At 45.7% G+C, this 72,089-nt stretch overlaps 1 protein-coding gene and 1 pseudogene across 1 annotated transcript; both read left to right on the top strand.

The window, feature by feature from the left end:
• The first annotated feature begins 19,031 nt into the window (after window positions 1–19,031).
• On the top strand, window positions 19,032–31,359 carry LOC121568497 (annotated as a pseudogene).
• A 20,201-nt stretch (window positions 31,360–51,560) lies between these two features.
• On the top strand, window positions 51,561–69,918 carry LOC123491063 (olfactory receptor 11A1-like). Its single transcript, XM_045220943.1, has 3 exons — window positions 51,561–52,280; window positions 57,456–57,641; window positions 69,814–69,918. The coding sequence occupies exons 1-3, from the start codon at window positions 51,561–51,563 to the stop codon at window positions 69,916–69,918; spliced, it is 1,011 nt and encodes a 336-aa protein (XP_045076878.1).
• Window positions 69,919–72,089: the final 2,171 nt, after the last annotated feature.

The following is a 72,089-nucleotide window of genomic DNA, read 5'->3' as shown; positions in this document are numbered from 1 at the left end:
TGTGCGTCGCCAGCCCAGCCCGGCCTGTTCCTGCTCCACGCACAGAACCTACGGTGTGCGTCGCCAGCCCAGCCCGGCCTGTTCCTGCTCCACGCACAGAACCTACGGTGTGCGTCGCCAGCCCAGCCCGGCCTGTTCCTGCTCCACGCACAGAACCTACGGTGTGCGTCGCCAGCCCAGCCCGGCCTGTTCCTGCTCCACGCACAGAACCTACGGTGTGCGTCGCCAGCCCAGCCCGGCCTGTTCCTGCTCCACGCACAGAACCTACGGTGTGCGTCGCCAGCCCAGCCCGGCCTGTTCCTGCCACTCGCACCAAACCTACGGTGCGCGTCGCCAGCCCGACCCGGCCTGTTCCTGCCACTCGCACCAAACCTACGGTGCGCGTCGCCAGCCCGGTCCGGCCTGTTCCTGCCACCCGCACCAAGTCTACGGTGCGCGTCGCCAGCCCGACCCGGCCTGTTCCTGCCACTCGCACCAAACCTCGGTGCGCGTCGCCAGCCCGGTCCGGCCTGTTCCTTCTCCCCGCACTAGCCCTGAGATGCGTGTCCTCAGCCCGGTACCTCCAGTTCCGGCACCACGCACCAGGCCTACGGTGCGCCTCAGACGGCCAGAGTCTGCCGTCTGCCCAACGGCGCCTGAACTGCCCGTCTGCCCTACGCCGTCTGAACTGCCCGTCTGCCCAACGGCGCCTGAACTGCCCGTCTGCCCAACGCCGTCTGAACTGTCCGTCTGCCAAGCGCCGCAGGAACTGCCCGTCTGTACTGAGCCTGCAAAGCCGCCCGTCTGCCATGAGCCTTCAGAGCCGTCCGCCAGACCGGAGCCGCTAGAGCTCTCCGCCAGACAGGATCAGCCAGAGCCTTCCGCCAGACAGGATCAGCCAGAGCCTTCCGCCAGACAGAATCATACACCAGCTATGGAATCAGCAGGAGCTGACGCAGCCCATACTAGACTGGAAGCCCAGGTTCGGGGCCAGCAAGAGCAGCTCCTGCAGATGGGAGCCGTCCTGCTGGAGGTGATGACCGCAATCCGAGGCTGGGGTCCGCCTCCACCGCCAGCCGCCCAGCCAGCACCATCAGCCAGCCATGAGCAGCGAGATCCGTCAACCAGCCATGAGCAGCCAGATCCGTCAGCCAGCCATGAGCAGCCAGATCCGTCAACCAGCCATGAGCAGCCAGATCCGTCAGCCAGCCACGAGCAGCCAGATCCGTCAGCCAGCCATGAGCAGCCAGATCCGTCAGCCAGCCACGAGCAGCCAGATCCGTCAGCCAGCCGTGCCAGCCGTCCAGCCAGGATCCGCCAGAGCCGCCCAGCCAGGATCCGCCAGAGCCGTCCAGCCAGGATCCGCCAGAGCCGTCCTGCCAGGATCCGCCAGAGCCGTCTAGCCAGGATCCGCCAGAGCCGTCTAGCCAGGATCCGCCAGAGCCGTCCAGCCAGGATCCGCCAGAGCCGTCCCAGCCAGGATCCGCCAGAGCCGTCAGCCAGGATCCGCCAGAGCCGTCTAGCCAGGATCCGCCAGAGCCGTCCAGCCAGGATCCGCCAGAGCCGTCCAGCCAGGATCCGCCAGAGCCGTCCCAGCAAGGATCCGCCAGAGCCGTCAGCCGGGATCCGCCAGAGCCGTCCAGCCCGGATCCGCCAGCCAGCCAGGATCAGCCAGAGCCAACCAGCCAGGATCCGCCATTTGGTCCGGTGCTGCCCCTTAGCCCGGTGCTGCCCCTTAGTCCGGTGCTGCCCCTTAGCCCGGTGCTGCCCCTTAGCCCGGTGCTGCCCCCTTAGTCCGGTGCTGCCCCTGAGTCCGGTGATGCCTCTTAGTCCAGTGCTGCCCCTTAATCCTGTGGGGTTTAGTTGGGGGTTGGTCATTTGGAGGAGGCTACGTAAGCGGCTAGTGACTATGGTGGGGTGGGGACCACGACCAGTGCCAGAGCCGCCACCATGGACAGACGCCCACCCAGACCCTCCCCTAGACTGTATGCTGGTGCGCCCGGAGTTCGCACCTTTAGGGGGGTACTGTGACACTCTGGCTCCATGGACTTTGATTATTGAGCCAGGGTTGTTCATTTTCTTTTGGGTGTATTTCTATGTTGGTTTCTAGGTGTTCATTTCTATGTTGTGGTGGTTCTTGATTATTCATGTGACTCCCAATCGGAGGTAACGAGTGACAGCTGTCGGCTCGTTATCTCTGATTGGGAGCCATATTTAAACTGTTGTGGTTGCACTGTGTTTTTGTGGGTTTTTGTTCCGTTTTCGGGTCTGTTGTACCGTGGACTTCATTTGAGTCGTCTTTTGTTTTGTATTTGGTTACTTTGATTAATAAAGTCATGTTTCTTGGACACGTTGCGCCTTGGTCATACTTGGACGACATAGACGACCGTGACAGTCACGTGATGATATGTTGTGTGGTCCTCCCACTAAGACTCGGGAAAGCATACAGTTTATTAGACTACAGATTAAATAAGTTATGATGAACTTCACAGGGTGGTGAATGTGCAAGGTGATGTGCTTGATGCTCCTTCCCAATAAATATTGAGGGTCTTATTCTGGTGACATAATGATCGATGCTCGGCTGCCGTTTGAGAAATACAAATAATATCGCTCTTATCCATAATAACCTTAATAATGTGGTAACCTACCCGCACTGTGTCTGCGACATGTTGGCTAGAGCGCTCATGCCAAGACCAGAGTGGGCACATTTGCTATATAACATGGAAATGTAACCGCAAAAGTTATTTTTATGTGCACTACGTCATCACACTACGTTTATCCGCAAAAAGTCTGTTTGATGGAAACACATCCCTCGTGGGAAAAATAGCGCATATTGTTTTATGCAGATCTTAGAATATTTGCATAAAATGTGTTGCAAATTGGATGGAAACCTATCTACAGACTTCAAATGGGCCCTTCCAAAATTAGCCATGGATGGAGATAGGGATTTGGACTTGTGGTTTTACTTAATTCTCCGTACTGGCCAATGAATATAATGGCGATTCTGATCCAACCATAAATTCATACATTGTGCACCTGGCCTGAGAGAATGGAAGTTGAATATGTAGCTAGATGTAGTAGGCTAATGTTAACAAGCTGGCTAATCGTTGCCCAAGGCAGTTATGCTAGCTAGCGAGCATTTTAGCCAGGTAGCCTACTGTTATGACAGAGTCATAGACCGTTTCAGCAACATGAAAGAGAGGAGGATGGCATTGGCGTTTCTCTACAAGTAGGGTGAGTCAACATGTTTTTTTACTTAGGTGCACACACACACACGTTGATCAGACTAAATTGTTTTTGGAATCTTTTAGGTTTCACTGTATTAGACTAAGCATAGGTGATTTGATGATGTTTTCTTTGGGACCTGCGGTAACTCTCCGGTGTCCTAAATCACTAGTTGTTTAGTAGTCTGAAAATGTCAGAAACATTAACTTGATTGACCATGCTGTAGGTCATGTAACTGTTTGTTACATGCAATGTGCTTTGTTGACTCCACCGGACAGATGTTGCTCTCCGGTTTTGTGATGAAACAAAGGTGTGGTTGAATGTATTCTGTCTTCTTATTGTCTTGGCCTTAGGCCTATATATCATGGTGTCAAGGCATATGAACTAACAGGTTATAGAGCAAACAATGTAATTATCACAACACATAGGTTGTAATATGGCTTTTCTTCCCTGGCTTGGTTTCCCCAGTGACTTCACCCACGCACCGCTACTGGTAAAGGACACCCATGATGGCTCCCCGTGAGACATCATCACCACGAAGACGCTGTCCGACAATAAGTGCTCCTCATGTTTAGAGAACGCTTTAAAAGCCTCGTCCATCTCCTGCAAGAGCACACATTCCAAGCCAAACCGCTACACACAGCCTACATCGTTGTCACCATATTAGGTAAAGTAACGTCATAGTCAGTATAGCTAATGTAATTAACGCGTTAGTAAACCCGCTACAATCATGCAGTAACATTACAGTGTACAGTCAGTAAGCAGTTACACTGGCGGGCCCCAGTGGCAATATATTAGTAAAACCAAAAGCTTACCTTGACTTGGAAGAGTTCCAGTGTTGTGTTGGATAGTAATAGCCAGCTAGCTAACATAGCATCCCTCTGTTTGAGCAGGGTGTTTCAGTAGGCTAAATTAGCTAGCTGCATTTGCTAGCTAAGTAAGTGAAACTGAAAGTGAAAAAAAATGACTCTCTCTCTTTCTCTCTTGCTTCTCCTTCATTTAGGAAGAAATTAATTTGTTCAAAACTATTTTCTTTCTCTCTCTTTGAGTCAACTACTCACCACATTTTATGCAGTGCTAGCTAGCTGTAGTTTATGCTTTCAGTACTAGATTCATTATCTGATCCTTTGATTGGGTGGATAACATGTCAGTTCATGCTGCAAGAGCTCTGATAAGTTGGAGGACATCCTCCGGAAGTTGTCATAATTACTGTAAAAGTCTATGGAAGGGGATGAGAACCATGAGTCTCCTAAGTTTTGTATTGAAGTCAATGTACCCAGAGGAGGATGGAAGCTAGCTATCCTCTGGCTAAACCATGGTGCTACCCTACAGAGTGCTGTTGAGGCTACTGCAGACCTTCTTTGCAAAATACTGTGTTTTAATCAATTATTTGGTGACGTGATTATATTTTGTATAGTTTTATCTAAAAATGATAAATTTTTTAATGTTTTACAATTTTTATTTTTATGAAATTCACTGAGGAGGATGGTCCTCCCCTTCCTCCTCTGAGGAGCCTCCACTGAATGAAACATATACATCCTTGAAAAGCCTCTCCATGTTTTCGTCCTCGTCCCCTCATCTCAGCATGTTCTCATCATCAAAATCCACATTGTTTATGAGCAGGGCCAGGGGCTTCCGATCAGACAGTGCAAAGCAATGACAGGTGCAAAGGTTATTTAACAGTAATATAGCCTAGCAACAATTCAACTCATCCAAATATGTGGGCCAATTGGCCACACTTTACAAGTGGTGCTAAAACCCTGTGTAATAAAAGTGTAGGTACATATTGTTACTCAGGTATTGCAGTTAGCGCTGATCTCCTAATCGTTCAGCACCTTTTCCTCCAAAAGGTCCAGGAGCTGCTTGTAGATGACCCTGTTCGTTGACCGTCTGGAAGATGGTTTTATCTTCTGCTGCTTCCATATGTTGAGGTACTATTCTGTTACGTATACGCCGGGAGTCAGGAAATAGGTGCAGAAGGTGAGTTTGATAAAGACAAATGCAGATAAACAAAACATGAGAAGCGTACAGAATGTGAATCAAAACAATACTACCTAGTGACTGATGGCTAATCAGGGCTAAATAAAGGGATAGTAATCAAGGAAATAATGTGCGTAATGATGGGGGGGGGGCTGGGTTGATGGAGGCCACTGTGTTCTTGGGGACCTTCAATGCTGCAGAATTCTTTGGTACCCTTCCCCACAATCCTGTCTCGGAGCTCTTCGGACAATTCCTTCGACCTCATGGCTTGGTTTTTGCTCCGATATGCACTGTCAACTGTTGGATCTTATATAGACAGGTGTGTGCCTTTCCAAATCATGTCCAATCAATTGAATTTACCACAGGTGGACTCCAATCAAGTTGCAGAAACATCTCAAGGATGATCAATGGAAACAGGATGCACCTGAGCTCAATTTCGAGTCTCATAGCAAAGGGTCTGAATACTTATGTAAATAAGGTATTTCTGTTTTATCATTTAATAAATTTGCAAACATTTCTAAAAACCTGTTTTCACTTCGTCATTATGGGGTATTGTGTGTATATTGATGTGGAAATGTGTTATTTAATCCATTTTAGAATAAGGCTGTAACGTAGCAAAATGTGGAAAAAGTAAAGGGGTCTGAAGTTTGGACACACCTACTCATTCCAGGGTTCTTCTTTATTTTTATAATTTTCTACATTGTAGAATAATAATGAAGACATCAAAACTATGAAATAACATGTGGAATAATGTAGTAACCAAAACAGTGTTAAACAAATCAAAATTTATTTTAGATTTTAGATTCTTCAAAGTAGCCTTGAAGACAGCTTTGCACACTCTTGGCATTCTCTCAACCAGCTTCACCTGGAATGCTTTTCCAACTGTCTTGAAGGAGTTCCCACATATGCAGAGCACTTGTTTGCTGCTTTTCCTTCACTCTGCGGTCCAACTCATCCCAATCTCAATTGGGTTGAGGTCGGGTGATTGTGGAGGCCAGGTCATCTGATGCAGCACTCCATCACTCTCCTTGATCAAATAGCCCTTACACAGCCTGGAGGTGTGTTTTAGGTCATTGTCCTGTTGAAAAACAAATGATAGTCCCACTAAGCGCAAACAAGATGGGATGGCGTATCACTTCAGAATGATATGTTAGCCATTCTGGTTAAGTGTGCCTTGAGTTCTAAATAAATCACAGACAGTGTCACCAGCAAAGCACCCCGACAACATCATACCTCCTACTCCATGCTTCACGATGGGAATCACACATGCAGAGATCATCCGTTCACCTACTCTGCGTCTCACAAAGACACGGCGGTTGGACCAAAGGACAGCTTTCCACCGGTCTAATGTTGCTCGTGTTTCTTGGCCCAAGCAATTATCTTCTTCTTATTGGTGTCTTTTAGTAGTGGTTTCAGAGGATGGTTACTCTAATGAACTTATCCTCTGCATCAGAGGTAAATCTGGGTCTTCCTTTACTGTGCCGGTCCTCATGAGAGCCAGTTTCATCATAGAGCTTGATGAAATTTTCAGGATTGACTGACCTTTGCTTATTTGAGCTGTTCTTGACAGAATATGGACTTGGTATTTTACCAAATAGGGCTATCTTCTGTGTACCACCCCTTTCTTGTCACAACACAACTGATTGGCTCAAACACATTAAGAAGGAAAGAAATTCCACAAATGAACTTTTAACAAGGCACACCTGTTAATTGAAATGCATTCCAGGTGACTACCTCATGAAGCTGGTTGAGAGAATGCCAAGAGTGTGCAAAGCACTTTGAGATAAGTCCTGTAGAATGAAAGGCGCTTTACAAAGTTAATGCAATTATTATTAGTAACCCAGAAGAGGTTCATGACTTTGAATTCCTTACTTAAAGATATGCAAAACTGTCTGGATCGATTGACAACTGTGAATAAAATTATTTAAATGTGTAAAAAGGTAAGCCCACCTCATAGCCCACCATAAAAAAATAAGATGTTTTATTGTTACATACACCGGATAGGTGCAGTGAAATGTGTTGTTTTACAGGGTCAGCCATAGCAGTACGGCACCCCTGGAGCAAATTAGAGTTATGTGCCTTGCTCAAGGGGTACATCAACCAATTTTCTCCTTGTCGGCTCAAGTATTCGAATCAACGAACTTTCGGTTACTGGCCCAAAAATCCAACTGCTAGGTACCTGCCACACTACTATTATTTCATCCATCACTAATGGAAAATAGACAATGTCAGTTATATACAAGCTTAGTGATTGTGTGACAATTTGAGGGAGAAATCTAGGGAAATACTATACCATGAAAAGCAACAAAATTAATGTCATGTTTTCTGAGGGCCAGCTGTTCAATGTAACATAATACCTGTGTTCCAGCTATCTGACAGATGACCTCTAGCTTTGGTTTTCCTCTGAAAACCTGTTGCCTAATTTGGATGACTTATTCTGTCCTAAAAATGTCCAGGTAATTCCTTGATAATAACAAATTGACTGTATACATTTTGTTTTTATTGAGAAATAGGAGGACCAAATCAAATCAAATCAAATTGTATTTGCCACATCTGCCGAATACAACAGGTGTAGACCTTAGAGTGAAATGCTTACTTACAAGCCCTTAACCAACAATGCAGTTTTTTAAGAAAAGAAAACAAGTGTTGAGTAAAAAAAATAGATTAATAGAAAATAGCAAATAATTAAAGAGCAGCAGTACAACTAACAGGTGCCAAAAGGCTGCCTAAGTATTGTCCCCAATCAGAGACAATGAGCTACAGCTGCCTCTGAAATCAACATAGCAACACACAACACGGAAAATACACACCCTGACTCAACAAATACAAGTCCCTTGAGTCAGGGCGTGACATCCTGTAAAAAGCTGTAAAAAGTTTTGGAGTTCTGTCAATGAAAATGATGTGTGAAACACCAGTAATTAGTTTCACTCCATCCATACTTTACCATGGGGAAGCAGAAACCAATAACAAGAGCATAATAAACATGCCTATTGAGTCATTAGGTACCAGGTCATTAGTCCACTCTATCACCTCATTCCCTGGGAACCAATTTATGCAGCTATTAACCTGTAGAGACCTGAGGGCTCCTGGAGAGGCATGGCTGGTCTTGGCTACATCCCAAATGGAACCCTATTTCCTATTCCCTATATTGGCCAGAGTCCTCTGGTCAAAGAAGTGCACTATAAAGGCAATAGGGTGCAATTTGGGAGTCACACCTTTTCTCATCCCCTCTGGGAGGGTAGGCCCTGAAAGTGTACTGTAGGCCTAAGGAAGCCTAGGGTGACAATAAGGGTCTTCACTTTTACCTGAGCAGGAAAGCTCTGGGCCTAGGTTTTAGACTATAGCTTGGACTAAGGCTCCTGAGTTATTCTCTGTTTTTCCTGGTTAGATCGTATGGTCAGGAAAAACTACAGTGCTCTAACTATGTAGCCTGGGTACCAGTCTGTTTGTGTAAACATTCCACTCCTTGTCATTTCATACATGACAAGGAGTTGGAATGATGGCATAAACAGATCTGGGGACAGACTACCAAAGATTACCTCTCCTCAGACTGTTGTGTATCAATGTAACCTCTCAACAGTACTCAAATACTTGCCTACAGTGGTTGGGAACAAGGCTAAGGACCTGATTCTCCATTGAAAGTGTGTTTTAGTCCATGACTATACTTAGTCTGGGTCCGGGAAACCGTCCCTTTGTCAGAGGCTTTGGATTGGTTTCACTGAACCATGTCTTTATTGTACATGGTGCACATACAGTTGAAGTCGTAAGTTTACATACACTTAGGTTGGAGTCATTAAAACTTGTTTTTCAACCACTCCACACATTTCTTGTTAACAAACTATAGTTTTGGCAAGTCGGTTAGGACATCTACTTTGTGCATGACATAAGTAATTCTTCCAACAATTGTTTACAGACAGATTATTTCACTTATAATTCACTGTATCACAATTCCAGTGGGTCAGAAGTTTACATACACTAAGTTGACTGTGCCTTTAAACAGCTTGGAAAATTCCAGAAAATTATGTCATGGCTTTAGAAGCTTCTGATAGGCTAATTTACATCATTTGAGTCAATTGGAGGTGTACCTGTGGATGTATTTCAAGGCCTACCTTCAAACTCAGTGCCGCTTTGCTTGACATCATGGGAAAATCAAAAGAAATCAGCCAAGACCTCAGAAAAAAAATTGTAGACCTCCACAAGTCTGGTTCATCCTTGGGAGCAATTTCCAAACGCCTGAAGGTATCATATTCATCTGTACAAACAAAAGTACGCAAGTATAAACACCATGGGACCACGCAGCCGTCATACCGCTCAGGAAGGAGACACGTTCTGTCTCCTAGAGATGAACGTACTTTGGTGCGAAAAGTGCAAATCAATCCCAGAACAACAGCAAAGGACCATGTGAAGATGCTGGAGGAAACAGGTAAAAAAGTATCTATATCCACAATAAAACAACTCCTATATCGACATAACCTGAAAGGCCGCTCAGCAAGGAAGAAGCCACTGCTCCGAAACCGCCATAAAAAAGCCAGACTACGGTTTGCAACTGCACATGGGGACAAAGATCGTACAATTTGGAGAAATGTCCTCTGGTCTGATGAAACAAAAATAGAACTGTTTGGCCATAATGACCATCGTTATGTTTGGAGGAAAAAGGGGAAGCCTTGCATGCCGAAGAACACCATCCCAACCGTGAAGCACGGGGGTGGCAGCATCATGCTCTGGGGGTGCTTTGCTGCAGGAGGAACTGGTATACTTCACAAAATAGATGGCATCATGAGGAAGGAAAATGTATGTGGATATACTGAAGCAACATCTCAAGACATCAGTCAGGAAGTTAAAGCTTGGTCGCAAATGGGTCTTCCAAATGGACAATGACCCCAAGCATACTTCCAAAGTTGTGGCAAAATGGCTTAAGACAACAAAGTCAAGGTATTGGAGTGGCCATCACAAAGTCCTATAGAAAATTTGTGGGCAGAACTGAAAAAGCGTGTGCGAGCAAGGAGGCCTACAAACCTGACTCAGTTACACCAGCTCTGTCAGGAGGAATGGGCCAAAATTCACCCAACTTATTGTGGGAAGCTTGTGGAAGGCTACCCGAAACGTATGACCCAAGTTAAATAATTTAAAGGCAATGCTACCAAATACGAATTGAGTGTATGTAAACTTCTGACCCACTGGGAATGTGATGAAAGAAATAAAAGCTGAAATAAATCATTCTCTCTGCTATTATTCTGACATTTCACATTCTTAAAATAAAGTGGTGATCCTAACTGACCTAAGACAGGGAAGTTTTTACTAGGATTAAATGTCAGGAATTGTGAAAAACTGAGTTGAAATGTATTTGGCTAAGGTGTGCAGTGTGGAAAAAAGTATTTAATCAGCCACCAATTGTGCAAGTTCTCCCACTTAAAAAAGATGAGAGAGGCCTGTACAACACAAAAACAATTTGACATAAACAGTTGCATTGATGAGTTTTATGGAAACATTACAATAAAAAAACAAGGTCTGCCAAAGCAAAAACCTGATAAAAATGAATGAATATAAATGAATGAATATCCAACCTGTCAGTGACAACTGTGTGGCGTTTGTGACAGCAACTATGTGAGCTTATTACAGTATTATAGACACTATGTCTTGGGATTCCCTAGGCTCTTCTATGTAGAAGAACCTCTTACATTCTAATGACTCTTCTGTAGCTTGTCAGCCTCATAGCGAAAAAACATGATACATGTGCATCTCAGCTTTTCGTAGATAGATTTTAATAGTTTGTAGCTCAAACCATTCGGACTCCACAGACGTTTTTTGTAAAAAGACCCGGCCCCTTCCGGCCCCGCCCTTATCTCCAAAACACTGCGCTAGCTCAGCCCCCAATAATCACACAGACTAATGGTATATAAGGATGCAGAATAAATATTAAAATCCAATGGTACAACCCAGAAGCCTGTAGCTCAAAAACACAATGTTTAAATGGTGTTAGAAGTCCAAAATGCGGCAGCGTTACAGTGGGACTCATTGGGTAATGATATATACACATTGATTCTTGAAGAATAGGACTTACAAATGCGTCATGAGCTTGATTCAACTGATGTACCCCGTCATTGAACTGTCGAACAACGTAAATGTAAACAAACATTGTATAGCCTCAAAACATGCTTAAAACTACAATTGTGATATCATGGATGTTCAGTCCTTGCATCCATAGCTCGGTCTATGAATTTCAAAGTGTTTACATTTCTCTAGGCCCATCCTTCAGCTTTTTAATTGTTTCAACTGCAGATTCTAGATTTAACCTCTACGGGATCAGTGTCCCTATACAGGGACGTTTGCTGCTCAATATGCAATATGTGACTAGAATGGCGTTGTAAACAACGACAACTTTCCGGGACATAGACATGTCTTATATGGGCAGAAAGCTTAAATTGAGCAATTCTGAACATTTGGGAAACTCCTGGCAGACTTGATACAAAATATTGAGTAGTAAAGTAATTCTTCACTGGTTCAGTCTGAAACTTTGCACACACAATGCTCCATCTTGTGGACAAAATCTAAATTACAACTAGATTCCTACATCACTCTCTGGCCTTTCTCTTGCATTCCAAAGATGATGCAAAAAAGAAAACACAAAAAACGCATGTTTTTTTGCTTGTATTATCTTTTTCCAGATCTAATGTGTTATATTCTCCTACGTTCATTTCAAATTTCCACAAACTTAAAGTGTTTCCTTTCAAATGGTACCAAGAATATGCATATCCTTGCTTCAGGTCCTGAGCTACAGGCAGTTAGATTTGGGTATGTCATTTTAGTCGAAAATGGAAAAAAAGGGTACGATCCTTAAGAGGTTTTAAGGATTTAATTTCTTCTGATGTGCTGTACTATCCAACCAAACTAGTCTCTTTATTTAAGAACGTCAGTCTGACCATGTGAAACAGTATTTCTTCCTTTACTGTCCTTGCCCAACAGGGGTTTGAACCAGGTAACCTCTGAACACATCGGTAACCGTCACTAGCGCACACTGCTAACTAGTGAGCCATGTCACATTGCCTAGACACGCCCTGTTTAATCTAGTATTCTATATGAATTACTGTATTTCTATAGAACTTAAAGGAAACATTGACCCATTTTGAATATTATATTGTTTTCGTGCATCTCTGAGTGATGTTCTATCGATTCCCTGGTTCATTTCATGTTTTCATGTGTAAAGTATCTGAGTTATTGGCGTTCAAGCAGGCAGAAATCTGGACAGTATGACATAGCATTGCGATAAAGCCGCTCTCACTACACTGGACGTTAATAGGAATAAGACTTTTAGATCGTAAAAACATCTATCATAAATGTCAGATTTCGATACTGGCCGATGTCATAACGCAGGAGGTTGACTTCTCTCGAATGAGCCATTGGTCATATTTTTGCAACATTCCAGACCCGCTTTAAATGATGTTCAGCTTATAAAGGCTAACTACATAAATGTGTTAGTATCGATAACCGTATCATGCTTTATAAAGGGTTCATAAATGTGGCATTACACCAATGTGACAATCACCAATGTCAAATGTGACATAACCCACTATGTCGAATATGATATAACCAGGTGCTTAATAAAGGGTGACATATTGGGTCAATAGATTGGAATACGCTCTAAAGTGAAGTCATGTTAGTCACATTACACCTAATCTCGTTCCCAGACACTTCCGCCCAAATGTGTGGAAGGTCTAGTGGACCAATGCATCAAACTTCGTCATCATTAGTTAGGGTTATGTTTCAAATCAAATTTTAAGAAGATAAATTGTGGAAAATGTACAAATTTAGCCATAATTATGACCTTTTTACTGTGTTAACTAGTGACGATGACAAATACTTTACTCAGTAAGGTCACTCCTATAGAATTCTTTGGTTACTCCCACTAAAGCCTACTTTGAATGGTAGATATATACCAGGCTTATATGTGCTGTGTGTGCAATAGCCTGGAGACGACATTACACCAAGAAACACTTACCTTGATAAAAGCCCCCAACCTAAAGAAATTGAATGTGGCTTTCTTCTGGAACCAAGTTACATGTTCCTCAGTACACAAAAATGCACACAACAGAAACGAGCCATACCTTGCAGTGTTGGGCACATCAGGTCTTTGACACATTCACCCACTCCCCTGCTGAAAGATCAGCCACAAATGTTGCCACCATTGTAACAGGTTGTAATCAAGCACTGGTCTCCAGAAGAGGAATTACTGGTATGGTGGTCTAAGGTTGGACTACTCCAAATCATCTTGGCTCTGAAACACACACAAGCTTTGCAGGTCCATCAACCCATTTAAATACCTCTCACATACCCTACACTAACCTGTGGATCATGAGAGAACCTTCATAAATCAGCATAATGTTAATAACCTTAATTTAAAGTCAGACAGGAGTGTGATTAGTGTAGCTTGTCCCTGAGCTGGCGGACGAATGGTGCTTGCCTCTCTGCCTGCAGGAGGTACTGCATGTTGGTTCCAACCTTCAAAGTAACAACAAAGAAAGTTAGCAGGTCTGTTAGGAAATGCCTTTGTCACACCATCTGGATAAGGGCATTTCTGTGCTGCTCCAGAAACTCTAAATGGGAAGATGGGAAACTCCCTTCGATTCGTATTATTATATTCCTTTTTAATTTACTAATCTCATGATTTGACTATAAGACATGGATGTATCTAAGGGGATTTTTATTTAGCTGAGCCTGCTAGATAGCTAGCTACATTTCGGCTAGTTAGCAATTGTTGTAAAGTCACCGAAATTATTTGAAATAACGACTGAGGTAGCTACAGTATGTAATCTAACTCAACACTTAACTACTACAAACTAATTTAAATTCCAATAAATAAAGGTTAACTTACTTGTTTTTCGCTGTCGAGTTGGCACCACAATTGGGCATTTGATTTGCGAACTCATCACATTATCAGCATCTCGTCAGCAACTCAAATCAAATCAAATTTTATTGGTCACATACACATGTTTAGCAGATGTTATTGCGAATGTAGCGAAATGCTTGTGTTCCTAGCTCCAACAGTGCAGTAGTATCTAACAATTCACAACAATACACACAAATCTAGGACCTCTATACCAGGCGGTGTGAGAGGAAGGCCCTCAAAATTGTCAAAGACTCCAGCCACCCTAGTCATAGACTGTTCTCTCTGCTACCGCATGGCAAGCGGTACCGGAGCGCCAAGTCTAGGTCCAAAAGGCTTCTCAACAGCTTCTACCCCCAAGCCATAAGACTCCTGAACAGCTAATCATGGCTACCTGGACTATTTGCACCCCCACCCCATCTTTTTACGCTGCTGCTACTCTGTTAATTATTTATGCATAGTCACTTTAACTCTACCCACATGTATATATTACCTCAACTACCTCAACTAGCCGGTGCCCCCGCACATTGACTCTGCACCGGTACCCCCCTGTATATAGCCTCCCTACTGTTATTTTATTTTACTTCTGCTCTTTTTTTCTCAACACTTTTTTGTTGATGTTGTTTTATTTTACTTTTTTATTAAGAAAAAAATGCATTGTTGGTTAAGGGCTGTAAGTAAGCATTTCACGGTAAGGTCTACACCTGTTGTATTCGGTGCATGTGGCAAATAAAATTTGATTTGATTTGAAATCTAAAATAATGAAATTAAGAAATATATAAATATTGGGACGAGCCATGTCGGAGTGGCATTGACCAAAATACAGTAGAATAGAATACAGTATATACATATGAAATGAGTAAAGCAGTATGTAAACATTATTAAAGTGACTAGAGTTCCATTATTAAAGTGACCAGTGATTCCATGTCTATGTAAAGTACCTTCGGGAAGTATTCAGACCCATTGACTTTTTGTTAGGTTACAGCCTTATTCTAAAATTGATTACATTGTTTTTTTCCCCCCTCATCAATCTACACTCAATAGCCCATAATGACAAAGCAGCCTCTATGGTGCAGGGTTGAGTAACAGGGTGGTAGCCGGCTAGTGATGGCTATTTAACAGTCTGATGGCCTTGAGATAGAAGCAGTTTTTCAGTCTCTCGGTCCCAGCTTTGATGCACCTGTACTGACCTCGCCTTCTGGATGGAAGCGGGGTGAACAGGCCGTGGTTCGGATGGTTGATGTCCTGGAGGGCAGGCAGTGTGCCCCCGGTGATGCGTTGGGCAGACTACAACACCCTCTGGAGAGCCCTCTGGAGAACCCTGCGGTTGCGAGCGGTGCAGTTCAAATCAAATCAAATCAAACTTTATTTGTCACATGCGCCGAATACAACAGGTGTAGACCTTACCGTGAAATGCTTACTTACAAGCCCTTAATCAACAATACAGTTCAATAAAGAGTTAAGAAAATATTTACCAAATAAACTAAAGTAAAAAATAATAAAAATAACAATAACGAGACTATATACAGGGGGTACCGGTACCGAGTCAATGTGCGGGGGTACAGGTTCGTCAAGATAATTTGTACACGTAGGTAGGGGTAAAGTGACTGTACATAGATAATAGACAGCGGGTAGCAGCAGTGTAAAAACAAATGTGTGTGGGGGGGGTTGTCAATGTAAATAGTCCGGGTGCCATTTTATTAATTGTTCAGCAGTCTTATGGCTAGGAAGTAGAAGCTGTTAAGGAGCCTTTTGGTCCTAGAGTTGGCGCTCCGGTACCGTTTGCAGTGCGGTAGCAGAGAGAACAGTCTATGACTTGGGTGACTGGAGTCTTTGACAATTTTTTGGGCTTACCTCTGACACCGCCAAGTATATTTGTCCTGGATGGCAGGAAGCTTGGCCCCCGTGATGTACTGGACCGTATGCACTACCCTCTGTAGCGCCTTACGGTCAGATGCCGAGCAGTTGCCATACCAGGTTGTTATGCAACCGGTCAGGATGCTCTCGATGGTGCAGCTGTAGAACCTTTTGAGGATCTGGGGACCCATGCCAAATCTTTTCAGTCTCCTGAGGGGAGCCCTCTTCACGACTGTCTTGGTGTGTTTGTACCATGATAGTTTGTTGGTGATATGGACACCAAGGAACTTGAAACTCTCGACCCACTCCACTACAGCCCCATCGATGTTAATGGGGGCCTGATTGGCCCGCCTTTTCCTGTAGTCCCCGATCAGCTCCTTTGTCTTGCCGTACCAGACAGTGATACAGCCCGACAGGATGCTCTCAATTGTCTATCTGTAAAGTTTGTGACTGTCTTAGGGGCCAAGACAAATTTCTTCAGCCTCCTAAGGTTGAAAAGGCGCTGTTGCGCCTTCTTCACCACACAGTCTGTGTGGGTGGACCATTTCAGATTGTCAGTGATGTGTAATCCGAGGAACTTGAAGCTTTCCACCTTCTCCACTGCGTAGCCGTTGATGTGGATAGAGCGTGCTCCCTCTGCTGTTTCCTGAAGTCCACAAGGTTATTTTCCTGGCACCACTCCGCCAGGGCCCTCACCTCCTCCCTGTAGGCTGTCTCGTCATTATTGGTAATCAGGCCTACTACTGTTGTGTCGTCTGCAAACTTGATGATTGAGTTGGAGGCGTGCGTGGCCACGCAGTCATGGGTGAACAGGGAGTACTGGAGGGGGCTGAGCTCGCACCCTTGTGGGTCCCCTGTGTTGAGGATCAGCAAAGTGGAGGTGTTGTTTCCTACCTTCACCACCTGGGGGTGGCCCGTCAAGAAGTCCAGGACCCAGTTGCACAGGGCGGGGTTCAGATCCAGGGCCCGGAGCTTAATGATGAGCTTGGAGGGTACTATGGTGTTGAAGGCTGATCTATAGTTAATGAACAGCATTCTTATATAGGTATTCCTCTTGTCCAGATGGGATAGGACAGTGTGCAGTGTGATGGCGGTTGCATCGTCTGTGGATCTATTGGGGCGGTATGCAAATTGAAGTGGGCCTAGGGTGACAGGTAAGGTAGAGGTGATATGATCAATAACTAGCCTCTCAAAGCACTTCATGAGGACAGAAGGGAGTGCTACGGGGTGATAGTCATTTAGTTCAGTAACCTTTGCTTTCTTGGGGTACAGGAACACTGGTTGAAATCTTGAAGCAGGTGGGGACAGCAGACTGGGATAGGGAGAGATTGAATATGTCCTTAAACACTCCAGCCAGCTGGTCTGCGCATGCTCTTAGGACGCGGCTAAGAATGCCGTCTGGGCCGGCAGCCTTGCGAGGGTTAACACGCTTAAATGTCTTGCTCACGTCGGCCACAGAGAACGAGAGCCCACAGTCCTTGAGAGCGGGCCGCGTCGGTGGCACTGTGTTATCCTCAAAGCGGGTGAAGAAGGTGTTCTGCTAGACCCGGAGCAAGACGTCGGTGTCCGCGACGTGGCTGGTTTTCCCTTTGTAATCCGTGATTGTCTGTAGACCCTGCCACGTGTCTGAGCCGTTGAATTGTGACTCCACTTTGTCTCTGTACTGACGTTTTGCCTGTTTGATTGCCTTACGGAGGGAAGGCTGCAGCACAGCATTTTGGAGAAAGTTGAGGTCAGGTCCAACATGCACCCAAGAGGGAAATAAGTTTTAGAGTAATATAATATATCAAATTTATCAGACACTTTTATCCAAAGCAACTTATTCACGTTTGAATACATTTTTACGTGTGGGTGGCCCTGGGAATTGAACCTACTATCCTGGTGTTGCAATGCTCTACCAAGATGCATGGCAGGGTTGTACATTTGTGATGCCTCAATTGAATATGATGTAAGGCCTTTAGTAAGCGGTGCTTATGCCACCCTTTATAAAGCACAGGTTTATGTCATATTTGACATATTGGGTTATGTCACACAGTTATGCCACATTTATGAACCCGTTTTAAAGCATGACGTTATAGATGATTTGTAACACATTTATGTATTGTTCATGAAGGCTTTATGAAGCCTTTATAAGCTGCATTTGTCATTTAAAGCGAGACCAATATTCCTACCTAAATACATTTGTATTTTAACAGAGGGTCTACCACATGTCTCCTATTTGTCTGCCTCTTCAGTCCAGGGTGCATTGCATGGTGCCGTTGCGAATGTCAGACTCCACTGTGAGGCAAATCGATCTGCAGGTTGAACATGGTGAGATTGTAGACTCCTAAAATAGTGCAGTTTGTTTAGGCAATTTTACACCCAGCCCATAGAGAGAGCATTGCATTGTGGATTTTGTAGTTGACTTGAGCTGAAACAGATTTCCACAACAATTTTCATATGATGCTACCAACCTTATAATAATGCCAAATGAAACATTAGTTTAAAAAAAACTATTGTTCTCACATATTAGTGTTATTTAAAACTGTAAATTATAGGAATGAGTGGTTTTGGGTGGATTTTCTAAGAAAGGCTTTGAACACCTTGGAGGGCCTGTGTTACAAAATGGTATCTGTTTTTCTCTATATGGTTTCCTTGACGCTGAAAATATCTAATTTTCCCCAGGTGTTGGTGACCATTTGCATATCACACCATGGCAGGCGATTTTTTTTGTAAATCTCACAAGTATAAGAATCAAGTGAGAAGCTGAGTTTAGGAGGTCATCGTGGATTACAAATGATCTGTCTTCATTTTGGATTTAGAATACATGTAATTAATGTATTATTTTGAATTTTTATGTATTAATTTTAATGCATGCAGGATACAAATTGTAATATTGTTTGATTTAGGCTATGAATTTTGTTATCAGGACAATGTATGGCTGTCTATATTGGTGAGTATACTGTAGATGTGGGCAAAACTATCAATGAATCAACAAGTCAAGGAATTATACATTTAGGTTTTCTGTTCTTTGTGATTTCATTGTTTTAACTTATATGTAAGCTACAGAATGAGGATTTGCTCCTCTTCTTCAAACATTGACAGCACATCTTTACCAACTCCCAGGACCATGGAGAACTCTACTCACTTCAAGGTCTTTAGGCTTGCTGCATACGGTGATATCGGACAATTGAAGTATTTCTACTTTGCTGTAGTAACTGTATTATATTTTGTCATCATTCTTGCCAATTCTTTCCTTATTGGAGTTATCTGCATTGAAAGAAGCCTTCATGAACCCATGTATCTGTTTATATGTGCTTTGTTTGTTAATCAGTTGTATGGGAGCACTGGTTTGTTTCCTGCTCTCATGTTTTACTTGCTCTCTGACACACGTGATATTTCCCTTCTTTATTGTTGTCTCCAGATTTATGTGTTGTACACATACAGTTTAACAGAATTTAGTAATTTAGCAGTTAAGTATGTGAAATAACATTGTTCATGGGTTGCAGCATTGTCGGGAGAGGTTGTGTTTTCTCTAGCAGGAGGTAAGCTTGGCTTCTTATATGGTGTTGAGTAAAGCTTAAACCATGTATTTAGATTGTAGGTAGGTATTGTAGTTAGGTATTATAGGTAGTTTACTCAGGTAGTTATTGTAGGTTATTGTAGGTAATTATTGTAGGTAAGTATTGTATTCGGCGGACCCCGGCGAAGCACGAGGCTAGCTTACCCACTACTTGGACCAACAAAGCTAGCTAGCTAGCTAGTGGGTAGCTACTGGTAACTTTTAGCAACTGTGGTTAGTTGTTTCCAATGTAATTTCACGCTTAAGAGTACCTGTGATTGAGCCAGCTAGCTGCCACCATTCAGCTGTTTTTCTAACCTCATTATCCGAGGCATTAACGTTAGGTGGTTGGTAGCTGCTGTACTTAATTACAGCTACTGATAACAGTCTGCTGTAGTTTACAACAATTAGTGGAAGCTGGGAGAGTTTTATTCGGGTGGTTCAGTGAAACAATTATAGTTTCTGAGGTGGAAGTTGGGAGAGTTATATTTTTTTTGGTGAGGGAGGCCTGCTCTCTCCTTTCCCAGATGTTTAGTTCATTTCATTCCGATCTCCTCTGCATTATTGTAGCCATCTGCTGCAGCCTGTCAACTATGCCTCTGCCTATCCCTGTTCTCTCCTCTCCGCACAGGCTACACAAACGCCTCACACCGCGTGGCTGCTGCCTCTCTCTAACCTGGTGGTCCCTGCACGCACCACACACCTGGAGTTCCAGGTCTCAGGCAGCCTCTGGAACTGCCGTTCTGCCGCCAACAAGGCTGACTTCATCCCAGCCTATGCTACCCTCCAGTCCCTCGACTTCCTGGGGCTGACGGAAACATGGATTACCACTGAAAACACTGCTACTCCTACTGCTCTCTCCTCGTCTGACCATGTGTTCTCGCATACCCCGAGAGCATCTGGTCAGAGGGGTGGTGGCACAGGAATCCTCATCTCTCCCAAGTGGTCATTCTCAATTTTTCCCCTAACCCATCTGTCTATCTCCTCATTTGAATTCCACACTGTCACAGTCACTAGCCCATTTAAGCTTAATATCCGTGTCATCTATCGCCCTCCAGGTTCCTTGGAGAGTTCATCAATGAGCTTGACGCCTTGATAAGTTCCTTTCCTGAGGATGGCTCACCCTTCACAGTTTTGGGGGATTTCAACCTCCCTACGTCTACATTTGACTCATTTCTCTCTGCCTCCTTCTTTCCACTCCTCTCCTCTTTTGACCTCACCCTCTCTACTGTCCCCCCTACTCACAAGGCAGGCAATACGCTTGACTTCATCTTTACTAGATGTTGCTCTTCTACTAATCTCACTGCAACTCCCCTCCATGTCTCCGACCACTACTTTGTATCCTTTTCTCTCTCGCTCTCCTCCAACACTACTCACTCTGCCCCCTACACAGATGGTAACGCGCCGCAGCAACCTTCGCTCTCTCTCTCCCACTACTCTCTCCTCTTCCATCCTATCATCTCTTCCCTCTGCTCAATCCTTCTCCCTCCAATCTCCTGATTCTGCCTCCTCAACCCTCCTCTCCTCCCTTTCTGCATCCTTTGACTCCCTGTGTCCCCTATCCTCCCGGCCGGCTCGGTCCTCCCCTCCAGCTCCGTGGCTTGATGACTCATTGCGAGCTCACAGAACAGAGCTCCGGGCAGCGGAGCGGAAATGGAAGAAAACTAAACTACCTGCCGACCTGGCATCTTTTCACTCCCTCCTCTCTACATTTTCTTCATCTGTTTCTGCTGCTAAGGCCACTTTCTACCACTCTAAATTCCAAGCATCTGCCTCTAACCCTAGGAAGCTCTTTTGCCACATTCTCCTCACTGCTGAATCCTCCCCCCCTCCTCCCTCTCTGTGGATGACTTCGTCAACCACTTTGAAAAGAAGGTTGACGACATCCGATCCTCGTTTGTTAAGTCTAATGACACTGCTGGTCCTGCTCACACTGCCCTACCCTATGCTTTGACTTCTTTCTCCCCTCTCTCTCCAGATAAAATCTTGCGACTAGTGACTGCAGGCCGCCCAACAACCTGCCCGCTTGACCCCATCCCCTCCTCTCTTCTCCAGACCATTTCCGGTGACCTTCTCCCCTACCTCACCTCGCTGATCAACTCATCCTTGACCGCTGGCCATGTCCCTTCCGTCTTCAAGAGAGCGAGAGTTGCACCCCTTCTCAAAAAACCAACACTCGATCCCACTGATGTCAACAACTACAGACCAGTATCCTTCTTTCTTTTCTTTCCAAAACTATTGAGCGTGCCGTCTTTAGCCAACTCTCTTGCTATCTCTCTCAGAATGACCTTCTTGATCCAAACCAGTCAGGTTTCAGGACTGGTCATTCAACTGAGACTGCTCTTCTCTGTGTCACGGAGGCTCTCCGCACTGCTAAAGCTAACTCTCTCTCCTCTGCTCTTGTCCTTCTAGACCTGTCTGCTGCCTTTGATACTGTGAACCATCAGATCCTCCTCTCCACCCTCTCCGAGCTGGGCATCTCCGGCGCGGCTCACTCCTGGATTGGCGTCCTACCTGACCGGTCGCTCCTACCAAGTGGCGTGGCGAGAAGCTGTCTCCCGCACCACGTGCTCTCACCACTGGTGTCCCCCAGGGCTCAGTTCTAGGCCCTCTCCTTTTCTCCCTATACACCAAGTCACTTGGCTCTGTCATATCCCTCACATGGCCTCTCCTATCATTGCTACGCTGACGATACACAACTAATCTTCTCCTTTCCCCCTTCTGATAACCAGGTGGCGAATCGCATCTCTGCATGTCTGGCCGACATATCAGTATGGATGACGGATCACCACCTCAAGCTGAACCCTGGCAAGACGGAGCTGCTCTTCCTCCCGGGGAAGGACTGTCCGTTCCATGATCTCGCCATCACGGTTGACAACTCCGTTGTGTCCTCCTCCCAGAGTGCGAAGAGCCTTGGCGTGACCCTGGACAACACCCTGTCGTTCTCTGCTAACATCAAGGCGGTGACCCGATCCTGCAGGTTCATGCTCTACAACATTCGGAGAGTACGACCCTGCCTTACACAGGGAAGCGGCACAGGTCCTAATCCAGGCACTTGTCATCTCCCGTCTGGATTACTGCAACTCGCTGTTGGCTGGGCTCCCTGCCTGTGCCATTAAACCCCTACAACTCATCCAGAATGCCGCAGCCCGTCTGGTGTTCAACCTTCCCAAGTTCTCTCCCGTCACCCCCCCTCCTCCGCACACTCCACTGGCTTCCAGTTGAAGCTCGCATCCGTTACAAGACCATGGTGCTTGCCTATGGAGCAGTGAGGGGAACGGCACCTCCGTACCTTCATTCTCTGATCAGTCCCTACACCCAAACGAGGGCATTGCGTTCATCGACCTCTGGCCTGCTGGCTCCCCTTCCTCTGCGGAAGCATTGTTCCCGCTCAGCCCAGTCAAAACTGTTCGCTGCTCTGGCACCCCAATGGTGGAACAAGCTCCCCTCACGACGCCAGGACAGCGGAGTCACTCACCACCCTTCCGGAGACATTTGAAACCCCACCTCTTTAAGGAATACCTGGGATAGGATAAAGTAATCCTTCTACCCCCCAAAAAAAAAAATATATATATTGTAAAGTGGTTAACCCACTGGCTATAGGGGTGAATGCACCAATTTGTAAGTCGCTCTGGATAAGAGCGTCTGCTAAATGACTTAAATGTAAATGTAATGTCCTATGACAGGTACATTGCTATTTGTTATCCTCTAGAATATAACAATATTATGACACCTAAAATAATTTGTGGCTTAATTCTACTGCCCTGGGTGTATTCTTTTTTCATCAACGCCATCATTATCTCCCTGACTTTGCGACTGCAATTTTGTGGTAACGTTCTAGATAGAGTGTATTGTGACAACTACTCCGTAGTCATGCTTGCATGTTCAAATACTATACTGAATAACATATCGGGTCTTGCTGGCGCTTTGCTGACTTTTCTTGTACTACATTTCCTACCATATACTCATATGTAAGAATTCTACAAATATGTTTAAAGTCTTCAAAAGAGACGAAACAGAAAGCATTTAACACTTGTACGCCACATATAGCCTCTTTGCTGAACTTCTTCTTTGGCTGTTTATTTGTGATTGTACAAGGCAGATATGATGCTGCACATCTTCCACCTATACTTCGCACTATTTTATTTGTTTATTTTCTGGTATGTCCACCACTTTTCAATCCTTTTATGTATGGCATTAGGATGGTTAAAATCAGGCAGGCTTGTATAAAGGTACTAGGCCTAAACCCTGAAAAATAACCTGATTGTTTATTTTTGTAATATTGAATTATGTGTTTTGTTACTAATAGTTGCTATAATTGACTGTACAAATGTGTCATTTTGGCATAAATTCTCTGTAGCCCAAAGATTATTTACAAAATTGCAGCAAGTTTATTATTTATTGTAACTGAAAATGTTTTGTGTCATGTTAGCTAATTAACTGCATAACTACGGAGCATCAAAGGGAACTGCTCTCCCTACCTTCAGGCTATGCTCAAACAAATGCTAAGTGGGATCTTTGGGACGACCCTACTACACCCCAACCCATTCTGCCACCTCTGGTCTATTGGCCCAACTAACTTTAGGACAGCTGTGTCCCTGCCCATCTTCCTAAAACGTCTGTCATCGTGAAAATGTTTTATTTTGTTGCAGTTTTCAAGTTAATTTCCTGCAGTTCTACACTTTTTGCCATGACGCAGAGATAAAGGGAACATGAAGGTTGTATAGTGCAGGTGTTTCTGCAATGTATATGTAATGTGTGCTTACATTATTCTAGCAGGGATGGTTTATGACTGGTTTGTCTCCATTTGTAAGCCATTGCAATATCATAGCATTATGACCCCTTCTAATGTGAAGATGTTGTTAGCCTTGGTATATTTGATTCTCATAACCATTTTCTCTCACTTAGCAATTGATAAATTCTCCTGTGTTGAAAGTTCACTGAGTAACCTGTATGGTATTACATTTTACATTTTAGTCATTTAGCAGACGCTCTTATCCAGAGCGACTTACAGGAGCAATTAGGGTTAAGTGCCTTGCTTAAGGGCACATCAACAGATTTTTCACCTAGTCGGCTCGGGGATTAGAACCAGCGACCTTTCGGTTACTGGCACAACGCTCTTACCCACTAAGCTACCTGCCGCCCCAGTATATGTATCATAGCAAGCCTAGTGGTTTTAATTTTTGTGTTAATTGTGCTCTCATATGTAAAAATATTACTTGTTTGATTAAAAGCCTAAATGGAGTCACGAAAGGCTTTTAATACGTGTGCTCCCCACTTGATCACTTTCATCAACTTCTCTGCAGCCACCCTTTTTTCTGTTATTTACAACAGGCACAGCACAGTAAACAGAGAGGTTAATGTATTAATATCAGTACAGTTCATTCTGTTCCATAGCCGTGGGGGAAAAAACACTATGCCTGCGCTACATAAGGCTATATTGGTCTGTTAATGCAGGACTTGTGCACTACTTTTGTGAGAAAAAAAGTTGCCCAAAAATATTCATATTTTTTAGTAACTCTGATTTTTCAGGGGTGCATCACCCTCAGCACCCCTACTTCCTGTGGCTATGTTCTGTTCCATCACTGTTGCACCCTATCATATTGGGATTAGGACCAAGGAGATCAGAAATCTGAACCTAAACTGGTACCAATTATGACTTTAGATTGTACAGCAGCAGGGACAGGGTTACCGGTTTGAATCCCAGGACTGACAGGAATATCTATCAGAATGTGAGCTGCCAGAACTGCTGGAAGAACTGAATGCTTATACTGTACATTTCTTTTAATCATCAACCAAATCATTTGTATTTCATTTTATTTCTGTAAATTCTTATGCATTTCCGTTAAATGTATTTTACTGTCATACTACTGTAAAGCACTGTAGTAAAGTCAAATCAGGGATGCTGCTGTGTCACTGACCCTATGTTCTTCAAGCATGTCAATGGACATGTATTTCTGTTTCAGGGGGGTTGGGGAAAGAGCAAAAGGATGTAAGCATCCATTAAATTCTGTTTCCACAAATGGGCAATAAACTATTCCTCTAGTAGTGTAGGATCTAGCAGATCTTTTAGAAATACTGAGGAAATGTCAATTAGAAAACTGTTGGATTTTGTTTCTTGTCCTAGTAAAATACACAAAAAATGTCCTGTAAAATAAAACGGATGAATCCATTTGCTTGATCAAACAGTTGTTTATTTATTTAGTCATGCTACAATAAACAAAACATTATTTATTGTAAATGTAAATTAAAATAATTACAATGCATTTTGGAGCTTCATATACAATGATGAAGATCAGCTCATTTCCCCACAACTACACTTCACCTAAAGACACCTCAGTTTGCGTTACAAACATAGACTTAGATAAACATTGCATCAGTGTATCTGTCCCATTATGGCATCTGTGAGAGCACGCTCGCTAAAACTGACTTTTGGCAACTACAGTCCTATACTTATCTCTAAGGTTACAAACTTTTTAGACCGGCCACTGAGCTAAAGATGGACCAGCCCGTCTGGCATTTGCCCTAACTACCTGGACCGTCTGTTTCTGCTTAATTCTTAAATGTATGTTTGCACTTTAATTTAAGCACAGGTGTTGTTTAATACCACTATACAATGATAATGTCCCTGAGAGGAACAGCTTGTGGGGTGTGTTCGTTTTAACATGAAGAAGACCTCTGGTACAGCATAACATTTAAAGTCAGTGGTTCCCGTGCATGGGGTTGGAGGGGGTCCCCCCCCCAAAAAAAAACAACAACATTATATATTATTACAGTACCAGTATAAAGTTTGGACACACCTACTCATTCAAGGGTTTATCTTTCTTTTTACTATTTTCTAAATTGTAGAATAATAGTGAAGACATCAAAACTACGAAATAACACATGTAGTAACCAAAAAAGTCTTAAACAAATCAAAATGTATTTTATATTTGAGATTCTTCAAAGTAGCCACCCTTAGCCTTGATGACAGCTTTGCATACACTTGGCATTCTCTCAACCAGCTTCATGGAATGCATTTCAATTAACAGGTGTTTCTTGTTAAAAATTAATTTGAGGAATTTCTTTTCTTGTTAATGCGTTGTGATGTCACGAGAGGCTACACAGCTTTCAGCGGGATTGCTCAAGTAGTGCAAGGAGACCAGGTTCAACCAAAACAAGGATTTTATTAAAGGTCTTGGGAAACTAACGAAAGTATAACACAATACTGTTCTCTGGTGGCTCTTAAGGGTTAACAGTTCAGGGATGTCTCTTCCACATCCAAAATCATAACTCTCCCTCGCTCAAATAACTTTTCCCCAGTCTTACTGTCTTCCACGTTGCAGCTAGTGGCCAACCCAGCAAAACGTCCTTCCAAATGTCCCACACGTATTTCCACCGGTGCATATATCCAAAGGTGAGTATTTCCCCAAGGTAAGTATCTCCAAATCCTTATATTCCTCCTGGAAGTGGACGTGCAGCACTCTTGTCCTCCAGAGAGCCCAGCTTGGAGACCGTGTCTCTTCCCTTCAACAAACCTTCAGCTCATCAGCTCCTGATTGGTTTCAGCTGCGTGGGAAGATTGGCCATAGAGGGTTGGAGTTCCCGACCATACCAGCAGATGGAGCCATAGCTGTCTGGGTTTGCAGCCATCTCAGGGGGATGTAACGTCCCTCCAGGACACAGCCTCTCGTGACATCACACATCCCCCTCCTCGGGACCGACGTCCTCGTCGGGGTAAAGGCAGCTGAAGAAGGCATCACGCCGGGAGAGGGCGTCCGCATTGCCGTGGTGCTTGCCAGCCCTGTGGACAACAGAAAAGTTAAACGGTTGCAAGCTCAAAACCATCTGGTTACTCTACCGTTTGATTCCTTGTTCTTGGCCATCCACTGCAGAGGGGGCGTGATCAGATACCACCATGAAACGTCGGCCCAGGAGATAGAACCGCAGGGACTCCAGGGCCCAGACTACAGCCAGACATTCTTTCTCCACCGTTGAATAGTTCTTCTCTCTTGGAAGTAACTTTCTGCTTAGGTAGAGAATGGGATGTTCTTCACCGTCATGTGCCTGGGTGAGGACAGCCCCCAGACCCACCTCCGAAGCATCCGCTTGGACAATGAATTCCTTCTTGAAGTCTGGTGCCACCAGGATCGGACTGGAGCAGAGTGCTCGCTTCAGGTTGAGGAAAGCCGCCTCCGCCGCAGGGTTCCACTTCACCATTCGTGAGTGGCGTTTGGTCGTCCAGCTCCGTCAACGGTGCAGCTATGGTAGCAAAATCTGCAATAAAGCGTCTATAGTAGCCAGCGAGGCCCAAAAATGACCTTACTTGCTTCTTGTTGATGGGCTGCGGCCAGTCCTGTATGGCCCGCAGTTTGGCTTCCTGTGGTTTGACCAACCCCCGCCCAATGGTGTACCCCAGGTAGTTTGTCTCACTGAAGGCCACCTTGCACTTCTTCGGGTTTGCCGTGAGCCCTGCTTCCCTGAGCGAATCCAGCACCGCTTGTACCCGGGGTAGGTGGCTGGCCCACCAAATCCGTACGCACCAGGGTGGCCCGGCTACCAGAATCCAGTAAGGCCTCCACATCATGGTGATTCACAGTTACCGGGCAGGTGGGGGGGTCGATCTGGGCCGCCATCTACGACTCCCAAGAGCGAGGCAACACGGTGTGTGGGTGCTGAGCTGGAGGACTCGCAGTGGGCATAGGTTCATCGGCTGGTTTCCCACACTGCCAGGAGATATGTCCCATCTCCCCACACCGGTAACACTGTCGAGTTTCCCCCTCCTGGTGTACTCTTCTTGGACCCGCCTGGTTTCTGGCTCCCCCTGGAGCCGGGATAAGTCCTGACGTGGCTGGGTTCGAGACCTTGGGGGTCCTTTGGACGGGTTCTTCCCATTTGTGGTGGGGCCGCACTCCTGGGGTCTTTTTCGGGAAGCATTCAGCATCTCCGCTGTGGCCTGGTACTTTTCCACAGCTTCCACGGTCAGATCAGCCGTGGTCAAGGCCTGTTGACTGATGAACCGTTTTGCCTCATAAGGCAGGGCGCGTAGGTAACGATCCACCACAACGGCCTCCACCACCGCCGCTGCTGTATTCCTCTGCGGATCCAGCCATTTCCTTGCGATCGGACAAGTTCATGCATCTGCGCCCGAGGAGGTTGGTCTGGTTGGAAGGTCCAGCTGTGAAAGCGCTGGGCCATACCAAACTTTTGTGAGTCCATATCTGCTGAGGATCTCAGACTTCAGGGCATCATAGTCAGTAACCTGGTCAGGGCCCAGGTCCCGGACAGCATTCAGTGATTCCCCGGTTAGAAAGGGGGCCAACAGACCAACCCACTGTTGCTTGGGCCAGGCTTCCCTAGTGGCCGTGGCCTCAAATGCATGCAGGTATGCCTCAATGTCATCGGTAGCTCCCATCTTAGATATAAAGTCACTTGCCTTTATTGGGCGGGTATTTTGGACCACCCTCTGTCTCTGCAACTGCAATTCCTCTGCCTTCAGAAGGTTGGCTTTCTTTTGCTCCTCCAAGAGAGCCACGTTTGCTTGCATCTGGGCTTGCTGGCCAGCAACAAGGGCTTTCAATATGTCCTCCATTTCAGTCGGCGGGGAGCCTACGGCCAGCTTGGAAAACTGGGTGATCAAACCTTCGGTATCCTCCTCTGACATGCACTATTAACGCTTGAGCGTGCCTGTATTCTCCACCATCTGTGATGTCACGAGAGGCTACACAGCTTTCAGCGGGATTGCTCAAGTAGTGCAAGGAGACCAGGTTCAACCAAAACAAGGATTTTATTAAAGGTCTTGGGAAACTAACGAAAGTATAACACAATACTGTTCTCTGGTGGCTCTTAAGGGTTAACAGTTCAGGGATGTCTCTTCCACATCCAAAATCATAACTCTCCCTCGCTCAAATAACTTTTCCCCAGTCTTACTGTCTTCCACGTTGCAGCTAGTGGCCAACCCAGCAAAACGTCCTTCCAAATGTCCCACACGTATTTCCACCGGTGCATATATCCAAAGGTGAGTATTTCCCCAAAGGTAAGTATCTCCAAATCCTTATATTCCTCCTGGAAGTGGACGTGCAGCACTCTTGTCCTCCAGAGAGCCCAGCTTGGAGACCGTGTCTCTTCCCTTCAACAAACCTTCAGCTCATCAGCTCCTGATTGGTTTCAGCTGCGTGGGAAGATTGGCCATAGAGGGTTGGAGTTCCCGACCATACCAGCAGATGGAGCCATAGCTGTCTGGGTTTGCAGCCATCTCAGGGGGATGTAACGTCCCTCCAGGACACAGCCTCTCGTGACATCACAGCGTTTGAGCCAATCAGTTGTGTTGTGACAAGGTAGGGTTGGTATACAGAAGTTAGCCCTATTTGGTAAAATACCAAGTCCATATTATGGCAAGAACAGCTCAAATGAGCAAAGAGAAACAACAGTCCATCATTACATTAAGACATGAAGGTCAGTCAATCCGGCAAATTTCAATAACTTTTAAAGTTTCTTCAAGTGCAGTCGCAAAAAACCATCAAGCGCTATGATGAAACTGGCTCTCATGAGGACTGCCACAGGAAAGGAATACTAATGATTTACCACTGCTGCAGAGGTTAAGTTCATTAGAGTTAACTGCACCTCAGATTGCATCCCAAATAACTGCTTCACAGAGTTCAACTAACAGACAAATCTCAACATCAACTGTTCAGAGAAGACTGCGTGAATCAGGCCTTCATGGTTGAATTGCTGCAAAGAAACCACTACTAAAGGACACCAATGAGAAGAGGAGACTTGCTTGGGCCAAGAAACACGAGCAATGGACATTAGAACGGTGGAAATCTGTCCTTTGGTCTGATGAGTCCAAATTTGAGATTTTTGTTTCCAAACGCTGTGTCTTTGTGAGACACAGAGTAGGTGAACGGATGATCTCCGCATGTGTGGTTCCCACCGTGAAGCATGGAGGAGGAGGTGTGATGGTGTGGGGGTGCTTTGCTGGTGACACTGTCTCTGATTTATTTAGAATTCAAGGCACACCTAACCAGCATGGCTACCACGGCATTCTGCAGCGATACACCATCCTATCTGGTTTGCGCTTAGTGGAACTATCATTTGTTTTTCAACAGGACAATGACCCCAAAACACACTTCCAGGCTGTGTAATGGCTATTTGACCAAGGAGACTGATGGAGTGCTCCATCAGATGACCTGGCCTCCACAATCACCCGACCTCAACCCAATTGAGATGGTTTGGGATGCGTTGGTCCTCAGAGTGAAGTAAAAGCTTGGGGAGAAGTAAGGGAGGGAGAAGGGGACACCATCCGTCCTTGTCCTACAGGCAGTTGGATTTACCTTTATTACCGTAGTGTGTGCCCAGTGTTGGGAGCTCCGGACAGGCCTAAGTTGCTAGTGGTAGCGCGATACACAAACGGCACGATAGAGGGGACCAAGCGGACCCAGGGTTGTAGATGAGCATCCCTCGACGTGTGTGGTTAGTTGGTTGGTTGGTTGGTTGGAGGGCGGACAGAGGGGAGGCGGGCATGCGTACGGGTGGATGTTAGGAGGCAGTGTTGTTCCCAAGATGGCTGGGGACGTTAAAGGGCCCGTGGTTTCGGCAACCCTTTTGTTCCCCAGCTTGTTGGGATGAGTGATGGGTGGATGGTTGGATAGGTGGGTGGGATGAGTTGTGTTGCTCCCTTGATTGATGGATGGAGGGCCCATGGTTTTGGCAAAACTCAGTCTGAGGCTTGGGTGGTAGACGTGGTGGGGCCCGTGTTTTTTGGCAGCCCCAGGTGTCCGGCGTAGGCAGGGAACTATTTCAGGGCCTTGGGTTGCGGCAACTCTGTGTCCCAGCCCAGGCCAGAGACCCCGTAAGGCCCATCGTCATGGTAGCCCTGCGTCTCCGGCCCAAGCCCAAGACGTTACAGGGCCCATAGTTGTGGCAACCCTGAGTATCATGTGGTGTGTGGTGGAGACATTGAAGGGCCCATGTTTGTGGCAACCCTGTGTCTCAGACTGCAACTAAGAGGCAGGTGTTGGTAACGGGATGGGTGTTGTTGTGGTGGTGTTGGTGGGATTTGAGGGTTTGATGTGTCGCTGTCGCTTTGGCTGTGATTGGTTCCGCTGCTGGTTTGATATTCTACCCGTCCTGAGTCGTGGAGGGATTGTGATGCCCTTTTGTTGAGTCCGTTGGGTATAGTGGTGGCCAGCCAGGCGATCCAGTAGCGTTCCCTGCTGTTTCGTTGTTTGATGGTCCACTTGGGATTGTGTTAGAGAGCAGTCATGCGGAGTTGTTCGGAGTGGTGTATTTAAGGAAGTGGTGTATGAGGGGTGTGTTGGTGCGGCGAAAGGTAGAGAAGTTGTAAAGATGTTTGGTGAGGCGGGTGTGTAAGGGACCCGCCGGTTTCCCTGAAGTAGGTGGCGTTGCAGGTTTTGCAGATGAGGGCGTAGACACAGTTGGTTGTGTGTAGAGTGTGGGTTCCATTGGGGCTGTGTATCCGTATGTCGCTGCTGCGTGTCGAGCCACGGATGCTGTTTAGTTAGTCGAAGTGGGGTTCTGTGGGTACTCGCTGTGGGTTGTGGGGTTATAGTCTGCTGTGTACCAGTTGGTCACGGAGGTTGGGGTTCCTGCGGTAGGCCAGGATGGGTGTGCGTAGAGGTAGAAGACCTGACTGCAGGAGGTTCTATTTGATTTGTGTCGCGACCCTCTAGGCTGAGTGTGTTGTAGGTGATGATGAGTGGTAGTGTTAGCTCCCCTTGGGTGTCTGGCCCGGGTGGTGGCTGTGCTGGCCGTTGCGGTCGGCTGGAAGGTCCACTCAATGGTCGGAGAGCCGTACATTGGTCGGGAGGGGTCTCCACTACTCCCTTGTTGCGTCGACTGGGACGTTCGTTCGATGGTTGGAGAGTCGGACGTTGGAGGGGAAGAACTTCCTATTGTCCTTCGCTCTGTCGGTTGTTAGGTCCGTTCGATGGTCGGGGTTTCGGACGTAGGTTGGTAGGGATCTCTGGTTCCCTCTCGTTGCGTCAACTGAGACGTGGTTTGATGGTCGGAGAGTTGGACATTGGCCGGGAGAAGCTTCCGGTTGTCCTTCGCTCCGTCCATTCGGGGTGTCGGACGTTGGTCGGGAGGGGTCTCTGTTGCTCCCTTGTTGCGACGACTGGGACGTGGTTCAATGGTCGGAGAGTCGGAGAGTCGAACGTAGGCCGGAAGAAGCTTCCGGTTGTCCTTCACTCTGTCCGTTTGATGGTCGGGGTGTCGGACGTTGGCCTACTCCATCTGGACCTCTTCGCGCAGTCCTCTCCGGAATAGGGTGCGGCGCGGCGGCTCGTTCCATCCGCTGGAGGCTGCCACAGTCCGTAAGATGAGGGCGTACTCCGCAATGGTCTGGGAACCCTGATGGAGTTGGAGAAGTCACTCACCTCCCTCTATGCCCTCTGGAGGATGGTCGAAGACCACCCTGAACAGAGCCATGAACCTCTCGTAGTAACCCAGCTCCTCCTCTCTTCTCTCCCAGATTGCCGTAGCCCACTCCAACGCCTGCCCGATCAGCAGGGAAATGACTGTGGCAACCTTGGATCTCTCGGTGGTGGGGGCTCCCGTCTGATGGGCAAAATAGAGGGAGCACTGGAGTAGGAAGCCACGGCATTTCGATGGAGTACCGTCATACTTCTCCGGTAGGGACAGTCAGGCATTGCTGACCTGGGCGGACTGCTGGGTGGGCTGGGGGACTGGCTCACTGTGACAACCCGTAGTAGGAGGCCCTCTGATAGTGGTATGAAGATCTTCTCTGGTGGTGTCGAGGCGGTGGAGAACCCGGAGGACCTCCTCCATAGCCGTACACAGTTGCACTAGATGGTTGTGGTGTTGGAGGAGTAGATTAACCTGTTCGTTGACCGTCTGGAAGATGGTTTTATCTATGTTTTGTAGGCCTATGTCTACACCACAGCAGTCTAGAGAAAGATACCAGGGGATGTTGTCACGCCCTGCCTCTGGGACTCCGTTATGTTGAGCCAGGGTGTGTTGTTTCTATGTGTTTTGTGTGCTAGGGTTATTATCTAGTTATTTTGTTTCTATGTTGGCCGGTGTGGTTCTCAATCAGAGGCAACGTGTATCAGCTGTTGCTTGTTGTCTCTGATTGGGAACCATACTTAGGCAGCCTGTTTTCCACAGTGTGTTGTGGGATCTTGTTCCGTTTGGTTTGTGTAAACCGTAGGACTTCACGTTTCGTATCGTTTGTTGTTTTGTTTCGTGTGGTACACTAATAAAGAAGTATGTTCGCATTCCACGCTGCGCCTTGGTCCAATGTATTCGACGATCGTGACAGAAGATCCCACCATGACTGGACCAAGCAGCGTGTCCAGGAGCCAACGCCAGAGAGGTCTCTAATGGACATCAACCTCGACTGGGTCAAGCAGCGTGTCCAGGAGCCAACGCCAGAGAGGTCGCTAATGGACATCAACCTCGACTGGGTCAAGCAGCGGGAGGAGGATAGAGGCTGGACGTTGGAGCAGAGGAGCGAGAGTCTGGCGAGAGCCATGGAGGCCTGGCCCACTGGGAGGAGAGACGGCCAGAAATTTTTTAGGGGGGGGCTCACGCCGTGGACGACGGGGCAGCAGGAGGCCGCCAGGTTACGGGAGTCACTGGTCACCAGGGGGAAGGAGGATGTAGAGGCACGGCGAGAGGTACTGGGGTGTGTTGCCAGTCCGGTCCGGCCCGTTCCTGATCCTCACGTAGGGCCAGTGGTGTGTGTCCCCAGTACGGTCCGGCTTGTTCCTGTCCCTCGCACCGAGCCTGTGGTGCGCGTCGCCAGCCCGGTCCGGCCTGTTCCTGCCCCTCGCACCAAGCCAGTGGTGCGCTTCGTCAGCCCGGTTCGGCCTGTTCCTGCTCCCCGCACCAAGCCAATGGTGCGCGTCGTCAGCCCGGTTCGGCCTGTTCCTGCTCCCCGCACCAAGCCAATGGTGCGCGTCGTCAGCCCGTCTGGCCTGTTCCTGCCCCTCGCACCAAACCAGTGGTGCGCTTCGTCCAGCCCGGTTCGGCCCGTCCCTGCTCCCCGCACCCAAGCCAGTGGTGTGCCCGTCAGCCCGGTTCGGCCCGTCCCTGCTCCCCGCACCAAACCAATGGTGCGCGTCGTCAGCCCGGTCCGGCCTGTTCCTGCTCCCCGCACCAAGTCAGTGGTGCGCTCCGTCCAGCCCGGGTTCGGCCCGTCCCTGCTCCCCGCACCAAGGCAGTGGTGCGCGTCGTCAGCCCGGTCCGACCGGTCCCCTGCTCCCCGCACCAAGCCTGTGGTGCGCGTCGTCAGTCCGGCACAGCCCGTGCCTGTTCCACCGGTGCCTGGTCGGCACCGGTCAGCTGCTCCACTCCGGAGCTAGAGCAATCCGCTCCACCAGTGTTCAGTCCAGCTCCGGCCAGCAGGGCCAGACCGGACCAGGGGCGCTTTGGGGGGTTAGAGAGGGAGTGGGGGTCAAGCCCGGAGCCGGAACCACCTCCGGGGAGGAATGCCCACCCGGCCCTCCCCTGTTCGGTTTATGTTTGGCGCGGTCGCAGTCCGCGCCTTTGGGGGGGGGTACTGTCACGCCCTGGCTCTGGGACTCCGTTATGTTGAGCCAGGGTGTGTTGTTTCTATGTGTTTTGTGTGCTAGGGTTATTATCTAGTTATTTTGTTTCTATGTTGGCCGGTGTGGTTCTCAATCAGAGGCAACGTGTATCAGCTGTTGCTTGTTGTCTCTGATTGGGAACCATACTTAGGCAGCCTGTTTTCCACAGTGTGTTGTGGGATCTTGTTCCGTTTGGTTTGTGTAAACCGTAGGACTTCACGTTGTTTTGTTTCGTGCGATCATTAAAAATAAAAGTATGTTCGCATTCCACGCTGCGCCTTGGTCCAATGTATTCGACGATCGTGACAGATGTAGATGTACATCCTGTTTTAAAATATTTGTATGCCTATACACTGCATTCCGAAAGTATTTAGAGCCATTTACTTTTTCCACATTTTGTTACATTACAGCCTTATTCTAAAGTGGATGAAATTATTTTTATAGAACAGGTTTATAGAAATGTTTGCAAATTTATAAAAAAAGAAATATCACATTTACATAAGTATTCAGACCCTTTACTCAGTACTTTGTTGAAGCACCTTTGGCAGCGATTACAGCCTCAAGTATTCTTGGGTATGACGCTACAAGCTTGGCACACCTATATTTGCGGAGTTTCTCCCATTCTTCTCTGCAAACCCTCTCAAGCTCTGTCAAGTTGGATGGGGAGTGTTGCTGCACTGCTATTTTCAGGTCTCTCCAGAGATGTTCGATCGTGTTCAAGTCCGGGCTCTGGATGGGCCACTCAAGGACATTCAGAGACTTGTCCTGAAGCCACTCCTGCGTTGTCTTGGCTGTGTACTTAGGGTCGTTGTCCTGTTGGAAGGTTCTCTCTGTACTTTGCTTCGTTCATCTTTCCCTCGATCCTGACTGGACTCCCAGTCCATGCCGCTGAAAAACATCCCCACAGCATGATTCTGCCACCACCATGTTTCAACGTAGGAATGGTTCCAGGTTCCCTCCAGACGTGACGCTTGGCATTCAGGCCAAAAAGTTCGATCTTGGTTTCATCAGACCAGAGAATCTTGTTTCTCATTGTCTGAGAGTCTTTAGGCGCCTTTTGGCAAACTCCAAGAGGGCTGTCATGTGCCTTTTACTGAGGACTAGCTTCCTTCTGGCCAGTCTACCACAAAGGCCCGATTGGTGGAGTGCTGCAGAGAATGTTGTCCTTCTGGAAGGTTCACCCATCTCCACAGAGGAACTCTGGAGCTCTGTCAGAGTGACCATCGGGTTCTTCTCACCTAATTGCTCAGTTTGACCGGGCGACCAGCTCTAGTAAGAGTCTTGGTGTTTCCAAACTTCTTCCATTTAAGAATGATGGAGGTCACTGTGATCTTGGGGACCTTCAATGCCGCAGAATTTTTTTGGTACCCTTCCCCAGATCTGTGCCTCGACACAATCCTGTCTCGGAGCTCTTCGGACAATTCCTTCGACCTCATGGCTTAGTTTTTGCTCCGATATATACTGTCAACTGTGGGACCTTATATAGACAGGTGTGTGCCTTTCCAAATCATGTCCAATCAATTGAATTTACCACAGGTGGACTCCAATCAAGTAGCAGAAACATCGCAAGGATGATCAATGGAAACAGGATTCACCGGAGCTCAATTTCGAGTCTCATAGCAAAGGGTCTGAATACTTAAATAAATAAGGTATTTCTGTTTTATCGTTTAATAAATTTGCAAACACTTCTAAAAACCTGTTTTCGCTTCGTCATTATGGGGTATTGTGTGTGTATTGATGAGGAAATGTGTCTATTTAATCAATTTTAGAGAAAGGCTGTAACGTAACAAAATGTGGAAAAAGTAAAGGGGTCTGAAGTTTGGACACACCTACTCATTCCAAGGTTTTTCTTTCTTTTTATTATTTTCTACATTGTAGAATAATAGTGACGACATTAAAACTAAGAAATAATATGTGGAATAATGTAGTAACCAAAACAGTGTCAAACAAATCTTCAAAGTAGCCACCCTTTGCCTTGATGAGAGCTTTGCACACTCTTGGCATTCTCTCAACCAGCTTCACCTGGAATGCTTTTCCAACAGTCTTGAAGGAGTTCCCACATATGCAGAGCACTTGTTTGCTGCTTTTCCTTCACTCTGCAGTCCAACTCATCCCAAACCATCTCAATTGGGTTGAGGTCGGGGGATTGTGGAGGCCAAGTCATCTGATGCAGCACTCCATCACTCTCCTTGGTCAAATAGCCCTTACACAGCCTGGAGGTGTGTTTTGGGTCATTGTCCTGTTGAAAAACATATTATAGTTCCACTAAGTGCAAACCAGATGGGATGGCGTACAACTTCAGAATGCTATGTTAGACATGCTGGTTAAGTGTGCCTTGAATTCTAAATAAATCACAGACAGTGTCACCAGAAAGCACCCGACACCATCATACCTCCTCCTCCATGCTTCACGGTGGGAATCACACATCGCGGAGATCATCCGTTCACCTACTCTGCGTCTCACAAAGACACGGCGGTTGGACGAAAGGACAGCTTTCCACCGGTCTAATGTCCATTGCTTGTGTTTCTTGGCCCAAGCAATTATCTTCTTATTATTGTTGTCCTTGAGTAGTGGTTTCTTTGAAGCAATTCGACCATGATGGCCTGATTCACGCAGTCTCCTCTGAACAGTTGATGTTGAGATGTGTCTGTTACTTTAACTCTGTGAAGCATTTATTTTGGCTGCAATTTCTGGGGCTGGTAACTCTAATGAACTTATCCTCTGTGTCAGAGGTAACTCTGGGTCTTCCTTTACTGTGACGGTCCTCATGAGAGCCAGTTTCATCATAGCACTTGATGAACTTTTCCGGATTGACTGACCTTCATGTCTTAAAGTAATGATGGACTGTCGTTTCTCTTTGCTTATTTGAGCTGTTCTTGACATAATATGGACTTGGTATTTTACCAAATAGGGCTATCTTTTGTATACCACCCCTACCTTGTCACAACACAACTGATTTGCTCAAACGCATTAAGAAGGAAAGAAATTCCACAAATGAACTTTTAACAAGGCACACCTGTTAATTGAAATGCATTCCAGGTGACTACCTCATGAAGCTGATTGAGAGAATGCCAAGAGTGTGCAAAGCACTTTGAGATAAGTCCTGTAGAATGAAAGGTGCTTTACAAAGTTAATGCAATTATTATTATTAACCCAGAAGAGGTTCATGACTTTGAATTCCTTACTTAAAGATATGCAAAACTGTCTGGATCGATTGACAACTGTGAATAAATTGATTTAAATGTGTAAAAGGTAAGCCCACCTCATAGCCCACCATAAAAAAAGAAGATGTTTTATTGTTACATACACCGAATAGGTGCAGTGAAATGTGTTGTTTTACAGGGTCAGCCATAGCAGTACGGCACACCTGGAGCAAATTAGAGTTATGTGCCTTGCTCAAGGGGTACATCAACCAATTTTCACCTTGTCGGCTCAAGTATTCGAATCAATGATCTTTCGGTTACTGGCGCAAAAATCAAACCGCTAGGTACCTGCCACACTACTATTATTTCATCCATCACTAATGGAAAATGGACAATGTCAGTTACATACAAGCTTAGTGATTGTGTGAGAATTTGAGGGAGAAATCTAGGGAAATACTATACCATGAAAACCAACTAAATGCATGTCATGTTTTCTGAGGGCCAGCTGTTCAATGTAACATACTACCTGTGTTCCAGCTATCTGACAGATGACGTCTAGCTTTGGTTTTCCTCTGAAAACCTGCTGCCTAAATTGGATGACTTATTCTGTCCTAAAAATGTCCAGGTAATTCCTTGATAATAACAAATATTTCGTTTTTATTGAGAAATCAGAGGACCAAATCAAATTGTATTTGCCACATCTTCCGAATACAACAGGTGTAGACCTTACAGTGAAATGCTTACTTACAAGCCCTTAACCAACAATGCAGTTTTTTAAGAAAAGAAAACAAGTGTTAAGTAAAAAAATAGATAAGTAAAAACTAGAAAATAGCAAATAATTAAAGAGCAGCAGTAAAATAAAATGACAGTATGTGAGGGGGCACCGGTTAGTGATACCTTTCTTGAGATAAGTCATCTTGTTTTTCCTGGGTCACTGTGAGATATGTTTGACCCACAGAATAAAATAATACAGTAAGTGCAATGATGATGTATTGTATGTATAAGACACATTGGTCATGTACTCCATCCATCCTGTGTCACGATCGTTCATGAACGAGAAGGACCAAGGCGCAGCGTGATATGCATTCATATTTATTAACGACTAAACACACGACAAAACAACAAACGAAATGTGAAGTCCAAGGTAGCATACAAACAACATACCTTACACGAAACAAGATCCCACAACTAACAGGTGCCAAAAGGCTGCCTAAGTGTGGTCCCCAATCAGAGACATCGAGCTACAGCTGCCTCTGATTGGGAACCACCCCGGCCAACATAGATCTGCACATGCTAGATCTAAAACATAGAAATCAACATAGCAACACACAACACGGAAAATACACACCCTGACTCAACAAATACAAGTCCCTTGAGTCAGGGCGTGACAGTACCCCCCCCCAAAGGTGCCGACTCCGACCGCGCCACAGAAACATAACAGGGTAGGGGCCGGGTGGGCATTCCGCCTCGGCGGCGGATCCGGCTCCGGGTGTGACCACCACTTACTCTCCACCTCCCCGTTGCACCCCTGGTCTGGTCTGGACCTCGGCGCGCTGCTTCCCCTCTCCTTCCTCCCACGAAGTACCAAGCCCTGTCTGGACCCTGGTGTGGGAGACCCCGAACCTGGAGAGGGGCTGACGTCTGGGTCTGGACTGGAACCGCTGACTGGAGCTGGACCCGACGACGGTGGAGCGGACTGCTCTGGCTCCGGAGTGGAGCCGCTGACCGGAGCTGGACTGGACCCCGGTGGAGCGGATTGCTCTGGCTCCGGAGTGGAGCAGCTGACCGGTGCCGGTGGAACAGGCACGGGCCGTGCCGGACTGGACACACGCACCACTGGCTTGGTGCGGGGAGCAGGAACGGGCCGGACTGGGCTGACGACGCGCACCCCTGGCTTGGTGCGGGGAGCAGGAACGGGCCGGACTGGGCTGACGACACGCACCACTGGCTTGGTGCGGGGAGCAGGAACGGGCCGTACCGGACTGGCGACGCGCACCAATGGCCTGGTGCGGGGAGCAGGAACGGGCCGAACCGTACTGGGAACACCCACCACTGGCTTAGTGCGGGAATCAGGAACGGGCCGGACCGGACTGGCGACACGCACCACTTGATTGGTGCGAGGAGCGGGACTGGGTTCCTTCATTAACCCCAGCTCCTTCTGCTGCCTAACCAGCTCCTCTCGCCGTGCCTCTACACTTTCCTTCTGCTCCCTCTGAACCAATGACCCCCTTAATCTGGCGGCCTCCTCTGCTAAACAGCTGACCCGCTGTATCGCGGCCTCCTGCTGCCTCGTCGTCCACGGCGTGAGCCCCCCCCCTAAAAAAATGTTGGGCTTGTCTCTCCCCCGTGATCATGGCCTCCATCCCTCTTGCCAGACTCTCGCTCATCTCCTCCCAAGTCCATCCTCTCTCCTCGTCACGCTGCTTGATCCAGGATTGGTGGGAACTTCTGTCACGAACGTTCATGAACGAGAAGGACCAAGGCGCAGCGTGATATGCATTCATATTTATTAACGACTAAACAACAAACGAAACGTGAAGTCCAAGGTAGCATACAAACAACATACCTTACACGGAACAAGATCCCACAACTAACAGGTGCCAAAATGCTGCCTAAGTATTGTCCCCAATCAGAGACAATGAGCTACAGCTGCCTCTGAAATCAACATAGCAACACACAACACGGAAAATACACACCCTGACTCAACAAATACAAGTCCCTTGAGTCAGGGCGTGACATCCTGTAAAAAGCTGTAAAAAGTGTTGGAGTTCTGTCAATGAAAATGATGTGTGAAACACCAGTAATTAGTTTCACTCCATCCATACTTTACCATGGGGAAGCAGAAACCAATAACAAGAGCATAATAAACATGCCTATTGAGTCATTAGGTACCAGGTCATTAGTCCACTCTATCACGTCATTCCCTGGGAACCAATTTATGCAGCTATTAACCTGTAGAGACCTGAGGGGCTCCTGGAGAGGCATGGCTGGTCTTGGCTACATCCCAAATGGAACCCTATTTCCTATTCCCTATATTGGCCAGAGTCCTCTGGTCAAAGAAGTGCACTATAAAGGCAATAGGGTGCAATTTGGGAGTCACCCCTTCTCTCATCCCCTCTGGGAGGGTAGGCCCTGAAAGTGTACTGTAGGCCTAAGGAAGACTAGGGTGACAATAAGGATCCTCACTTTTACCTGAGAAGGAAAGCTCTGGGCCTAGTTTTTAGACTATAGCTTGGATTAAGGCTCCTGAGTTATTCTCTGTTTTTCCTTGATAGATCATATGGTCAGGAAAAACTACAGTGCCCTAACTATGTAGCCTGGGTACCAGTCTATTTGTGTAAACATTCCACTCCTTGTCCATGACAAGGAGTTGGAATGATGGCATAAACAGATCTGGGGACAGACTACCAAAGAGTATCTCTCCTCAGACTGTTGTGTATCAAGGTAACCTCTCAACAGTACTCAAATACTTGCCTACAGTGGTTGGGAACAAGGCTAAGGACCTGATTCTCCATTGAAAATTATGTCATGGCTTTAGAAGCTTCTGATAGGCTAATTGACATCATTTGAGTCAATTGGAGGTGTACCTGTGGATGTATTTCAAGGCCTACCTTCAAACTCAGTGCCGCTTTGCTTGACATCATGGGAAAATCAAAAGAAATCAGCCAAGAACTCAGAAAAAAAATGGTAGACCTCCACAAGTCTGGTTCATCCTTGGGAGCAATTTCCAAACGCCTGAAGGTATCACGTTCATCTGTACAAACAATAGTATGCAAGTATAAACACCATGGGACCACGCAGCCGTCATACCGCTCAGGAAGGAGACGCGTTCTGTCTCCTAGAGATGAATGTACTTTGGTGCGAAAAGTGTAAATCAATCCCAGAACAACAGCAAAGGACCATGTGAAGATGCTGGAGGAAACAGGTGCAAAAGTATCTATATCCACAATTAAACAAGTCCTATATCGACATAACCTGAAAGGCCGCTCAGCAAGGAAGAAGCCACTGCTCCAAAATCGCCATAAAAAAGCCAGACTACGGTTTGCAACTGAACATGGGGACAAAGATTGTACTTTTTGGAGAAATGTCCTCTGGTCTGATGAAACAAAAATAGAACTGTTTAGCCATAATGACCATCGTTATGTTTGGAGGCAAAAGGGGAAGGCTTGCATGCCGAAGAACACCATCCCAACCGTGAAGCACGGGGGTGGCAGCATCATGCTGTGGGGGTGCTTTGCTGCAGGAGGAACTGGTATACTTCACAAAATAGATGGCATCATGAGGAAGGAAAATGTATGTGGATATATTGAAGCAACATCTCAAGACATCAGTCAGGAAGTTAAAGCTTGGTCGCAAATGGGTCTTCCAGATGGACAATGACCCCAAGCACACTTCCAAAGTTGTGGCAAAATGGCTTAAGGACAACAGAGTCAAGGTATTGGAGTGGCCATCACAAAGCCCTGACCTCAATCATATAGAACATTTGTGGACAGAACTGAAAAAGCGTGTGCGAGCAAGGAGGCCTACAAACCTGACTCAGTTACACCAGCTCTGTCAGGAGGAATGGGCCAAAATTCACCCAACTTTTTGTAGGAAGCTTGTGGAAGGCTACCCGAAACGTTTGACCCAAGTTTAATAATTTAAAGGCAATGCTACCAAATACGAATTGAGTGTATGTAAACTTCTGACCCACTGGAAATGTGATGAAAGAAATAAAAGCTGAAATAAATCATTCTCTCTACTATTATTCTGACATTTCACATTCTTAAAATAAAGTGGTGATCCTAACTGACCTAAGACAGGGAATTTTTACTAGGATTAAATGTCAGGAATTGTGAAAAACTGAGTTTAAATGTATTTGGCTAAGGTGTATGTAAACTTCCGACTTCAACTGTACATGAGAGATCTGATAGTGTTGCCTGCATGTCCAGCGCTTAAATTTAGCCTAACATTTAAGTGTTTTACCATTTTATTTGCAGGACAAGTACAACACAAAAAACAATTTGACATAAACAGTTGCATTGATGATTTTTATGGAAACATTACAATAAAAGAATGTCTGCCAAAGCAAAAACCTGATAAAAATTAATGAATATAAAATAATGAATATCCAACTTGTCAGTGACAACTGTGTGGCGTTTGTGACAGCAACTATGTGAGCTTATTACACTATGTCTTGGGATTCTCTATGCTTTTCTATGTAGAAGAACCTCTTACATTCTAATGACTCTTCTGTAGCTTGTCAGCCTCATAGCGCAAAACATGATACATTTGCATCTCAGCTTTTCGTAGATAGCTTTTAATAGTTTGTAGCTCAAACCATTCGGACTCCACTGACGTTTTTGTAAAAAGACCCGGCCCCTTCCGGCCCCGCCCTTATCCCACAAACACTGCGCTAGCTCAGCCCCCATTAATCACACAGACTAATGGTATATAAGGATGCAGAAGAAATATACAAATCCAATGGTACAACCCAGAAGTCTATAGCTCAAAAACACAATGTTTAAAAGGGGTTTGAAGTCCAAAATGTGGCAGCATTACATTGGGACTCATTGGGTAATGATATATACACATTGATTCTTGAAGAATATTACTTACAAATGCGTCATGAGCTTGATTCAACTGATGTACCCCGTCATTGAACTGTCGAACAACGTAAATGTAAATAAACATTGTATAGCCTCAAAACATGGTTAAAACAACAATTGTGATATCATGGATGTTCAGTCCTTGCATCCATAGCTCGGTCTATGAATTTCAAAGTGTTTACATTTCTCTAGGCCCATCCTTCAGCTTTTTAATTGTTTCAACTGCAGATTCTAGATTTAACCTCTACGGGATCGGTGTCCCTATACAGGGACGTTTGCTGCTCAATATGCAATATGTGACTAGAATGGCGTTGTAAACAACAACAACTTTCCGGGACATAGACAAGTCTTATATGGGCAGAAAGCTTAAATTGACCAATTCTGAACATTTGGGAAACTCCTGGCAGACTTGATACAAAATATTAAGTAGTAAAGTAATTCTTCACTGGTTGAGTCTGAAACTTTGCACACACAATGCTCCATCTTGTGGACAAAATCTAAATTACAACTAGATTCCTACATCACTCTCTGGCCTTTCTCTTGCGTTCCAAAGATTATGCAAAAAAGAAAATACAAGCAAAAAAACATGCGTTTTTTTGTGTTATCTTTTACCAGATCTAATGTGTTATTCTCCTACATTCATTTCAAATTTCCACAAACTTCAAGTGTTTCCTTTCAAATGGTACCAAGAATATGCATATCCTTGCTTCAGGTCCTGAGCTACAGGCAGTTAGATTTGGGTATGTCATTTTAGTCGAAAAGGGAAAAAAAGGGTACGATCCTTAGGAGGTTTTAAGGATGTGTATTCTTCTGATGTGCTGTACTATCCAACCAAACTAGTCTCTTTATTTAAGAACGTCAGTCTGACCATGTGAAACAGTATTTTTTCCTTTACTGTCCTTGCCCAACAGAGGTTTGAACCAGGTAACCTCTGAACACATCGGTAACCGTCACTAGCGCACACTGCTAACTAGAGAGCCATGTCACATTGCCTAGACACGCCATGTTAATTAGTGTATTTCTATAGAACTTAAAGGAAACATTCACCAATTTTGAATATTATATTGTTTTTGTGCATCTCTGAGTGATGTTCTATCGATTCCCTGGTTCATTTCATGTTTTCATGTGTACAGTATCTGAGTTATTGGCGTTCAAGCAGGCAGAAATCTGGACAGTATGACATAGCATTGCGATAAAGCCGCTCTCACTACACTGGAAGTTAATAGGAATACGACTTTTAGATCGTAAAAACATCTATCATACATGTCAGATTTCGATACTGGCCGATGTCATAACGCAGGAGGTTGACTTCTCTCGAATGAGCCATTGGTCATATTTTTGCAACATTCCAGTCCCGCTTTAAATGATGTTCAGCTTATAAAGGCTTCATAAAGCCTTCATAATGCCCTCATAAGAACTACATAAATGTGTTAGTATTAATAACCGTATCATGCTTTATAAAGGGTTCATAAATGTCAAATGTGACATAACCCACTATGTCGAATATGATATAACCATGTGCTTTATAAAGGGTGACATTTTGGGTCAATAGATTGGAATACACTCTAAAGTGAAGTCATGTTAGTCAGATTACACCTAATCTCGTTCCCAGACACTTCCACCCAAATGTGTGGAAGGTCTAGTGGACCAATGCATCAAACTTGGTCATCATTAGTTAGGGTTAGGGTTAATATCACATTTTAAGAAGATAAATTGTGGAAATGGACAAATTTAGCCATAATTATGACCTTTTTACTGTGTTAACTAGTGACGATGACAAATACTTTACTCGGTAAGGTCACTCCTATAGAATTTTTAAGGTTACTCCCACTAAGGCCTACTTTGAATGGTAGATATATATCAGGCTTATATGTGCTGTGTGTGCAATAGCCTGGAGACGACATTACACCAAGAAACACTTACCTTGATAAAAGCCCCCAACCTAAAGAAATTGAATGTGGCTTTCTTCTGGAACCAAGTTACATGTTTCTCAGTACACAAAAATGCACACAACAGAAACAAGCCATATCTTGCAGTGTTGGGCACATCAGGTCTTTGACACATTTACCCACTCCCCTGCTGAAAGATCAGCCACAAAATCTTGCCACCATTGTAACAGGTTGTAATCAAGCACTGGTCTCCAGAAGAGGAATTCCTGGTATGGTGGTCTAAGGTTGGACTACTCCAACTCATCTTGGCTCTGAAACACACACAAGCTTTGCAGGTCCATCAACCATTTAAATACCTCTCACATACCCTACACTAACCTGTGGATCAAGAGAGAACCTTCATAAATAAGCATAATGTTAATAACCTATTTATTGACACTTTATGTAGTGTCCTGTAATACTTAGTTTGAAGTGAGACACCTTCGGTCATTCATAACACATCCATAAAGACTCTATATCGCATGAAGCCGTACTTAATTTAAAGTCAAACAGGAGTGTGATTAGTGTAGTTTGTCCCTGAGCTGGCGGACGAATGGTGCTTGCCTCTCTGCCTGCAGGAGGTACTGCATGTTGGTTCCAACCTTCAAAGTAACAACAAAGAAAGTTAGCAGGTCTGTTAGGAAATGCCTTTGTCACACCATCTGGATAAGGGCATTTCTGTGCACGGGAGATGGGAAACTCCCTTCGATTCATATTATTATATTCCTTTTTAATTTACAAATCTCATGATTTGACTATAAGACATGGATGTATCTAAGGTGATTTTTATTTAGCTGAGCCTGCTAGATAGCTAGCAAAATTTCAGCTAGTTAGCAATTGTTGTAAAGTCACCGAAATTATTTGAAATAAAGACTGAGGTAGCTACAGTATGTAATCTAACTCAACACTTAACTACTACAAACTAATTTAAATTCCAATAAATAAAGGTTAACTTACTTGTTTTTCGCTGTCGAGTTGGCACCACAATTGGGCATTTGATTTGCGAACTCATCACATTATCAGCAACTCAAATCAAATCAAATTGTATTGGTCACATACACATATTTAGCAGATGTTATTACGAATGTAGCGAAATGCTTGTGTTCCTAGCTCCAACAGTGCAGTAGTATCTAACAATCCACAACAATACACACAAATCTAGGACCTCAATACCAGGCGGTGTCAGAGGAAGGCCCTCAAAATTGTCAAAGACTCCAGCCACCCTAGTCATAGACTGTTCTCTCTGCTACCGCATGGCAAGCGGTACCGGAGCGCCAAGTCTAGGTCCAAAAGGCTTCTCAACAGCTTCTACCCCCAAGCCATAAGACTCCTGAACAGCTAATCATGGCTACCTGGACTATTTGCACCCCCACCCCATCTTTTTACGTTGCTGCTACTCTGTTAATTATTTATGCATAGTCACTTTAACTCTACCCACGTATATATTACCTCAACTACCTCAACTAGCCGGTGCCCCCGCACATTGACTCTGCACCGGTACCCCCCTGTATATAGCCTCCCTAATGTTATTTTATTTTACTTCTGCTCTTTTTTTCTCAACACTTTTTTGTTGATGTTGTTTTATTTTGCTTTTTTATTGAGAAAAAAATGCATTGTTGGTTAAGGGCTGTAAGTAAGCATTTCACGGTAATGTCTACACCTGTTGTTTTCGGTGCATGTGGCAAATAAAATTTGATTTGATTTGAAATCTAAAAGAATGAAATTAAGAAATATATAAATATTGGGACGAGCCATGTCGGAGTGGCATTGACTAAAATACAGTAGAATAGAATACAGTATATACATATGAAATGAGTAAAGCAGTATGTAAACATTATTAAAGTGACTAGTGTTCCATTATTAAAGTGACCAGTGATTCCATGTCTATGTAAAGTACCTTCGGGAAGTATTCAGACCCATTGACTTTTTGTTAGGTTACAGCCTTATTCTAAAATTGATTACATTGTTTTTTTCCCCTCATCAATCTACACACAATAGCCCATAATGACAAAGCAGCCTCTTTGGTGCAGGGTTGAGTAACCGGGTGGAAGCCGGCTAGTGATGGCTATTTAACAGTCTGATGGCCTTGAGATAGAAGCTGTTTTTCAGTCTCTCGGTCCCAGCTTTGATGCACCTGTACTGACCTCGCCTTCTGGATGGTAGCGGGGTGAACAGGCCATGGCTCGGGTGGTTGATGTCCTGGAGGGAAGGCAGTGTGCCCCCGGTGATGCGTTGGGCAGACCACAACACCCTCTGGAGAGCCCTCTGGAGAACCCTGCAGTTGCGAGCGGTGCATTTCAAATCAAATCAAACTTTATTTGTCACATGCGCCGAATACAACAGGTGTAGACCTTACCGTGAAATTCTTACGTACAAGCCCTTAACCAACAATACAGTTCAATAAAGAGTTAAGAAAATATAATAAAAATAACAATAACGAGGCTATATACAGGGGGTACCGGTACCGAGTAAATGTGCGGGGGTACAAGTTCGTCGAGATAATTTGTACACGTAGGTAGGGGTAAAGTGACTGTACATAGATAATAGACAGCGGGTAGCAGCAGTGTAAAAACAAATGTGTGTGTGTGGGGGGGGTTGTCAATGTAAATAGTCTGGGTGCCATTTTATTAATTGTTCAGCAGTCTTATGGCTAGGGGGTAGAAGCTGTTAAGGAGCCTTTTGGTCCTAGACTTGGCGCTCCGGTACCGTTTGCAGTGCGGTAGCAGAGAGAACAGTCTATGACTTGGGTGACTGGAGTCTTTGACAATTTTTTGGCCTTACCTCTGACACCGCCTAGTATATTTGTCCTGGATGGCAGGAAGCTTGGCCCAAGTGATGTACTGGACCGTATGCACTACCCTCTGTAGCGCCTTACGGTCAGATGCCGAGCAGTTGCCATACCAGGTTGTTATGCAACCGGTCAGGATGCTCTCGATGGTGCAGCTGTAGAACCTTTTGAGGATCTGTGGACCCATGCCAAATCTTTTCAGTCTCCTGAGGGGAGCCCTCTTCACGACTGTCTTGGTGTGTTTGTACCATGATAGTTTGTTGGTGATATGGACACCAAGGAACTTGAAACTCTCGACCCACTCCACTACAGCCCCATCGATGTTAATGGGGGCCTGTTCGGCCCGCCTTTTCCTGTAGTCCCCGATCAGCTCCTTTGTCTTGCCGTACCAGACAGTGATACAGCCCGACAGGATGCTCTCAATTGTCTATCTGTAAAAGTTTGTGACTGTCTTAGGGGCCAAGAAGAATTTCTTCAGCCTCCTAAGGTTGAAAAGGCGCTGTTGCGCCTTCTTCACCACACAGTCTGTGTGGGTGGACCATTTCAGATTGTCAGTGATGTGTAATCCGAGGAACTTGAAGCTTTCCACCTTCTCCACTGCGTAGCCGTTGATGTGGATAGAGGCGTGCTCCCTCTGCTGTTTCCTGAAGTCCACAAGGTTATTTTCCTGGCACCACTCCGCCTGGGCCCTCACCTCCTCCCTGTAGGCTGTCTCGTCATTGTTGGTAATCAGGCCTACTACTGTTGTGTCGTCTGCAAACTTGATGATTGAGTTGGAGGCGTGCGTGGCCATGCAGTCATGGGTGAACAGGGAGTACTGGAGGGGGCTGAGCTCGCACCCTTGTGGGTCCCCTGTGTTGAGGATCAGCAAAGTGGAGGTGTTGTTTCCTACCTTCACCACCTGGGGGTGGCCCGTCAAGAAGTCCAGGACCCAGTTGCACAGGGCGGGGTTCAGATCCAGGGCCCGGAGCTTAATGATGAGCTTGGAGGGTACTATGGTGTTGAAGGCTGATCTATAGTTAATGAACAGCATTCTTACATAGGTATTCCTCTTGTCCAGATGGGATAGGACAGTGTGCAGTGTGATGGCGATTGCATCGTCTGTGGATCTATTGGGGCGGTATGCAAATTGAAGTGGGTCTAGGGTGACAGGTAAGGTAGAGGTGATATGGTCAATAACTAGCCTCTCAAAGCACTTCATGAGGACAGAAGGGAGTGCTACGGGGTGATAGTCATTTAGTTCAGTAACCTTTGCTTTCTTGGGGTACAGGAACAATGGTTAACATCTTGAAGCAAGTGGAGACAGCAGACTGGGATAGGGAGAGATTGAATATGTCCTTAAACACTCCAGCCAGCTGGTCTGCGCATGCTCTTAGGACTCGGCTAGGAATGCCGTCTGGGCCGGCAGCCTTGCGAGGGTTAACACGCTTAAATGTCTTGCTCACGTCGGCCACAGAGAACGAGAGCCCACAGTCCTTGAGAGCGTGCCGCGTCGGTGGCACTGTGTTATCCTCAAAGCGGGTGAAGAAGGTGTTCTGCTAGACCCGGAGCAAGAAGTCGGTGTCCGCGACGTGGCTGGTTTTCCCTTTGTAATCCGTGATTCTCTGTAGACCCTGCCACGTGTCTGAGCCGTTGAATTGTGACTCCACTTTGTCTCTATACTGACGTTTTGCCTGTTTGATTGCCTTACGGAGGGAAGGCTGCAGCACAGCATTTTGGAGAAAGTTGAGGTCAGGTCCAATATGCACCCAAGAGGGAAATAAGTTTTAGAGTTATATAATATATCAAATTTATCAGACACTTTTATCTAAAGCAACTTAGTCACGTGTGAATACATTTTTACGTGTGGGTGGCCCTGGGAATTGAACCTACTATCCTGGTGTTGCAATGCTCTACCAAGATGCATGGCAGGGTTGTACATTTGTGATGCCTCAATTTAATATGATGTAAGGCCTTTAGTAAGCGGTGCTTATGCCACCCTTTATAAAGCACAGGTTTATGTCATATTTGACATATTGGGTTATGTCACACAGTTATGCCACATTTATGAACCCGTTATAAAGCATGACATTATAGAGAATTTGTAACACTTATGTAGTGTTTTTGAAGGCTTTATAAGCTGCATTTGTCATTTAAAGCGAGACCGATATTCCTACCTAAATACATTTGTATTTTAACAGAGGGTCTACCACATGTCTCCTATTTTTCTGCTTCTTCAGTCCAGGGTGCATTGCATGGTGCCGTTGCGAATGTCAGACTCCAATGTGAGGCAAATCGATCTGCAGGTTGAACATAGTGAGATTGTAGACTCCTAAAATAGTGCAGTTTGTTTAGGCAATTTTACACCCAGCCCATAGAGAGAGCATTGCATTGTGGATTTTGTAGTCGACTTGAGCTGAAACAGATTTCCACAACAATTTTCACATGATGCTACCAACCTTATAATAATGCCAAAATGAAACATTAGTTTTAAAAAAACTATTGTTCTCACATATTATTGTTATTTAACACTGTAAATTATAGGAATGAGTGGTTTAGGGTGGATTTTCTAAGAAAGGCTTTGAACACCCTGGAGGGCCTGTGTTACAAAATGGTATCTGTTTTTCTCAATATGGTTTCCTTGACGCTGAAAATATCTAATTTTCCCAAGGTGTTGGTGACCATTTTCATGTCACACCATGGCAGGCGATTTATTTTTGTAAATCTCACAAGTATAAGAATCAAGTGAGGAGCTGAGTTTAGGAGGTCATCGTGGATTGCAAATGATCTGTCTTCATTTTGGATTTAGAATACATGTAATCAATGTATTATTTTGAATTTTAATGTAATAATTTTAATGCGTGCAGGATACAAATTGTAATATTGTTTGATTTAGGCTATGAATTTTGTTATCAGGACAATGTAAAGCTGTCTATATTGGTGAGTATACTGTTGATGTGGGCAAAACTGTCAATGAATCAACAAGTCAAGGAATTATCCATTTAGGTTTTCTGTTCTTTGTGATTTCATTGTTTTAACTTATATGTAAGCTACAGAAGGTGGATTTTCTCCTCTTCTTCAAACATTGACAGCACATCTTTACTAACTCCCAGGACCATGGAGAACTCTACTCACTTCAAGGTCTTTAGGCTTGCTGCATACGGTGATATCGGACAATTGAAGTATTTCTACTTTGCTGTAGTAACTGTATTATATTTTGTCATAATTCTTGCCAATGCTTTCCTTATTGGAGTTATCTGCATTGAAAGAAGCCTTCATGAACCCATGTATCTGTTTCTATGTGCTTTGTTTGTTAATCAGTTGTATGGGAGCACTGGTTTGTTTCCTGCTCTCATGTTTTACTTGCTCTCTGACACACGTGATATTTCCCTTCTTTATTGTTGTCTCCAGATTTATGTATTGTACACATACGGTTTAACAGAATTTAGTAATATAGCAGTTATGTCCTATGACAGGTACATTTCTATTTGTTATCCTCTAGAGTATAACAATATTATGACACCTAAAATAATTTGTGGCTTAATTCTACTGTCCTGGGTGTATTCTTTTTTCATCAACGCCATCATTATCTCCCTCAGTTTGCGACTGCAATTTTGTGGTAACGTTCTAGACAGAGTGTATTGTGACAACTACTCCGTAGTCAGGCTTGCATGTTCAAATACTATACTGAATAACATATCGGGTCTTCTTGTCACTGTGCTTCAATTTTCTTGTACTACATTTCCTACCATATACTCATATGTAAGAATTCTACAAATATGTTTAAAGTCTTCAAAAGAGACGAAACAGAAAGCATTTAATACTTGTACGCCACATATAGCCTGTCAATGGGTGCTGAAGGTGGGTGTGGTGTATGAATCAGGCGCAGGACGCAGAGGCTCAGTCCAAAAGACTTTAGTGCAATATTCACGAAAAGAAATAAGCACAATAAGCCCGAAGCGAATACACGCGCACACAGGCGTCAAATAAACGCGCACTAACATGTGCAAATAGAACCTCTCCAAAAACACTGGAGGGAAAATAGGTAGCTCCAACACGAAACAGAAGAGCAATCACACACAAAGACAAACACAACCAACGAGAACTAAATAGGACACTAACGAGGACTAACAAGACACAGGTGTACAACATCAAGACAAAACCAAACGAACATGAAACATAGATCGGTGGCAGCTAATACTCGGGGACGACGACCGCCGAAGCCTGCCCGAACCAGGAGGAGGAGCAGCCTCGGCCGAAACCGTGACAGTACCCCCCTGACGCGCGGCTCCAGCCGTGCGTCGACCCCGGCCTCGGGGACGACCAGGAGGACGCGGAGCAGGGCGCGCGGGATGGTCCCGGTGGAACTCCGACAGGAGAGATGGGTCTGGGATGTCCCTCCGCTGGCACCCACACCGCTCCTCCGGGCCGCACTCTCCCACTCCACGAGATACTGGGAGACCCCCATCCGGCGTCTGGAGTCCAAGATGGACCGAACGGTGTACGCCGGAGCCCCCTCGATGTCCAGTGGGAGCGGAGGAGTCTCTCCTATCTCATTGTCCTGGAGTGGACCAGCTACCACCGGCCTGAGAAGAGACACATGGAACGAGGGGTTAATATTCTTATACTCAACAGGTAGATGTAACCTATAACACACCTCGTTCAATCTTCTCAGGACTTTAAAGGGTCCTACAAACCGCCGACCCAGCTTCCGGCAGGGCAGGCGGAGAGGTAGGTTTCTGGTAGAGAGCCAGACTCGATCTCCGGGTGCGTACACCGCCCTCACTGCGGTGGAGATCGGCGCTCGCCTTGTGACCGAAGGACGGCCCGCTGCAGGTGGACGTGGGCAGCGTTCCACGTCTCTTCCGAGCGCCTCATCCAATCATCCACCGCAGGGCCTCGATCTGGCTCTGCTGCCATGGTGCCAGAACCGGCTGGTAACCTAATACACATTGGAAGGGGGTTAGGTTGGTAGAGGAGTGGCGGAGAGAGTTCTGGGCCATCTCGGCCCAGGGAAGGTACCTTGACCACTCCTCAGGCCGGTCCTGGCAATACGACCTCAGAAACCTACCCACATCCTGGTTGACACGTTCTACCTGCCCGTTACTCTCCGGGTGGTACCCTGAGGTAAGGCTAACCGAGACCCCCAAACGCTCCATGAACGCTCTCCAAACACGGGAGGTAAACTGGGGGCCTCGATCAGACACTATATCCTCGGGCACCCCGTAATGCCGGAAGACGTGGGTAAATAGGGCCTCAGCGGTCTGTAGGGCAGTAGGAAGACCCGACATAGGGAGAAGACGACAGGCCTTAGAGAACCGATCCACAACGACCAGTACAGTGGTATTCCCCTGAGAGAGGGGAAGGTCTGTCACAAAATCCACCGAGAGGTGGGACCATGGTCGTTGTGGAACGGGCAGGGGTTGTAACTTACCCCTGGGCAGATGTCGGGGCGCCTTACACTGGGCGCACACCGAGCAGGAGGAGACATAAACCCTCACATCCCCTAGCCAAAGTAGGCCACCAGTATTTAGTGCTAAGGCAATGCACTGTCCGGCCAATACCCGGATGTCCAGAGGAGGGGGGACGTGTGAGCCCAGTAAATGAGTCGATCCCGAATCTCGAGCGGAACGTACTTTCCGACCCTCAGGACACTGTGGAGGGCTGGGGTCGGGTACGCAACGCTCGCTCGATTTCGGCATCGACCTCCCATACCACCGGTGCCACAAGGCAAGACTCCAGTAGTATGGGAGTAGGCTCAACGGACCTCTCCTCCGTGTCATACCGCCCGGGACAGCGCATCTGCCTTACCATTCTGGGACCCAGGGATGTACGTGATTTTAAATACGAACCTGGTGAGAAACATACTCCATCGAGCCTGGCGAGGGTTCAGTCTCCTCGCTGCCCGGATGTACTCCAGGTTCCGATGGTCAGTCAAAATGAGGAAAGGGTGTTGAGCCCCCTCAAGCCAATGCCTCCACACCTTAAGGGCTTGAACTACAGCTAACAGCTCCCTGTCCCCAACGTCATAGTTACGCTCCGCCGGGCTGAGCTTTTTAGAATAAAAAAGCACAGGGGCGGAGTTTAGGTGGCGTGCCAGACCGTTGAGAGAGAACGGCCCCTATACCTGCCTCAGACGCCGTCCCACCTCAACCTGAAAGGGTAATGCGGGATCCGGATGCGCCAGCACCGGAGCCGACGTAAACAGGTCCTTCAGTCTCCCAAAGGCCCTGTCCGCATCAGCTGACCACTGCAGGCGCACCGGACCCCCCTTTCAGAAGGGGACGTGATGGGAGCTGCCACCTGTCCAAAACCCCGGATAAACCTCCGGTAGTAATTCGCAAAGCCCAAGAACTGCTGCACCTCTTTTACAGTAGTTGGGGTTTGCCAATTCACGCACAGCGGACACACGATCCACCTCCATTCTCACCCCTGACGCGGACAACCGATAACCCAAAAAGGAGACCGACTCCTGGAAAAACAGACATTTCTCTGCCTTGACATATAGGTCGGCGCTCCAACAGCCTCCTCAATACACGACGCACCAGGGTTACATGCTCGGCTCGGGTAGACGAGTACACCAGAATATCATCAATGTACACGACCACCCCCTTGTCCCTGCATATCCCGGAAAATGTCATCTACGAAGGATTGGAAGACTGATGGAGCATTCATCAACCCATATGGCATGACCAGATACTCGAAATGACCTGACGTGGTACTAAACGCTGTCTTCCATTCGTCGCCCTCCCTTATGAGCACCAAGTTATACGCGCTCCTGAGATCCAATTTTGGAAAAACCGCGCTCCATGCAATGACTCCGTCATGGTCGCAATCAGAGGGAGTGGATAACTGTATTTCACAGTAATCTGATTGAGACCACGGTAATCAATGCGCGGGCGCAAGCCCTCCATCTTTCTTCTTCACAAAAAGAAGCTCGATGAGGCGGGGAGAAGTGGAGGGCCGAATGTATCCCTGTCTCAAAGATTCGGCTATGTAAGTCTCCATAGCTTTTCTCTCCTCTTGAGACAAAGGATACACATGGCTCCGTGGGAGCGCTGCTCCTGCCTGGAGATCAATCGCACAATCCCCCTGTCTATGAGGAGGCAACTGTGTCGCCCTAGTTTTACTAAACACGAGAGCTAAATCCCCATATTCAGGCGGAATGTGCAGTGCGGGCACTTGGTTTGGACTTTCCACCGAAGTCACCCCCACGGAAACACCCAGACATCGCCCCTCGCACTGAGCAGACCACCCATTGAGAGCCCTCTGTTGCCACGAAATAGCAGGGTTATGGGTGCTTAACCAGGGAATTCCCAGCACCACCGGGTACACAGGAGAGTCGATCAGATACAGCTGTATAGTCTCTTCATGACCCCCCTGCGCACACATCCTAAGTGGCGCTGTGATCTCCCTAATCAGCCCCGACCCCAACGGACGGCTATCTAAGGCATGAACGGGAAAAGGGTTTTCAACAGGTAGGAGAGGGATCCCTAAATCTAAACAAAACTTCCGATCAACAAAATACCCAGCTGCGCCTGAATCTACTAGCGCCTTATGCTGGGAATGAGGTGCAACCTGTGGAAAACACACAGGTATACAAAAGTGCGCAACAGAAAGCTCTGGGTAAGTGGGACGTCTACTCACCTGGGAGGCCCCCCCAGTGCGTGGCCTGTTGTCTTCTCCCCCGGAGAACCCTCCCCAGCACCTGGCCGCAGTGTACCCTCCACGACCGCACTTGGTGCAGGAGACAGGCCCCCTCGGGCTCCTCCTCCTCCTTTCTCTAGCGCCGGCACCCCGAGCTCCATAGGGCTCGGCTCGGAGGTGCCGGAGGGCGAAATGGAAGGACCCCCTCGGGACGTCCACGGGTGGCCAGCAGGGTGTCCAGACGGATGGACATATCGACCAACTGGTCGAAGGTAAGATGGGTATCCCTGCAGGCCAACTCATGTTGAACGTCCTCCCGTAGGCTACATCGAAAATGGTTGATGAGGGCCCGTTCATTCCACCCTGCGTCCGCCGCTAGAGTCCGGAACTCTAAAGCAAACGCCTGTGCACTCCTCCTCCCCTGTCTCAGGTGGACTAGACGCTCCCCCGCCGCTTTGCCCTCAGGTGGATGGTCGAACACGGCCTTGAAGCGACGGGAGAACTCGGCGTAGGAGATGGTGTTGGTGTCCATCTTCCTCCACTCGGCGTTAGCCCACTCCAACGCCTTGCCCGTGAGACAGGAGATGAGGGCGGAAACGCTCTCGTGTCCCGAGGGCACCGGGTGTACAGTGGCCAGGTAGAGCTCCACCTGCAGGAGGAACCCCTGACACCCGGCAGCTGTTCCGTCATACGCCCTCGGGAGCGAGAGCCGAATCCCCCTGGGTTCCGGACCTGGGACTGGTGGACCGGCCGATGGGGTGGGCAGGGTAGGTGGAGGTGTGGGTACCCTGCTGGCCTCCCATCGGTGCAAGGTGTTGATTACGTCCTGTAGAGCGGTCCCCAGTTGTCTTATCTGGTCATCTTGCCCACGGATATGCTCCTCGAGCGACTCAGGCGTAACTGCCGATCCTGCTGATTCCATTACGGTGTGTGATTCTGTCAATGGGTGCTGAAGGTGGGTGTGGTGTATGAATCAGGCGCAGGACGCAGAGGCTCAGTCCAAAAGACTTTAGTGCAATATTCACGAAAAAAAATAAGCACAATAAGCCCGAAGGCGAATACACGGCGCACACAGGCGTCAAATAAACGGCGCACTAACATGTGCAAATAGAACCTCTCCAAAACACTGGAGGGAAAATAGGTATCTCCAACACGAAACAGAAGAGCAATCACACACAAAGACAAACACAACCAACGAGAACTAAATAGGACACTAACGAGGACTAACAAGACACAGGTGTACAACATCAAGACAAAACCAAACGAACATGAAACATAGATCGGTGGCAGCTAGTACTCCGGGGACGACGACCGCCGAAGCCTGCCCGAACCAGGAGGAGGAGCAGCCTCGGCCGAAACCGTGACATAGCCTCTTTACTGAACTTCTTCTTTGGCTGTTTATTTGTGATTATACAAGGCAGATATGATACTGCACATCTTCCACCTATACTTCGAACTATTTTATTAGTTTATTTTCTCATATGTCCACCACTTTTCAATCCTTTTATGTATGGAGTAAGGATGGTTAAAATCAGACAGGCTTGTATAAAGGTACTAGGCCTTAACCCTAAAAAATAACCTGATTGTTTATTTTTGTAATATTGAATGATGTGTTTTGTTACTAATAGTTGCTATAATTGACTGTACAAATAGGTGTCATTTTGGCATAATTTCTCTGTAGCCCAAAGATTATTTAAAAAATTGCAGCAAGTTTATTATGTATTGTAACTGAGAATGTTTTGTGTCATGTTAGCTAATTAACTGCATAACTACGGAGCATCAAAGGGAACTGCTCTCCCTACATTCAGGCTATGCTCAAACAGATGCTAAGTGGGATCTTTGGGACGACCGTACTACACCCCAACCCATTCTGCCACCTCTGGTCTATTGGCCCACCTAACGTTAGGACAGCTGTGTCCCTGCCCATCTTCCTAAAATGTCTGTCGTCTTGAATATTTGTTTATGTTGTTGCCGTTTTCAATTTAATTTCCTGCAGTTCTACACATTTTGCCATGAGTCAGAAATAAAGGGAATCTCTCACGAAGGTTGTATATTGCAGGTTTTTTCTGCAATGTATATGTAACGTGTGCTTACGTTATTCTAGCAGTGATGGCTTATGACAGGTTTGTCTCCATTTGTAAGCCATTTGTATTTTATTCCCATAACCATTTTCTCTCACTTAGCAGTTGTTAAACTCTCCTGTGTTGAAAGTGCACTGAGCAACCTGTATGGTATATGTATTATAGCAAGTCTAGTGGTTTTACCTTTTGTGTTAGTTGTGCTCTCATATGTCAACATATTACTTGTTTGCTTAAAAGCCTATAAGGAGTCACAAAAGAAGGCTTTTAATACGTGTGCTCCCCTCTTGATCACTTTCATCAACTTCTCTGCAGCCACCATTTTTTCTGTTATTTACAACAGGCACAGCACAGCAACCAGAGAGGTTAATGTATTCATATCAGTGCAGTTCATTCTAATCCAGAGCCGCGGGGGAAAAAAACACTATGCCCGCACTACAGAAGGCTATATCGGTCCACTAATGCAGGACTAGTAAAGGCCCAGTGCACTACTTTTGTGAGAAAAAAAAGTCTTCCAAAAATATTAATATTTTGATTAATTCTGACTTTTCAGGGGGTGCTGCATCACCCTCAGCTCCCCTACTTCCCTGGTTATGTTCTGTTCCCACCACTGTTGCACCCTATGCTGGCAGAACTGAATGCTAATACTGTACATTTGTTTTAATCATCAACCTAATCGTTTGTATTGCATTTTATTCCTGCAAATTCTTATGCATTTCCGTTAAATGTATTTTACTGTCATACTACTGTAAAGCACTGTAGTAAAGTCAAATCAGGGATGCTGCTGTGTCATTGACCCTATGTTCTTCAAGCATGTCAATGGACATGTATTTCTGTTTCAGGGGGGTTGGGGAAAGAGCAAAAGGATGTAAGGATCCATTAAATTCTGTTTCCACAAATGGGCAATAAACTATTCCTCTAGTAGTGAAGGATCTAGCAGATCTTTTAGAAATACTGAGGAAATGTCAATTAGAAAACTGTTGGATTTTGTGTCTTGTCCTAGTAAAATACACAAATAATTTCCTGTAAAATAAAAGGGATGAATCCATTTGGTTGATCAAACAGCTGTTTATTTATTTAGTCATGCAACAATAAATAAAACATTGCATTATTTATTGTATATGTAAATTCAAATAATTCCAATGCATTTTGGAGCTTCATGTACAATGGCGAAGATCAGCCCAATTCCCCACTCAACTACACTTCACCTAAAGACACCTCAGTTTGCATTACAAACGTAGACTTAGATAAACATTGCATCAGTGTATCTACCCCATTATGACATTTTTGAGAGCACTGGATGCGCCATTGAGGCCATCTCCATTTTGAAGTAGTCCATTTTCTTCTACTACTTCTATGAGCTGGCAAACAAACTGGAAGGGTGCATACTGCCACCTGGAGAGTGTTGTTTGAACAGGTATAAAACCAAGGTTGGTGATTTACTGCCACCTGCAGTTATGGAATGTTTGCTCATGAGTAGAATTCATTGGCGGAATTCATTGCCCTCCCCATTTACTCTTGAAAGTTGTAATTGTAGAATACACAAGGTGCAATTTTGAAATTGGGTAGTGCATCATCAGTTCCTCTTGTCATGTTAGTCATTGCGTACCTTAGAGAGCTATTTATAACATGTCAGAAATGTCCAGATCAACTAGCCCGTCAGCTAATCTTTTTGTATTTAAGTTTTTTAGCCCATAGATATTGTTGTTATTTTTTTGTCACTCAAATATCACATGAATACACATAAGACATGGCAAAATGTGTAGAATTGCAAAAATAAAATGCTTCAAAACTGCAACATATTTTTGAGAATTCTGAAATGTATTGGAATAAATGAACAAACTATAAAACTTGCTAGCCAGCTATGGGTAACTGTAGCTAGCTATCTGAAAGGAGTGCTAGCTAGATACGTTAGCTTACTAGGTACATATCTTTAGGTTGGTTGTTTTAAGCTCAACTTCCAGATTTCCACCGTTGCCTCTCCGATCATCACTCTCCCTAGCTTGGGCAAGGGGCGTTTAAGGTACACTCGAATGTGACGATGTAAAACGTAATTCAAGGGCTGAGGGATAGGGCCGAGGGCTATCTACTTTGAGCTTGAAACGCAGTCTGGGGCTGATTTTCAAACACATAAAAGACACACCCTCCTCCACTTACCCTCGCCTTATGTCCTTGGGAGAATCCCTGTGGCCATCTTTGTCGTCGGTCCAAATTATTAGCCAAGCAAGGGAAGTTGGCAAGGTAAGCCCCTCAGCCCTAATTTTATATCAAGTTTGCGAGTGTACAATTATGTTCACTCCGGGGCCTGAAACGCCCCATCATTCAATTCGCTATGATTGTACATCCGCTAAGAAAGTAAGCCAAAACCTAAAACCAACATTAATATGGAGAAGTCATCATACAAGTGTAAGTAAAAATGAATGTAAATAAGTTAGAAATTGTGCTACTAATGTACATGATGGCTCAAAACAAATCATGAAAGTAATTATGTTTTTCTTTGGTTAGCTTTTGGAAACGTTAGCTTGCGCATACAATTTACCGTTACATCACACTTATAACCTCCTGAGTGGCGCAGTGGTCTAAGGCACTGCATCGCAGTGCTAGCTGTGCCACTAGAGATTCTTGTTCGAATCCAGGCTCTTTCATAGCCGGCCGCGACCAGGATACCCATGGGGCGGTGCACAATTGGCCCAGCGTCATCCAGGGTAGGGGAGGGAATGTCTGGCAGGGATGTAGCTCAGTTGGTAGAGCATGGCGTTTGCAACGCCAGGGTTGTGGGTTCGATTCCCACGGGGGGCCAGTATAAAAAATATGAAAAATAATAATGTATGCACTCATTAACTGTAAGTCGCTCTGGATAAGAGTGTCTGCTAAATGACTAAAATGTTACGCATTGTAATTTTCGATTTAACATGATATAGTCGGATGGCTAACATTCGATGTCTGCGGATGCATTGTCTTCTAGCCAAGATACGAAATGCAATCATAATTGACTGTAGCGCATATAATGCACACACAACAGCTACTGGTGGTTCCATGATGACTGAAAACACTTCCGTGGGAGGAATGAGTGACACATTTCCGGGCAAGAGCGGTCCATTTAAAATTCATTCATTTTTCCCCTCACCCCTTGCCCTGCAAGTGTCAACTCGTCAGACGTCATGATACGTCATTAGAAGTGTCCACTTAATTTGACGGTTGAGGGGAGAGAGGGGCTGCGTTTCAAACTCAAAGTAGACAGCCCTCTGCCCTAAACCCTCAGCCCTTGAATTACGTTTTACATCGTCATATCCGAGGGTACGTTAAATGTCCCTTGCCCAAGCGAGGGAGAGTGATAATCGGAGAGGCAACGTCCTTGGTGGAAATCTGGAAGGTGAGTTTAAAAACAACCAACCTAAAGCTGTTAATGTACAATACCAGTCAAAAGATTGGACACACCTACTCATTCAAGGGTTTTTCTTTATTTTTATTATTTTCTACATTGTAGAATAAAAAACTATGAAAAAAAACTATGAAATAACACATATGGAATCAGGTAGTAACCAAAAAGTGTTAAACAAATCAAAATATACAGTGAGGGAATAAAGTATTTGATCCCCTACTGATTTTGTACGTTTGCCCACTGACAAAGAAATTATCAGTCTATAATTTTAATGGTAGGTTTATTTGAACACTGAGAGACAGAATAACAACAAAAACATCCAGATAAACGCATGTCAAAAATGTTATAAATTTATTTGCATTTTAATGAGGGAAATATGTATTTGACCCCCTCTCGATCAGAAAGATTTCTGGCTCCCAGGTGTCTTTTATACAGGTAACGAGCTGAGATTAGGAGCACACTCTTAAAGGGAGTGCTCCTAATCTCAGCTTGTTACCTGTATAAAAGACACCTGTCCACAGAAGCAATCAATCATTCAGATTCCAAACTCTCCACCATGGCCAAGACCAAAGAGCTCTCCCAGGATGTCAGGGACAAGATTATAGACCTACACAAGGCTGGAATGGGCTACAAGACCATCGCCAAGCAGCTTGGTGAGAAGGTGACAACAGTTGGTGCGATTATTAGCAAATGGAAGAAACACATAAGAACTGTCAATCTCCCTCGGCCTGGGGATCCATGCAAGATCTCACCTCGTGGAGTTGCAATGATCATGAGAACGGTGAGGAATCAGCCCAGAACTACACGGGAGGATCTTGTCAATGATCTCAAGACAGCTGTGACCATAGTCACCAAGAAAACAATTGGTAACACACTGCGCCGTGAAGGACTGAAATCCTGCAACGCCCGCAAGGTCCCCCTGCTCAAGAAAGCACATATACAGGGCCGTCTGAAGTTTGCCAATGAACATCTGAATGATTCAGAGGAGAACTGGGTGAAAGTGTTGTGGTCAGATGAGACCAAAATCAAGCTCTTTGGCATCAACTCAACTTGCCGTGTATGGAGGAGGAGGAATGCTGCCTATGACCCCAAGAACACCATCCCCACCGTCAAACATGGAGGTGGAAACATTATGCTTTGGGGGTGTTTTGCTGCTAAGGGGACAGGACAACTTCACCGCATCAAAGGGACAATGGACGGGGCCATGTACCGTCAAAACTTGGGTGAGAACCTCCTTCCCTCAGCCAGGGCATTGAAAATGGGTCGTGGATGGGTATTCCAGCATGACAATGACCCAAAACACACGGCCAAGGCAACAAAGGAGTGGCTCAAGAAGAAGCACATTAAGGTCCTGGATTGGCCTAGCCAGTCTCCAGACCTTAATCCCATAGAAAATCTGTGGAGGGAGCTGAAGGTTCGAGTTGCCAAACGTCAGCCTCGAAACCTTAATGACTTGGAGAAGATCTGCAAAGAGGAGTGGGACAAAATCCCTCCTGAGATGTGTGCAAACCTGGTGGCAAACTACAAGAAACATCTGACCTCTGTGATTGCCAACAAGGGTTTTGCCACCAAGTACTAAATCATGTTTTGCAGAGGGGTCAAATACTTATTTCCCTCATTAAAATGCAAATCAATTTATAACATTTTTGACATCCGTTTTTCTGGATTTTTTTGTTGTTATTCTGTCTCTCACTGTTCAAATAAACCTACCATTAAAATTATAGACTGATCATTTCTTTGTCAGTGGGCAAACGTACAAAATCAGCAGGGGATCAAATACTTTTTTCCCTCACTGTATGTTATATTTGAGATTCTTAAAAGTAGCCACCCATTGCCTTGATGCCAGCTTTGCACACTCTTGACATTCTCTCAACCAGCTTCATGAGGTAGTCACCTGGAATGCATTTCAATTAACAGGTGTGCCTTGTTAAAAATTAATTTGTGGAATTTCTTTCCTTCTTAATGCATTTGAGCCAATCAGTTGTGTTGGGACAAGTTATATAGAAGGTAGCCCTATTTGGCAAAAACAGCTCAAATAAGCAAAGAGAAATGACAGTCCATCATTACTTTAAGACATGAAGGTCAGTCAATATGGAACATTTCAAGAACTTTGAAAGTTTCTTCAAGTGCAGTCGCAATAACCATCAAGCGCTATGATGAAACTGGCTCTCATGAGGTCCGCCACAGGAAAGGAAGACCTAGAGTTCATTAGAGTTACCAGCCTCAGAAATTGCAGCCCAAATAAATGCTTCACAGAGTTCAAGTAACAGACACATCTCAACATCAACTGTTCAGAGGAGACTGCGTGAATCAGGCCTTCATGGTTGAATTGCTGCAAAGAAACCACTACTAAAGGACACCAATAAGAACAAGAGACTTGATTGGGCCAAGAAACACGAGCAATGGACATTAGATTGGTGGAAATCTGTCCTTTTTGGTTCCAACAACTATGTCTTTGTGAGACGCAGAGTAGGTGAACAGATTATCTCCGCATGTGTGGTTCCCACCGTGAAGCATGGAGGAGGAGGTGTGATGGTGTGGGGGTGCTTTGCTGGTGACACTGTCAGTGATTTATTTTGTATTCAAGGCACACTTAATCAGCATGGCTACCACAGCATTCTGCAGCCATCCCATCTGGTTTGCGCTTAGTGGGACTATCATTTGTTTTTCAACAAGATGACCCAACAAACCTCCAGGCTGTGTAAGGGCTATTTGACCAAGAAGGAGAGTGATGTAGTACTGCATCAGATGATCTGGCCTCCACAATCACCCGACCTCAACCCAATTGAGATGGTTTGGGATGAGTTGGACCGCTCAGCATATGTGGGAACTCCTTCAAAACTGTTGAAAAAGCATTCCAGGTGAAGCTGGTTGAGAGAATGCCAAGCGTATGCAAAGCTGTCATCAAGGCAAAGGGTGGCTACTTTGAAGAGTCTAAAATATAAAATATATTTTGATTTGTTTAACACTTTTTTGGTTGCTTTTTTGTGTTATTTCATGGTTTTTATGTGTTCACTATTATTCTACAATGTAGAAAATAGTAAAAATAACGAAAAACCCTTGAATGAGTAGGTGTGTCCAAAGTTTTGACTGGTACTGTACCTAGTAAGCTAACGTATCTAGCTAACACTCCTGTCAGGTAGCTAGCTACAATTACCCATAGCTGGCTAGCTAGTTTTATAGCTTGTTCATTTATTCAAATACATTTCAGAATTCTCAAAAATATGTTTATGAATCTAACTATGTTTTATAGGTTCCTATCTACGAAACTAAGCCAATGTGCCAACGCTAAAATCAATATCTATATATATTTTTTAACAAGCTAACATACTTTTCTCTGACATGCCAAAAATGCAGCCTTGTTGATTAAATTTGACACTTCACGGCCACCAGAGTTTGACATGTGACTACAGTTTGCATTGAATTATGGGTCAAATCAACCCCGCAAGTGACCAAAGTTGTTCACTCGCTCCCTCGAGCTACATCGAGGGCCGAGGGGGCAACTTAAGTGAATTGGACCTCTGCTTAAGATGGCAATCAAACTGCATCCGGCTTCGACCAGAATTCCCCCGAGGGAAAGTGGCTAGCACAAGGGCTGAGGGGGTAAAAATAGCGTGTTTGGACTGCAGCCGGTGTGTCTTTTAAGTGTTTGGAATGCAGACTGGACTTGGGACGTGCGTCGCTGTTTGGGAGCCTCCTGATGTACCAGCCAAAGAGAGGGGTTTAAGCTATAGACTTCCTCTCTTGCAGGTGGTTACTGTTTTTGTTTTTATTATTGTTAAAACCCAGCGGTCAGAGTTTGTTCACAAATAGGTATAATGGTGCACAACATTTATTCCTGTTTATATTGAAGTAGGTGTTTTTTATTTAATTTCTTGTTCATTTTTGTCATACACTTATCAATACATTCTATATGACAAAGGTTTTAAATGAACCGTGAGCTCATCGTAATGTCGTAAAATTCCCATGGTTTGAATTCCGCTATCAAGCGTACCAAATGCTTAGAATACATCAGACGCAAAAAAGGTTGATATCGCCTTCATACAAGAAACCCACCTAAAACACTATGATGTCTATAGATTCCAAAACAGATACTATAAATGTTTTGCTCACTCCTCAGCCACTAACAAAACGAAAGGTGTTTTCATATTATTTGATAGAAAACCACGTGTTCAGGTTAATGGTTATGATAATGATGATTCAGGACGTTTTGTATTTGTAACTACAGTTATTAATCACACTAAGATGTGTTTCATCTCAATCTACTGTCCAAACATTCCTGATTCTAATTTCCTTAGTTCTATCTCTAAAATACTATTAGATCTTTCAGAATACAAACTTGTTGTTGGAGGTGATTTTAATCAGGTATGTAATTCTCAGATAGGTCTCATGTTTCATCTCACTCTCAAACTGATCAGGCCTCTGGTGATCTCATCTCATTTGCTGCAGAGCTTAATATTTTAGATGCTTGGCGTCTAAGGAATTTGACTGTCAAAGATTATACTTTATTTTCTTCAAAACATAATACATTTTCACGGATAGACTACATATTTGTATCTCCCTATATAAACAGATGTATTCAGACAACCGAGCTGCTCCCCATAGTAATTTCTGACCATGGAGCTGTCCTGTATAGTATCTTACTTGACAGCTCCAAACAGAAAGGTGCCAGAAGATGGCACTTTAACACAACTTTGCTGCAGAATAAGGCTTTTTTACACATCTTTCAACAAAGTTGAAATAATTTGTATTGTTGAATACTGATACAGCCACATCCCCTGAGTCACTTTGGGAGGTGACAAATGTTTTTTGAGGGGAAACTGTACCTCGTTTGCCTCACATCTTAATTCAACTCGCAGTAAAAAAGTAGTAAACCTAGAAAAACAGATTCATCTTGTTGAAAATGAGCAGAAACAAACATTTACAGAGCAAAAGGGGAAGAGTTAAACAGCATTAAAACACGACCTGGATCAGAAGAAGTTCTTGCCTATGCAAGTCGCACTCTTAATTCCGCAGAGAGGAGTTCCTCGCTGTGGTCTGGGTTTTGGAGAAATTGAGCTATTACACAGACCACCCTGCTCTGCAGTTGTCACGCCCTGGCTCTGGGACTCTGTAATGTTGAGCCAGGGTGTGTTGTTTCTATGTGTTTTGTGTTCTAGGTTGTTTATCTAGTTCATTTGTTTCTATGTTGGCCGGTGTGGTTCTCAATCAGAGGCAACGTGAATCAGCTGTTGCTTGTTGTCTCTGATTGGGAACCATACTTAGGCAGCCTGTTTTCCACAGTGTGTTGTGGGATCTTGTTCCGTGTATGGTTAGTGTTTGTAACCAAGGACGTCACGTTATCGTGTTGTTGTTTTGTTCTTTAATAAATAAGTATGTTCACTCATCACGCTGCGCATTGGTCCACTCCTGTTTATGACGATCGTGACAGAAGATCCCACCATAACTGGACCAAGCAGCGTGTCCAGGAGCCAACGCCAGAGAGGGCTCTAAAGGATATCAACCTCGACTGGGTCAAGCCGCGGGAGGAGGAGAGAGGTTGGACTTGGGAGCAGAAGAGGGAGAGTCTGGCGAGAGCCATGGAGGCCATAGCCACAGGGGAGAGACAAACCCAAGACATTTTTAGGGGGGGGGCTCACACCGTGGACGACGGGGCTGCTGGAGGCAGATAAGGGGCGAGTCAGTGGACGAGGAGAGAAGGCCACCGGGTTACGGGAGCCATTGGCGAGTAGAGGGAAGGAAAATGTAGAGGCACGGCGAGAGGTACTGAGGTGTGTTGCCAGTCCGGTCCGGCCCGTTCCTGATCCCCATGTAAGGCCAGTGGTGTGTGTTCCCAGTGCGGTCCGGCCTGTTCCTGTACCTCGCACCAAGCCTGTGGTGCGCGTTGCCAGCTCGGCCCAGCCTGTTCCTGCCATTCGCACCAAGCCTACGGTGCGCGTCGCCAGCCCGGCTCGGCCTGTTCCTGCTCCCCGCACCAAGCCTGTGGTGCGCATCGTCAGCCCAGTCCAGCCCGTCCCTGCTCCCCGCACCAAGCCTGTGGTGCGCTTCGTCAGCCCGGTTCGGCCCGTCCCTGCTCCCCGCACCAAGCCTGTGGTGCATGTCGTCAGGCCGGTCCAGCCCGTTCCTGCTCCCCGCACCAAGCCTGTGGTGCGCGTCGTCAGCCCAATTCGGCCCGTCCCTGCTCCCCGCACCAAGCCTGTGGTACGCTTCGTCAGCCCGGTTCGGCCCATCCCTGCTCCCCGCACCAAGTCTGTGGTGCGCGTCGTCAGTCCGGCACAGCCCGTGCCTGGGTCACCGGTGCCTGGTCAGGTACCGGTTAGCTGCTCCACATCGGAGCCTGAGCGATCCGCTCCACCGATGTCCAGTCCAGATCCAGCCAGCAGGGCCAGACCGGACCAGGGGCGCTATGGGGGGTTTGTTGGAGGGTGTGGGTCAAGCCCGGAGCCGGAACCGCCTCCGAGGAGGAATTCCCACCCGGCCCTCCCCCTGTTCGGTTTATGTTTGCCGCGGTGCAGTCCGCGCCTTTGAGGGGGTACTGTCACGCCCTGGCTCTGGGACTCTGTTATGTTGAGCCAGGGTGTGTTGTTTCTATGTGTTTTGTGTTCTAGGTTGTTTATCTAGTTCATTTGTTTCTATGTTGGCCGGTGTGGTTCTCAATCAGAGGCAACGTGAATCAGCTGTTGCTTGTTGTCTCTGATTGGGAACCATACTTAGGCAGCCTGTTTTCCACAGTGTGTTGTGGGATCTTGTTCCGTGTATGGTTAGTGTTTGTAACCAAGGATGTCACGTTATCGTGTTGTTGTTTTGTTCTTTAATAAATAAGTATGTTCACTCATCACGCTGCGCATTGGTCCACTCCTGTTTATGACGATCGTGACAGCAGTGGGTTCTGGCATCAGGCAAGACTTATTCGCTGGTGTATCAGACTTCAGAGGATTGACTTCATCATTGAGTATTGCAAAGGAAAACTGAATATTGTACTGGATGCCCTTTCTCGGATTACAGAGACCGCCAATGTCTGTCCTCCATTGTGCAGCACTTACACTACCGCTAAGTTTCTGGATGATTATTTCCCTCTGAATGATGAGAGTGTGTGGAGAGCACAGCAGAATGATGCTACCATCATGGCGATCCACATGACTCGAAGAGCCGCTTCAATGAGAAATTCAGCATAATTCAGGATAAAGTGTATCGAAAAACTCCAAGAGAAGATGGAACACACAGCATTCATTACTGTGTCTTCATTCCCTCTACATTGAATGACCAGATGATCCAAGCTTATCATGCCAACTCCATGAGTGGCCATCTTGGAGACCTACCGAAGATTACAGGAGGTGGCGTACTGGCCAGGCATGTGGATTGATATCAAGAAGTTTGTACAGCAGTGTGAAGTCTGCCAGAAATACAAACTAGACATTGGCAGACCTGCCGGGAAACTGCAGCAGACCGTGGTGAACCATCCTAATGAAATGCTGGGAATTGACCTCATGGGTCCTTTTCCACCCAGCCGGGGGACCCGGAATGAATTTTTATTGGTGGTAGTGGACTATTACACACACTGGGTGGAGTTGTTTCCCCTCCGCAAAGCCACTGCATCCGCCATTGCTCTAATTCTGTGAAGGGAGGTCTTTACCAGATTCGGGATTCCAGACCAAATTCTCTCTGACAGAGGTCTGCAGTTCATCTCAGGAATCTACAAAGAGCTCTGTACCTACTGGGGTGTAGTTGCCAAGCTGAACACGGCCTACCATCCTCAGACCAACTTGACCGAGAGGGTAAACCTCAACCTGAAGGGGATGATTGCTTTATTCGTGGGGGATCAGCACACAAGGTGGGATCAGCATCTTCCTGAGTTTCACTTTGCACTGAACTCTGCAGTCCAGGAGACTTCTGGGGTCACTCCCGTCGAACTCCACCTGGGAAGACCACTAAAAGGTCAGATGGACAGAGTCTTGCAAAGTACCAATGTTTCACCTGACTGCCCAGCGTTTGATGCAGTCCAACACCTTGCTAGAGTGGATACCAGCAGAATCAAAGCCAAACAATGGCAGCTCAGAAACTATGACAAAAATAGACGAGACGTGTGTTTCCCACCCCTGTCTCGGGTCTGGGTATGTTCTCATCATCTGTCAAAGGCGTCCAAGCAGTTCACTGCCAAGCTAGCTTCGAGATGGAAAGGTCCATACTGTGTGGTGCAGCAGTTAACTACTTGGTCTGTTTGGAGGACACTGAGGAAGATGTCAGGCATGTTGTTGACCTAAAGCCCTGCTACCCTACGGCAGAAGAGCTGGATCGCAGGCAAAAGCAACACCTGCAGGAACTCTTCTTGGAGGACTCGGATGATGAGGACTTCCCTGGTTTTGTGTAGCAGTAACATGAACCTGCCAAAGCCTGCATCATCTCTGTTTCTACAGGCTTTGTTTTTTCATGGGGGGAGGAGTATGGTGAAATCCTGCACGGAGCCTTCAACGTATGCTGCCACTTTAAGAGCGCATCAGCAATCAGGGAGGAGGTGATAAAGATAGCTCTTCCGGCTCTCTGTGGAGAGCTCTTGGTTGGCGCGGCAGTTTGATGGTGTGTGCAATTCTGCAGAAGTCTTGTTTATTTTCAAGCGTACTTAGTTTGTAAAGTGATTAACTCGATCGCCGGTGTTACCGCTCTAGGTCGTGGTTGTAAATTTTTGGGACTGCACCGGTCATTGATCACATGGATTAGTAGCAACATTGTTGCGAAACTTTGACATACAAACCAACAAACCATCAGACGGACAGAGAGTGCAGCTGCAAGCCTGACGTCAACAGCTAAAAACCCCTCGCTCTCTCTTACTCTCATTTCCCCTGTTTTATCGATGAACCCCCCCCCCCACAGTTTTATTATTCCCAATTATATACGTCAGAGGCGGACCCTGATCATAATAAGATGACACACTTCTTATCATCATTGGACCTTCCCAAACTTGACAGAGAGCAATCTGGGTTCCTTGACTCCCCACTTACTCTTGAAGAACTCAGGAGTGCATTAACATCTATGAAAAGAGGCAAATCACCATGACTTGATGGTTTCCCTCCTGAGCTGTTTCTTGAAATAAGGGATATTGTCGGGCCACTAATTAATTATTGGTTCTATCAATCATGCATTAAAACATGGAGAATTCCATAGAGACCAAAACACCTTACTAATTATAGTTTTGTTAAAAAAGGGCAAATCTCCCCTAGACTGTAAAAGTTATAGGCCCTTAAACCTTATTACAACAGAGTTCAAGCTGTTTGCAAAGATACTTGCCATCAGATTGGAACTGCTTGTAGGAAATCTAATTAGCGATGATCAAACTGGGTTTATAAAGGGTTGTTTAGCCTCAGACAATATTAGACGACTTTCCATGTCATAAATGAGTCCGAAAACGACCTAGTCCCTACTGCACTTTTTTAGTTTGGATGCAGAAAAAGCCTTTGATAGGCTAGAATGGAACTATTTATGGTGTGTTTTGGAGTCCTTTGGTTTTGGTAAAGGATTTATCTCCATGTTAAAAACATTGTATTCTGCATCCCAAGCAGTTGTGCAGACGGGAAACATTCTATCCAAGACTTTCTGTTTACAATATTCCACAGAACAAGGATGTCCATTATCACCAACGCTCTTTGCCCTGTAAATCAAAAAGAAAGGAGGACCAAGGCACTCTTCATATAATTAATTAAAATGCCTTTATTTTGTATGGGATGTTCAATGGAAACAAAGTTTAAAAACTCCCTGTCTTTGGAGCCCCTTGCTCAAGCGATTAGATTGGACCCACTTATTTCACCCATCAATATTAAAGGTATGCAGCATAAAGTATACTCCGATTACATCTTATTGTATTTCTCAGACATCTCAATTTCCCTTACACAGATTCTGAAATGTTTTACTCTTTTCGTTTCATTCTCTGGATATAAAATAAACTGGAAAAATCTATACTGGTGCCCCCAAAAAGCCCTGTGAAATTGCTTACTTTGCCTTCTGCATCTCCAGTGCAGTGGCATGAGTCAGACTTTATTTATTTGGGCATATGCATACCCACCAAATTTTCCCAAGTTTGCAGAAGAAACTATGTCAAACTAAAAGAGGAGATCACCTCTGAATTTCAGAGAAGGTCCTCTCTTAAAATCACATTACAAGGTAGGATTGCTATAGTAAAAATGAACGCACTCGGTCGACTACATTTTATTTTCTCTATGCTGCCTATACCTCCTCCGCCAAAATACTTTGAGGAATTAAAGTCAATGACCTCAAAGTTTATTTGGAATGATAAAAAGCCATGCATTCGATATGATACTCTTACACGGTTAAAGGGAACGGTTCTTCCAGATTACAAATTCTATTACTGGTCTTTCCAAATAAAATCCTTGAGAATGATTCTATTGCAGCTTCTTGGAGAGACATAGAGGAAGCACTTGTTGCACCGCATAAATTTACAGATCTATTTTTTTCCGGTATCAAGGTAAAAACAGCATTCACAAAATGTGGTTAAATTATTTCCAACTCACTACAAGTATGGTACTACAC

The sequence above is a fragment of the Coregonus clupeaformis genome, chromosome 6 (assembly GCF_020615455.1).
Source record: "Coregonus clupeaformis isolate EN_2021a chromosome 6, ASM2061545v1, whole genome shotgun sequence".
Classification (NCBI taxonomy): Eukaryota; Metazoa; Chordata; class Actinopteri; order Salmoniformes; family Salmonidae; genus Coregonus; species Coregonus clupeaformis.
The sequence above is the reverse complement of the archived record's forward strand: the minus strand, read 5'-3'. Positions and strand labels throughout refer to the sequence as shown.

What these genes read in the sequence shown, in the direction of transcription:
- LOC123491063 (XM_045220943.1), top strand. Translation starts at nt 51,561, where the DNA reads ATGGAGAACTCTACTCACTTCAAGGTCTTTAGGCTTGCTGCATACGGT. An exon ending in TTAATACTTGTACGCCACAT is followed by an intron (nt 52,281 to 57,455) that starts ATAGCCTGTCAA and finishes CGAAACCGTGAC; the next exon opens with ATAGCCTCTTTACTGAACTT. An exon ending in TCAGACAGGCTTGTATAAAG is followed by an intron (nt 57,642 to 69,813) that starts GTACTAGGCCTT and finishes GTTGACCTAAAG; the next exon opens with CCCTGCTACCCTACGGCAGA.